A 72,089-nucleotide genomic window follows, 5' to 3' on the forward strand; every position below is an offset into this window, starting at 1 on the left:
TCAGAATCTGAACTCTCACCCTCAGACTCGCTTGAGGAGGAAGCGATAATTAACTTTCGTCGTGGTTGGGTTTTTCTCCTCTTGTGTTGTGGAGACTGAGCAAGCTTGGTGGGTTTCCTTTTCTTTGGAGATGGGCCTTTTGCTCGTTTTGCCACCTGTTTCCCCTTATCAGCCTTTTTGCCTCTTGGAGCAGGCTTGTCGGCGTCATGTATTGACTTCAACATCTCTGGAGTAAGATCCCTCGGACCAGAACGCTTAAACCCTTTGTACGTCTGGATAATCCGACTGTCAGCAGGAACATCCCCATACATGGTCTCCGAAATAGACCCGTTGAACGGAAACTTTGAGGCGTCCGACACAATGATATTCGTGGTATGGAAGGTACCAATCGAAGACATTGGAGCACCAACGACAATGGGGACGTGGTACTTGTCCATCACCCATTTTGTGATAAGAGTCCAGAACCTAGCATACGAAATCCCTGAATGTATGGAGGTAGAGGAGAGACTCTGGATGAGTTGTAGCCATAGAACATGCCCATAATCCATGTTGATGCCATTGTAGATACCATACATTATGTAGAGAAATAAACGGATGGCACCATCAGATCCAACACTTCTCTCGGATAACCCCTTGAAGAGAACAGTGAACAGCCCATTCCACTGTGGAGGTAGGCACGACTCCTTGAACTTCGTGACCGTAGAAAGCACCTCCGGATAACCCATGCTATAGAACATGTTGAACAAGTGACCCATTGGAACCGTTTCAGGGTTAACCCTCGAAGAATCAGGTTCAAACCCTAACAGCGAGCAAAACCTTTGCTTTGAAATTGACGCCTTGTGCTCAAAGATATCAAAAAAGATTTTGTCAACAACCTTGTCGTAGTGAGCGGTCGCAAAGATCTGTGACAGGAACTCCATCGGAACAGTTTCAACCCTAGTAAGTGCAGGAGCGATCGGAGAAAACTTCAGACACTCGATGATGGGGAACATGAAGGTGTCGTAAGCATGAGGGGTTAAATCGATGATTAGGCTTTGTTGTGGGCGAATGGGAAAAATGTGGGATGTTGCGTGAACGGAAGATGAATCTGCCATTGCTTGAAGAAAGTAGAGAAGATGATGAACTGTGAAGGTTTAGTGATTTCTTGCGCTCTGGGAATTATAATTGCAGTAAAGAGGTAAACGGTGGAGGATGTTGCCTTTTATACTGTGGTGTAAGGAGAGAGAAAGATCTTCCCAAATCTTCTATTGAAAAACGAAGGGTTTTTCGGAGTTGACTGATGCGTGACAGTTGGGGTTGCCGATGATCACGCATGAGAGAGAATGTCAGGTCCCTAATAACACGCCTTCCCATCAGGCGTCGTTTGGAGACGAGACGGTTCAGATTCACACGCGCCCCTCTTGCGCCGTTTGAAATCAAATCGATTAGACTCCCACCTGAGTCAGCATGTCCTTATCTTATCTCTTTAAATTTTAATGGCATCTTTTGAAAAATACCCCCACGTGGATTAAAATCAACCACAGCCTTTAATCAACCGCCAATCCAAGTAAAATGCCTTGTAATTAATAGAACCTGAATTTAGGAAAATCAAAGATTTTCGTGCTTAGGGTGTAAAAGAAAAGAAATAAAGCAATATTTTTGGGAAAATATGTGATGTCAATAAAGACACGAAACAAATGATCCCGGGCACGAATCTCTTCCTTCAAAGTCAAGAGAGACCTTAAAGTGTTTGTGTGGTTTCCCGTTGAATAACGATCAAACACCAATTAAGAAGTGTTGAAAGGCTTCTTTTAACTAGGCTTATTAGGGTGGCTTTCGCTTCGATTCAAACTTCCTAATCTTGATATAAGATAGAAAGCGAACGAAGTACTTGTGAGACCGGTGTAGTCTATTGAACAAGTAGGTTGGAGATAATTTAATTTGGCGAGGAAATATGTATATAAACTCTCAACAAAAATTTAAAACTGGATTCTAAGGGAAGAAATGTTATTGGTGATAACAATTTCATAGAAATCACACAAAAGAAAATTTTGAGCTTTCATGGAGGTACGTCCGTCAATGCATTAGTGAAAACTAGAGCAAATTAATTGTTCACCGTCAATTCGTATTGGGTATTGAATGTTGGGTTTCACTTAGATCGTAGTAGCACGAAACTAAGATCATGAACACAGTAATTGTGTAACCATAAACCTCAGTGGTAATTTTCGAGAGTCTCAAGGGTTACGTTTGTGAAACGAATGTGATGGAGAAATGGAATTTAGATGGTGTAAGAAATCAAAGTACCTCTGCTGTGAAAAATAGGACCAAGCAGAAAACTCTTATCTCATGTGAGAAGAGAGTTAGGTAGCTCAAGATTAGAATAAATATGATAGCCTAATTGGGAAGACAATGTTTGTGTATACCAAGTCATTAAGGCTATTATTCAGAATCAGGTGAGGCTTTGGACACATACCGCAGCATGCTTCTAGGGACATTTAGCTAATTCAACAATTTCCCCATAACCGAACACACAAATAAAATTAAAGCCAAAAAAAAATAAAGAACGAAATATTTTTGGAGTTTTTGAATTTATAAAAAAGATATTTTTGGAATTTTTGATAATAATAAAAAAATGAAATAAAAAATAAGACAAAAAAATGCGGAGAAAAAAAAAATTTGGAATCGAACCCGAGCGTTCGGTTTATTTCGGTTGGAAATTTTTTTTTTTTGGAACCGAACCTGAACGTTCGGTATATTTCGGTTGCCAAGGAAAATAGGTTTTAAAAAGAGAATAACTTTGACACTAAGATAAATGCATTTGAAACAATTATACATAAGAGCTACAACCATGAAAACTACCTTTGATTGATGAGCGAAAAGCAGATTATTCAACCGAACCCGAGCGTTCGGTTCTTTTCGGTACATTAGAACAAGACCCGAACCCGAACGTTCGGTCTATTTCGCTTCTTACTTTTGAGTTTGAGAGGTAATGTTTGGTACTGACTCCGATTCCATCATACCTAGCCGTTGTAGAATTTTGTTGAATGACGCTTCAGGAAGAGCTTTGGTGAAGATGTCAGCCAGTTGATCAGTGGTTCGAACAAAATGAATTTCGATGTTCCCATCTTCCACATGATCCTTAATGAAGTGATACCTCAGTGCTATGTGCTTAGTCTTGGAGTGTTGTACTGGGTTATGACAGATCCTAATTGCACTTTCAGAGTCACAATATAGTGGGATCTTTTTCATATTGAGTCTATAGTCCCGGAGTTGACTTTGGATCCAAATCACTTGAGAAGTGCAGGAGGCAGCTGCGATGTATTCGGCTTCAGCGGTAGACAGAGACACACAGGTCTGTTCTTTGATTGCCAACTAACCAACTTCCCGTCTAGGAATTGGCAGCCTCCAGTGGTACTTTTCCTGTCTAGTCCACAACCTCCAAGGTCTGCATCTGAATAGGCTTGAACAAAGAAACCTGAGTTGGATGGATACCATAGGCCTAAAGAGGTAGTTCGCTTGAGATAATGGAGTATGTTCTTCACTGCAAGCATATGAGGTTCACGTGGATTCGCCTGAAATCTAGCACAGTAACAAACAGAGAACATTATATCAGGGCTGCTAGCAGTAAGATACATCAGAGAACCGATCATCTGGCGATATAGCGTAATATCAACTGCTGGGTTATCCAATGATGGAGTGAGCTTGGTGTCGAACGCCATTGGAACTTTAATCTTTGAATCTCCCATCATGCCAAATTTTGCAAGGAGAGTCTTCGTGTAAGCTTCCTAATTAATAAAGATGCCTTTGGGTCCCTGTCTAATGTTTAAACCAAGGAAAAAGTTAATTGGACCCATTTAGCTCATTTCAAATTTAGTCTCCATCAGCTTTCTAAATTCAGCCGTTAAGCTAGGATTCGTTGAGCCAAAGATGATATCATTAACATAAATTTGAACAATCATAAGGTGGTTACCTTCCTTCTTACGAAAGAAGGTTGGGTCAACCGAACCTTGTTTGAATTTGGACATCTTTAAAAACTTGGTTAGTGTTTCATACCAGGCCCTCGGAGCTTGTTTCAGTCCATATACGGCTTTGTCCAAAATGTAACAGTGATTGGGGTACCTTTCATTGACGAATCCAGGAGGTTGCTCCACGTACACCGTTTTTTCAAGTTCTCCATTTAGAAATGCGCACTTGCCATCCATTTGGTAGACCTCAAAGTTTTTGTGTGCAGCATAGGCAAGAAATATTCTAACGGATTCCAGCCTAGCTACAGGAGCGAAAGTTTCTTCATAGTCGATTCCTTCCTCCTGACAGTATCCTTTCACCACCAGATGGGCTTTGTTTCGTATCACGTTGCCTTCCTTGTCCATCTTATTTCTGAAGACCCATTTGAGACCAACAATTGAGGCATCTTGAGGAGTTGGAATGAGGCGCCAAACTTTATTCCTTTCGAATTTATTCAGTTCGTCTTGCATAGCTTGAACCCAATCGGAGTGATCAAGAGCAGTGTTAACTGTCTTTGGTTCAACTTTTGAGACGAAGGAGTTAAACATACAGAATTCTACTTTTGAAAATAAGGAAGTTTGTTTTGCCTTTAGTTGTGATCGGGTCAGGACCTTTTCAGAGACATTACCAACAACCTGGGAAACAGGATGATCTTTGGTCCATTTGACAAGAGGAGGGTAATTTGGATCATAAGATGGATCTAATTCAGCATTTACCATCTCTTCTAGTTTAGATTGACTGTCATCGTCATAAACCATATCGGCATTCTCCCCCTCGACAGATAAGCTTTCAGGTGTGTTTTGAGTTTCCGGAGCTACAGGGGTTTCGGGAGGTGTCGAGCTTTCAGGTCTTGACGTACCTTCGGGTGTTGGAGCACCTTCGGGTGTTGCAGTGCGTTCGGGAGTAGCTTGAGAACTGTTCTCCCCCTCAACATGTGAGCTCGGCTGAGATGACGAAGATGGGTTCTCCCCCTCAACTGAAGCATCGTGCTGTGGAGGTTCGTTAGAACTTGATCCTCCTTCATTCATTTGCTTTGCAGCATCTTCGATGAGTTGCTTCAGATGATCTACTTTGTTGTCTGCTGCACTAGCTTCCGAGAGAGTTGCCTTCTCTGGTTCATCGAATAACTCGACGAACTTCTCAAATAGGTTTGCGATCGAGGCTGTGACTTGGCCTGTTTGAGAAAAGATTTCTCCAACTGTGTCTTCGTTGGTCTTTAGCTTTTTGACATAGCTATCATCAAAAGTCACATAATAAGTTTCTTCTATTTTCCTCGAGCGCTTGTTTAATACCCTGTAAGCTTTAGAAGTGAGAGAATAGCCCAGAAATATCCCTTCATCGGCTTTGACATCAAACTTGTTACGATGTTCTTTAGAATTGAAGATGAAACACCGTGAGCCGAATACATGGAACCCAAAGTTTCTTGGGTCCACATGAGCCTTTCACAGGAACAGGAATAGTAAGAGAGATGTCAACAAAATATGCTCTTTTTATTAAAGTTGTTTCATCTTTATTTTTAATGGTGAAAACCTTAATTTTATTGGGATTTGTTAAAGTCGATTTGGATTCAGGTTTAGGCACTGGGACATTGAAATGCTTTTGATCGGTTTTGACTGAGGAAACCTTCGATTTTCCTTTCAAATCTGTTGAAGATTTTGGATTTTGAGTATTAACAAAATTGGATTTAGAATGAGGTTGAGAGGAATTAGAAGGATTAGAAGAAGTAGAACGAGAGAATTTAGACTGAGATGTTTTCTTGACTTGAGGTTCTAAGTGACCCTTTTGTTTTTGATCATTAGTGGTATCGAACTTAGAACTTTGGTTGCTTTTGCTCTCAGAACCGAACTTATGCTTTCGGTAGCTTGTGTTTAATGAACCGAACCTTTGCCTTCGGTTATCATAATTTTCAGAACCGAACGTATCCTTTCGGTTGTTATGACCCTCAGAACTGAACTTCTCCCTTCTGTTGTTATTACTTTCTTGCGATCTAACAATACTTTTCTCTGACTTTGAATTTCTGTCATGATAAGAGAAATGGGCGTTTTGAGATTGCTAAAACTGTTTTCGTTCTGAGAGATTCTTCTTGTATCTCATATTCCTTTGCTGCTTCTGATTCTTCACTTGCTTCGGCTGTCGATGGATATTTGCTTTTTGCTTTTGCTTTTTGTCAGCCGGTTCACTCTGGACTGTTGGAGTTTCGCTTGAAGGAGTGACTTCTTTTGCAGGATCTCCTTTTTCTTCTGGTACATATCTGCCTTTGGTTTTCCAGGACGTCCGTTCAGACAGACCAACGGTTTCGTCAGCATTGTCGATAGGAGCGGACCAGAAGAACTCATCACAACCATCAGCATTATCTTCGTTTATAATGGCTGTGAGTTCAGTTGTCTGATGTTCGGTTACTCCTGTGACCTTATACACTTGATTTGGAGTCGTCCTTACCTTTTGGTATACAACAACCTTTTCTTCAAGGATCGGGGACTTTTGTTGGGACAAACGAGCAAACTCCACAGAATTTTCTGAAATAAGATTTTTGTGGTTTTTGGGTTCGCTCTTGACAAACTCAGAACAGTCAACTACGTCCTCTACAGAAATTTCACTCATATCATCATCCTCATTAAGCTCAAATGCATTTTCAACATCAATTTTATTTTCTGAGCTCAAGTTGACATTCAATGAGTCAAACTTTTGTATGGTGTCGGTCCTTAGTTTCAATTTATCATTTTCATCCAAAAGGTTTTTCAGCATGTCCTTATGGTCTTTGGACTTTATGAAATATTCGATTTTGTCTAGTCCATACATATAAGTCGGATTTACATCCTCAGACGAAACTACACTTTCGCAATTATATGCTTCAGCGTCGATTTCATCCTCCTTAAACTCAAGGAAGGGCAAAATAATGCGATGAATTTTCTGCCCTATTTCATAGTTTAAATGAAGTTGAGTGATATTAGTGTAAAGACATTTAGCAATTAAACAAAAGACATTTCTCTGTTTTAAAAGTTTCAAATTGTCTCTTTGTAAATAAATGTTTTCGTCCTTGGATTTGATTAACTCCGACTCCTTCAGCTCGATCCACATCCTCCGTTCCTCACTCTTTGAAGACGCCCTGCTTAATTGGTCAGTTATGTTAGAATTGGTGACCCGTGTTTGAGTTAAACTGCTGTCTAGATGCGAGATTCTTGAATTTACATTTTTTAATTCTTTTTCATATGAACTTTGTGGGACTTTGAATGAAGCAAAAATAGATTGTACCTTCTTTATTAATTCATCAAGCTCGTTAAACTGCACGCTGAGAGGTTTTGCTGTGAAGCACAAGTCTTCTCGCTTCTTTGTGTCTTCATTCCCACCGTCTGTGTTGTATCCCCTCATTTGAGATACATCCGACACCATCAAGCACTTTCCACCGCTTCCTTCATCTTTCGCAACATAAGCCTTTCCATGAGATGACTTCCTTACTTCATCATCCTCAGAGTCGGTTGACCAGACCTCCACGCCACCGAACTCATCATCTGCTACCGAACCCTGCACAATTAAAGCATTCATTGAAGGGTTAGTGACAACTTTCTTTTTCTTGATCTCTTCCAGCTTTTTCATTAACACAGCTTCTTCATCTTTCTCCTCATCCTTTTCTGCTATTTTCTTGAGGACACAATCTTTGGCATAGTGGTTCTTTCCTCCACAATAGTAGCAGTTCACACCCGAATCTCCTTCAGCTTTCGGTTCCTTCTTTGGTTCTTCTGCTTTCGGTTCTTCCCAGACCTTTTCAGAACTATAACTTCCCTGCCAATTTCGGTTCTTATTGGTAGGAAACCTTTTCTTGATGAACCTCTTCGGGTTTGACACCATCATTGCATAGTCTTCAGAGGTAAGGTCATAGTCCTCTACGTTAAAGTCTTTATCTTCCATCACACCTTTGCTTTTGGACAGAAAGGCCAATGATCCCAAGCTTGAAACAACATTTTTCTCCTGCAAGACAATCTTTTCTTGGGATTTCAAAATCCCTACTAGCTTTGCCAATGAGTAAGATTTGAATTGCTCATGTGCTTTAACAATGGACACAACCGCTCTCCACTCAGATCTAAGACCGTTTAAAAACGTAACTTTTTGTTCAATCAACTTCCTTTCAATATCATGTTTAATCATCTTACTAAGAAGATGATTGAAGCGATCGAACGTTTGAGTTACAGTTTCTTCAGGACTCTGCTTGAATTCACCAAACTCGGACAAAAGTAAGGTTTGAATGGAATGCTCGAGATCTTCATCTGTGGAATATAACTCTCGCAGCCTATCTCATATTTCTTTAGCAGTGTTGCACGAACTCACTAGCCTGAAAGTATCAGATTGAAGAGCGAATCTGATTAGTCTCAATGCTTTAATATTGCACTGAAACTTATCTTTTTCGTCTTGGGCAATATCTTTTACATCTTTCAACAGATCATTATACTCTTTCTGAGTTTTAATGATTCTGGATGTTGCTGAATGAGCGAATGGTCCAGACACGATTGCTTCCCAAATAAGATATCCGTTGTCCTCAGATCCAATGACATAATCTTCAAAGTGATGTGCCCAGACTTCGTAATCCTGGGTGTAAAGGATGGGAATCTTCGTCGTTGATCCAATGCTGTTTGAGATGTTAATGGGATTTGATTGTGACTCGTCCATGCTAGATCGAATAACCTGTTTAAAAGACCAGACTTGTAATATATTAAATTAGGGCAAAACGAATAAATGTTGAGTTACGTCAATTATGGGATGACGGCTCAATAAATATTAATTAATGCGGAATAACCCTAATCGCAACCTTTTTCACAGAAAAAATGTGTATGAATTACACAGCCTCCTGCTCTGATACCAATTGATAGGATATAATAACAAACGTGAAGATCGATTAGATCTATGAAACAGGTATTACGATGAACACAAAACAATAAATAAGACAAGAGTAGATCAAAATATGTCGAATGATTAGATCAAACAATCCTCAGCAGAGCTCGACTAAGAACTTCCGCTGTAGAGGATTTAGGGTTACAAGAACGATAATAATAAACTTCTGAAAAATGATCTGATCGTTCTATACTCTCTTTTTCCAAGATGCATGCAAGCACCTATATTTATATTCAACCCTACTAAACTCACGGATGGACAGGCCCATACCGGAGATACAAAAATGGACTAGCTAACGAGCCCAATAGACGCAACATATTATACAAAACGCGACCCAACAAGGGATATAAAGAACGTCCAAAAATGGAGTCCATATGAAGAAGTTACATCATTTTAAAAATCTGGAAAATCATACGCGTGAAGCGCACACTAATGACATGGCACTACGAGAGGGCGCCACGTGGCATGGTCGGGGCATCCCCCCTTCTTCCGAGACATGGAGACGTGGCTCCATAAGGTTTGGACACATGGCACCACAAGAATAGGCCACGTAGAGACCTTATAGAAGCGACGAGGTGGACTAAGGAGGCGATGACATGTGGCAAAAGTCAAGAGATCCAGCCATAGTGTGCGACGTGCCCCTTTCCTATACACAACGTGCATTCCAATGTCCTATATATGACTATTTTTGCAGCCATTTCACCCACACGCTTCATATCCTTTCTCTCTGGATCAAATTCTTCTCTTAGGACCCGTTTTTTTTTTTTTGCTATTAGAGCGATATTAACGAGGGTTTGGAGCACCAGGTAGCCCGGTGAAATAGAGTTTTTGGTTTTGGAATTCTGCCCGCGTATTTTCCAGTTTTCGCTTAAAAGCTTTGTAAGTTAAGCTACACTTTATCTCTTTCGGTGTAACTTATATTTATGGCCATAAGTCATTATTATGAACCTATAATTAAGATTTCCCAGTAATCCCAAGTCATTATACTGATTGATTTACTTACAGGAGAGGTGTCTAAAATGATCACGTTGGCTTAGTTGTTGAATTTAAGAAAGGTTGTTATGCCGAAATGATACTGCCTCTCAACTGTCATGTCTGGCAGATCCTTACTTAATAGATCTTGAGGTAGACATTGAGATTAGTGAGGATCTAGACTATTATTAGTCTCCATGATCATTATACTAAAATATGTATTAATTATACTTAGTTTACGTCAAGAGATATCTAAGGTGTTAGGCGAAACTCTACCCAGATCATCAGTCATCCACCTAAGCCACATAAGTGCATAGTTCTTTTCATGAACATGATTTATAATAAGTATAATCAAAGTATTAAATATCTATTGGAAGTCATACGTGAATTATATGCTTATTGCATGAATTATATGTTAGGTGATATATATATATATATATATATATATATATATATATATATATATATATATATATATAGACACACACACACAGTGATATGTGCAAACCAAATATGGTACTATTTTTATGTTAGGATAAATAGATAACATTATATAATAATATTAGAAGTAACATTTCGGAGAATAAATGAATAGTAATACCTAACACTTTGTACGGAATATATACACTAAGATATGTTAGTGTCGCCCAAGAATAGAGTTGGTATTAAAAGTTGGCTACAAACATTATAATATAGTCTAGGGATAAACTTGGACTCATGGAAGATACCTAAATCAATTAAGTTTGATATTAGGTAGTATCATTAAGAGAATGTGTGTAACCTAAGAACGGATAGTTAAGTTTTGTTCCATGACACTATTAGGTGTCTATATACGGTAGCTCTATACATGAGTACGATATAGTATTCCCCTTTGGATGACTAGAAATGGTAGGTCCCAATCAGGAAACTGTTAGCGGTATGTCTGGTCATCTCTCAATGTAGGATGATAACATTTGACCATTATAGGCGATCTTGTGAATTACGTTATTAGTGTAGGCTCATAACCTACAATTGTAGATGAAAGGTGATACCTTATTCATCAAACTACTCTAAAGGCTTGGGTGCCTTAAGACTTACACCGGCCAAGGGAACCCCTAACTGTATAGACAAACCCTTACCTAAAATGGTTCGTCAGGGAAATAATTCTCCCTGATAATCTTGGACTAGGATCTGTAAGGATCGGTAGGAATAGATTTATAGGAATGTAAGCCAATATGGATTTAGTATTGTAACATCCATAAAAATTCACAAAATTTTAAACCTTTTTAAATTATCCAAAACCATTATTTATTACAGATTGTTTTCAAAATAATTCCATAACAGAGTATCCCAGAAATCCAAATCCAAATATGAGGAAGTGTACGCCATGCCTTCTCCTTCCCACGGTCATCAGAAGTACCTGAAACAATAATCGATAAATGTAAGCTCGAAGGCTTAGTGAGTTAACCCCCAATATACTGATACAAACAATACACATAATAACAGGAACAACATATAATGGGTCCACAACTCTACAGACTGGACTACCCCTGAGCCCTCAGTATGAGTCTGACTTGCCCTCCCCGACCCTAAGCCCATATCTGGTTTGATCCCGAGCCCACATCATAAGTCTGGCTTGCCCTCGGGCCCACAACTTATGTCTGGCTTGCTCCTTCAATCCTCGAACTGGAATATATGATTAGCCCTCAATATGAGTCACGCATGCTCTGCCCAGCCCTCAACTCGTATATGGAATGCTTATGAGTCCTCAGTATGAGTCTGGCATGCCTTCCCCGATCCTCAACTCATATCTGGCATACTCCAGGGTTTGTTGGCCACCGCACAGAGCAGAGCAGTGCAGCCTTAACCCAACCAACACAACATGTCGACATGTAATAGATAAGTGCACATACAGATAATCACATAATATCACAGGTAGTCCTACAGACCTACCAAACTAGCATATCAAACCATACGTGTCTAACTCATACCCATCATAATATCAATCTACTAGGATATTATAAATCCAATGGGCCGGCCTTGGTGCCTTAGACCCCTTAGTATAGTGAGGACAACTCACCTCTTGCTGTCGACTGAACTTAAAGATCAACTCCTGAAACACGGCTCCAAACACCAAACCTATAACCATCAATGATCCATTTCCATAAATTCCCAAATTACCAAAATGCCCTCAGAAGTCAAACTGGTCAACCCTTGGTCAAGGTCAAAGTCAATGGTCAAGGTCCACAGTCCATGTTGACCCAACTCGTCGAGTACAACTTACAGACTCATCGAGTTCCTTCAGAACTCAGAAAGTCGCGAAAGTCCGAGTCAACTCGTCGAGTCCATGCAACGTCCAGGAGATCGAGAAAACCCTAACTACTCGTTGAGTTCACGCAGAATCCAAAAAACGGGAAAACCCGTCGAGTTACCATCAGTCCATTTCTTGTCCAGACGATTTTAAGCTACTCCAACGCTCCAAATTGTAGATCTAGCCTCCTAGGGTCGAGTTACCACGTACAGTTGCAAATTTTACGTGCATGCAAGGTCTTAAGTGCCAAAACTAAGCTAAAAAAGAAGTTTTGCATAAAGAGAAGGTCATAACTTGCTAAAGACTAGAACTTTATGACTTCAAGGGGCTAGAGGAGTTTAGATATGAAGTTACAACTTAGTAGCTTCAGATTATACCCAAAACCAGAAATATTTCAATGATACACTAGAAATGGTCCTAATCCCAAGCATGAAGAGATGTAGCTAAAAAAGAGTCAAGGTAATGACTTTTTACCTTCAAAATGATGCTAAGATGGAGTAGAAAAGTAAACATTGACAACTCAATGTTTGAAATTGACACCTTAGGAAGCTTGCAATGTGATGAAGGGTTCTGGATCTCAAGTCTCCCACCAAGCTACGAACTTCACTCTCTTCTAGGTTATTCAAAGATGGACCAAATCAACACAAATTTCTCCTCAAGAGCTTAAAGATTCAAAAATGAGGCCAAACCTAAAGATTAAGGATGAATATATAGGGTGCACCACCCCATTTTAGGGTTTCTAGAAGTCACGCGGACGCACAACGTACGCACCCGGTGTCTCAATTCGTCTCTAGCTAGTACACTAAGCGTACCAAGTGGTACGCCTCGCGTACTACTCCACGAGCTAAAAAATGAAACTTTGCATTAATGAAGGGCAAAAGTGAAACATACCTCTATCAGGGTGTTACAATTTACCCCCACTTGAATCAGACTTCGTTCTCGAAGTCCGCTATGGAGAACAACTCAGGGTAATGCTTTCGCATCTCAGCCTCCGACTCCCAGGTCCACTTGGAGCCCCTCCTGTGCTGACATTGCACCTTTATCAAAGGTAATTCCGTGTTATGTAATACCTTCGTCTTCCTTTCCAAAATGGCCACCGGTCTCTCAACATAGTTCAGACACTCATCAACCTGAATATCATCCCAGGAAATCACCGCATCCTCATCCAATACGTACTTTCGCAGCTACAAAACGTGGAAAGTGTTGTGAATCTAATTAAGCACCTCGGGAAGGTCAAATCTGTAAGCAACCTTGCCAACCCTGGCAACCCTGGCAACCACTCGAAACGGCCCATTATATCGGGGACCCAATTTTTCCCTCTTTCTGAAGTGTATCACACCTTTCCAAGGCGAGACCTTTAGTAGTATCATGTCGTCGACCTGAAACTACAACTTGGATCGACGCCGGTCGGCATAGCTCTTTTGCCTACTCTAAGCAGTTTGTAATCTCTATCTGATCTGTTGAATCATTTTAGTGGTTTGAAGGACCACTTTGGTCCGCCCCATAACCCTGTGACCAACCTCGCCCCAGCAAACTGGGTTACGACATCCCCGCCTATATAAGAGCTCAAAAGGCGAAACACCAATGCTGGAGTGATAACTGTTGTTGTAAAAAACTCCGCAAGAGGTAGGTAGGAGTCCCAACTCCCACCAAAATTGATATCACAGGCCCATAACATATCCTCAAGGGTCTATATCGTCTGCTCACTTTAGTCGTCGGTCTACGGATGATAAGCTGTGCTGAAGCGTAATCTGGTGCCCAGTTTCTCATGGAACTTCTGCCAAAAATGGGAGGTGAACCGAACATCACAATCTGAAACAATGGAGACCGGAACCCCATGGCGAGCAACGATCTCGCGAATATACACATCGGCCAACTTCTCGACCGAAGAACTCTGCCGAATCGCTAGAAAGTAGGCATTCTTGTCAATCGATCCACGATGACCAAAATAGTATCAAAACCTTTTGTTGTCTTCGACAACTTAGTGATGAAGTCAATCGAAATTTGCTCTCATTTCCACATGGGAACCTCCAGAGGCTGCAGCTTTCCATGCGGTCTCTGATGCTCGGCCTTGACTATCCTGCAGGTCATGTATCTCTCCATATACTAGGCTATCTCTCTTTTCATACACGACTACCAATAGCTCAATCGCAAATCCCTATACATCTTGGTGGCCCCAGATGGATAGAAAAACGAGACTTATGAACCTCCTCCAACACAATCTGTCGGACCCCTCCAAACATCGGAACCCAGACACAACCACATCTGGTAAACAACCCTCGACTATCCGAAAAAAATTTGGCCATCTCACCCCGATCCTCTTTTTCCTCCAATTCTCTTATGAACATCCTCGGCCTGAGCCTCCCTAATCAATCCCAAAAACGAGGAATCCACTGATATCCTCATACACGATACCCCAACTGAAGACCCATCAGACTTGCGACTCAAAGCATCCGCCACCACATTCGCTTTACCCGGATGGTAAAGGATCTCACAGTCATAATCTTTGACTACGTCCAGCCACCTGCGCTGCCTCATGTTCAGGTTCGGCTGATACATAATATGTCTCGGACTCTTGTGATCCGTGTATATAAAAATACATAAACATATATATAAAAAAGCTTAAAAAATATACAAATATGTAATACATAAAAAATAACACATAAAAATAAATGAAAAATATGTAAAATACTTAAAAAAAAATAGATATAAATACGTAATACATAAAGAATAACACATAAAAATATGTAAAATACTTAAAAATACGTAAAAAAAATACGTTTATACATTTAAAATACGTAAAAGTATACATATAGACACTTAAAAAATACATAAAAGTCTCATTATTTCGGAAAAATTAACAATTTGGTCTCATGACTAGCTGAATAGGTAAAAAAAAAAAGGCTAAAATGAATAAATTAGTCGGCTTCTTGACTTTTCTATTAAAAAAAGTTAAAAAGCCAGGAACTTTTCTGCTTAAAAAATAAAATTTAGGACTTTATTAAAAAATTTCCGAAAATATTGGATCTTTTATGGAGATTTCCCTTCATCATATTGATGGCACAAAACCCCTTGCACAAACGGACCAAACTATGATGTCGGTGAAAAACTTGAACTGCAACCTTTCTGGTCCTTTGAGGAGGTTTGCAAGTTAGCTTCTAAGATTGAGAAGCGTGCCAAGACTAAGACAGAATAGACAACCCCAAGTCATTTTCAAAGTATAACAGTTCTTTCCATAATCCTTTCTACAAAGAAAACCTTTCAAAAGGTGAAAGCTCAAAGCAAGACCCAGGTCTTGCTGTCGAAGAAATGCTTCAAATGTCGGTATAGAAGTAGGAGAAGACGAGATGCCAATCTATAATGAAGAATGTTGCTTTGAGGAGAGAGTTAAACCTGATCAATGAGTAAATTACACGAATGGTCCTTGTGGTTTGGGGTAATTTGCACGTTTAGTTCCTAACTTATTTTTTTAACTCGAAAGATCCCTATTATTTGTTTTTGTTACGCGCTTGGTCCATACAATTTGTTTTTGTTATGCGCTTTGTCCTTGTCTTACCTAAAAAGACTATTATTTAAATAGGAAAAATTGTGGGATAGGTAAGGTAAGGTGGGGGGGGGGGGTGAGGTTAGGGTTGTGTTTATTTAAATAAATTAAAAAATGAAGGGGAAAATAGTCTTTTTAGTTAAGATAGGGACCAAGCGTGTAACAAAAATAAACAATAGGGACCTTCCGAGTTAAAAAAATTAGTTAGGGACCAAACGTGCAAATTATCCTAAACCATAGGGACCATTCCTGTAATTACTCGGAGCTTCTAGTGATATGAAGAGCTCTCCATATGCAAAAGAGGCGGATCCTAATGATGAACAAAGAGAGCAAATATTCCATTCAAGGTGCATAATCAAGGGAATGTATGCAACCTTATTATTGATGGTGGTAGTTGTACTAATGTTGGATCCACAACTCTTATCAATAAACTCATCATTCCAATCTCATCTCACTTTAATCCATACAAGCTTCAATGGTTAACCAAACAGACCTTACTCTCATTTTCTATTAGCAAGTTTTATCAAAATCAAATTCTTTAAAATAGCTTGGCAATATGATAGACATATTTGGGACAATGGTCATCAAAACACGTACTCTTTTGTCAAGAATAAGAAAAAGGTAATCCTTGGACCGCTACCATCTACCTTGCTGCAAAAGAACCAGGGTTAGTTACTCTAGTGGAAAAGAATTTATTTATCAGTGAAACACGAATGAAGAGAGCTATTTCCAAAGATAAACCTGTTTAAGTTTTGTTCATAGTTGAAAATAGGTTCGATGATGTTCCTTTTTTCCACTGTTGTCTGTCCGCTTTTGGAAGAGTTCAAAGATGTTTTGCCTTCTGATTTACCTCAATAATTACCCTCACTAAGAGGTATTGAGCATCATATCGATCTAATCCCAGGAGCACCGCTTCTTAACAAACCAATGTGACCCCGAAAAGACTCGAGAACTACAATGTCAAGTCCAAGAACTTATTGATCGTGGCTACGTGCATGGAAGTATGAGTCCTTATTGTGTCTTAGCTTTATTGGTTCCAAAAAAAAATAGGCCCATGAGAATGTGTATTGATAGTAGAACCATCAATAACATAACATGACAGACAAATATCATTATCCTATTGCAAGATTAGATGATATGCTAGACGAACTTCATGGTGCCAATTTGTTCTCAAAAATTAATCTTTAGGAGTGGATATCACAAGATCCAAATGCGTGAAGTTGATGAAAGGAAAACCGCATTCAAAACAAAAAGTGGGTTGTATGAATGGTTGGTAATGCCATTTGGACTTTCCAATGCCCGTAGTACTTTTATGCGGTTGAAGAATGAGGTTCTTAGACATTTTCTTGGTGATTTCGTAGTTTTATACTTCGAGGATACATTTTTATACAACAAAGGTGTTAAAGAGCAACATTTGAAAAGAGTATTTGAAGTGTTAAGAAGACAGAAAACTCTATGGGAAGTCTGAGATGTATGATTTCTTTTCTCCCAAGGTGATCTTTCTCGGTTATGTTGTATCTAAAGATGGTTTTTCAGTGGATGAATCAAAGGTGGCAACAATTAAATCATGGCCAATACCTACGAGTCCATTAGAGGTAAGGAGTTTTCATGGCCTTTCTTCTTTTTACAGGAGGTTTGTCAAGAATTTCAACACTATTGTTGCACTCCTAACTACGTCAATCAAACTAGGCTCTTTTGAGTGGACTTTATCTTCGAACATTTCATCCATTTATTCGAGCTTGAATGGTAAAAAAACGCTATGTAGCTAATTTTAGTGAGACGAATCTAAGATTTATAGTAGACAAAATTACAAAAATGGTCCCTGTGGTTTGCCAAAAGTAACAAAGTCAGTCCCTTTTAATTTTTTTTATGCAAATGGCCCTTGTGGTTTGCAAAACTTGTACAGTTGGCCCTTTTTACTAACGTCGTTAGTATTCAGTCGTTAGGCACCAAAGCTCTAGCCAACTAGGCTAGAGCCAAACTTGTTTTATACTCTCGAAAAGTAATTAATATGATCTAAAACTGTAAATACATTAATAATAAAAAAACATACTTTACAAAAAAAACTTTTTTTAATAAAAAAATATATTTTTAGCGCATTGTAAAAAAATTACAAACAATTTATTTGTTTTACATAAAATATACTTTTTTATGTATTTAAAAAAATAAATTTTCGTATAATATGTTATTACATTGCTATGATCCTAAAATATATTTTTACGTTTTCATATAAAAATACGTTTTTTTTCTTTCACATAGAAAAAAAAAGTTTTTTTTACGTATTTATTTTATGTAAAATAAGTTCATTTAAATATGGTTTACCCAAAGTCGCAAATCCAGTCCCTTTATACTTGAAAAGACGAAATGCCTTTTATTAATTCAGTCCCTAATGGCTCTAATGGCTGAATACTAACGACGTTAGTTAAAAGGGCTATTTGCATCAAAAAAAATTAACAGAGACTGACTTTGTTACTTTTGGCAAACCAAAGGGACCATTTTTTTTAATTTTGTCATTATAGTATGTATGACAAGAAGTTTTATGCTATTGTTTGTGCACTAGATCATTAGAGTCATTACTTAAGCCTTAAACAGTTCATCCTTCAGAAATAGTTTGTCCTTCATTCTGATCATCAAGCTTTAAAGCATATCAACGGTCAAAACAAGTTAGAACCATGAAATGCAAAATGGGTAGAATTTCACGAATCATTTAACTTTGTTTCAAAGTATAAAACAGGAAGCTCTACCATTGTTGCACATTGTTATAGATGCCTTCTCAAGAAGATATGTCATGCTTAGCGTCCTTGGGGCAAGAGTGCTAGGCTTTTCTTTCATCAAAGAATTGTACCTGAATGATCCAAATTTTTCTAAAGTTATTCAAGAATACAAAGATCGAGCTTGCGGTTCTTATGTCATCCAAGACGGGTTCTTTTCAAGAACAACAAATTTTGCATTCCTAAAGGAACCATAAGGGAGCTACTAATCAGAGAGAGGGGCACATGGAGAAGGATTGGTTGGTCATTTTGGAATCAACGAAACCCTTGTGTATTGGCTACACATGGAAGGTGATGTTCCACTCTTATTGATAGATGTGCAACCTGTCGTCAAGCTAAAAGCAAGTCCCATCAAGGTTTGTATACTCCATTACTTGTTCCTTATCAACTATAGGAAGACATTTCTATGGATTTCATTGTTGCTTTGCCTTGTATGCAACACAGGAAAGATGCTATAATAGTTGTGGTGGATCGTTTCTCCAAGTTCTTGAGTTACTTTTGGGAATCGTTATGGAAGTTATTAGGCACAAGGTTACTATTCAGCACAAGGTTACTATTCAACACTTACAACCTTGCTAAGAAGTATGTTGAGCAAGACCTTGAAGGATTGGGAAGTTAAACTTTCTTTTGTTGAGTTTGCTTATAATCAATATCCATCTTATGCCAATAGATGCACACCATCCGGAGTGAACTATGGAGCTAATTCTCTCACCCCTATTGGTCTGATACAACTACCTAAGGGTATTGAAGTTCACTTTGAGGCAACGACTCGAGCCAAAGAAATACAAAAAATTCATGAACAAGTTAAAGCAAAGATAGAGCATGTGAATGACCTTTACAAGAAAAATGCCAACAAACATTGCAAGAAGGCTCTTTTTGAACCTGGAGATCTCGTATAGTTGCATTTAAGGCAATAGGAGATGGACCACTTAAGGTGCTGGAAAGGATTATAGATAATGCTTACAAAGTGGAGTTACCTGGGGACACAATCATATCAACAACTTTCAATGTTGGAGATATATCTTCTTATCTTGAAGATGGTTCATTGGAAGATTTGAGGGAAAATGTCGGGGCATCAATATCATTTTTAGCTAACACTAGAGCAACACATTTCATGTCTCCAACTCACCTTGGGCTTGACTCAGATTCTTATTTAGGTTCACAACAAGGGAAATTGTCAGAAAAGTCTCAATATATTCGGAAAAGTTTCACTTTAGTCCTATTTTTTTGACATAAAATATCTGATTATTTCATTTTACACGATAATGTCATTTTCTGTTAAAAGAAAAAATGGACTTTTTTGTTAATTTGAGCCAAAATGAAATAAACGGGACTTTTATGTTCAATTTTTTTTTGGATTAAAGTGAAACTTTTCTGAAAATATTGGGACTTTTCTGACAATTTCCCTATCTTGAAGATGGTCCATTGGAAGATTTGAGGGAAAATGCTTCCCAACCAGAGGAGGTTGATGCAGGGGCATCCATGTCATTTTTAGCTAACACTAGAGCAACACATTTCATGTCTCCAACTCACCTTGGGTTTGAATCAGATTCTTATTTGGGTTTTAGAACATTTAAAAGGAGTATGATATTTTGGCAGCCTAATAAAGTTGAAGAGTCTTCCTAATCAACCTCATTATTTTCTTAGAGTTATGTTTTTTTCCAGCCCTATATAAGGAGCTCTAAGCTGTAGTAGGAAAACAACTTTTGAATAATAACAAAAACTACAATAGCTTGTAAGGCTGAATTTGAGTGTTCATACATGGAAGGAGTCGATTCTTGTTTGTTGTTAGTGTGGAGTTGTTGCTTTATCACTAATTAGCATCAACCTTGGCCAATTGGGTTCATCTTCGTGGTGTTTAAGTACTTTATTCTTCAACTAATCAGGTTGCTTGTTCAACCCCTTTTCTTTTATCCTATTTTCACCCACTTATGCATAAAAAATGCAATGGTATATAATGGTAGTTTAAAAAGAAATGAAAGTAGATTGCTATGTTTGGGTAGAATTTGAAAAAAGACGAAAATGCAATGGTGTACCTTGAAAAGAAGTAGAATGCTATGTATAGGTAGAATTTGAAAAAGTTGAAAATGCAATGGTATATAATGGTAGGTTCCTTTTTTATTTTTTTATAAAAGAACAAGAATGCTATGTTTGGTAGAATTTGAAAAAAAGATGGATATGAAATTGTACACATCGGTAGTTTTTAATAAACTGAAGTAGGAGCTATATTTGGGTTTTATTTTTCAAAATAGATGAAAATGCAATGGTAATTCGGGTAGAATTTTAAAATGATGAAAATGCAATGTTATATAATATTAGTTTTAGAAAATGAAATAGAATGCTATGTTTGGGTTAACTTTGATCAAAATGAAATGCAATACGAGGGTAGTTTTAAAAAAGATCAAAGTTCAATGCTATGTTTGTGTAGATTTTAAAAAAGATGAAAATGCAAATGCAAAGGTATATCAGGATAATTTAAAAAATAAAATAAAATGAAGCACAATGCTATGTTTGGGTATGATTTGAAAAAAAAAAACAAAGTAGAATGTGTGTTTGGGTAGATTTTAAAAAATATATGAAAATACAAAGGTATATAATGGTATTTTTTTTAAAAAAATAGATGCACAATGCTATGTTTGGGAATAGTTTGAAAAAATATGAAAATGAAAAGGTATATCAATGTATTTTTTTTTAAAAACGAGTAGAAAGCTATATTTGGGTAGATTTTGAAAAGGTGATAGTAGAGTGTTATGCTTGATAAGAAATTGAAAACATATGAAAATGCAATGGTATATAAGGGTAGTTCCAAAACAACTGAAAATAGAATGCTATGTTTGACTAAAGTTTGAAAAGATATGAATATACAATTGTGTAACAAGGTAGTTTTAATAAAATGCTATGTTTGGGTAGGATTGTGAAAAAATATGAAAAATGCAATTGAGTAAAAAGCCAATATTAATAAAAGAAATTAGAATGTTGTGTTTGTGTAGATTTTTAAAATATATGCAAATGCAATGGTGTATCTTTAGTTTTTTTTTTTAAAAATGAAAGTAAAATGCTATGTTTGGGTAGATTTTGAAAAAAAAATGTAAATGCAATGGTGTATCTTTAGTTCTGAAAAATATGAAAATACAATGCCATGTTTGAGTAGATTTTGAAAAAGATGAACAAACAATTGTGTAACAAGCTAGTTTTAATAAAAGCAAAGGAGAGTGTTAAGTTTGGGTAGATTTATGTTTAGGTAGATTTTGAAACATATAAAAATGCAATTGTGTAACAGGCTAGTTTTAATAGAAAGAAGGTAAAATGTTATGTTTGTGTGGATTGTAATAAAAAGATGAAAATACAAAGTAGAATATGAAAATTCGATGATATATCAATGTAGTTTGAAAAAAATGAAAGTAGAATATTTTGTTTGAGAAGATTTGAAAAAAAGATGAAAATGTAATAGTATATAATGGTACTTTTAAAAAAATGACAATAGAGTGTTATGTTTGGGTAGAAATTGAAAAACAAATGAAAATGTAATGGTATATAAGGGGAGTTTTAAAAAATTGAAAGTAAATTGTTATGTTTGGGTAGAAATTGAAAACGCAATGGTATAAAAAGGTAGTTTTTCAAAAACTGAAAGTAGAATATTATGTTCAGGTATATGTTGAAAAAAAGAGAAAATGCAACTATGTATCAAGGTATGTTTTAAAAAAAATGAAAGTAAAATGCGGTGTTTAGGTATATCTTTCAAAAGAGATGAAAATGCAATGGTATATCATGGTAGTGTTAACTAAAAGTTTAATGTTATATTCGGGTAGATTTTGAAAAAAAAAATTGAAAAGCAAGACAATATTAAGGTTTAGTTTTAAAAAATTAAAAACAGAATGTTATGCTTTTATAGAATTTGAAAAAAGATGAAAACGAAATACAATGGTATAGAAGGGTAGTTTTAGAAAGAATGAAAGTAGAATGTAATGTTTGGGTAAATTTTGAAAAGAGATGAAAATGCAATGGTGTATCTTTAGTTTAAAAAAAAGATAGCAAAATGCTAAGTTTGCGTAGACTTTGAAAAAAATAAGAAAAGGAAATTGTGTAACAAGCTAGTTTTAATAAAATGAAAGAAGAATGCTATGTTTACGTAGATTTTGAAAAAAGATGAAAATGCAATTTCATAACAAGATAGTTTTAATAAAAAGAAACTAGAATGCTATGTTTGGGAATATTTTGAAAAAAGATGAAAATGCAATTGCGATGCAATTTTTGGGTAGATTTTCAAAAAAGATGAACATACAATGTTGTATCTTTAGGGTTTTTTTAGAAAGTAAAATATTATGTTTGGGTTGATTTTGAAAAAAATACAAAATTGCAATTGTGTAACAAGCTACGTTTAATAAAAATAAAGTAGAATATTATGTTATGATAGATTTTGAAAAAAGCCAAAAATGCAATAGTGTAACAAACTAGTTTTAATAAAAAGAAAGTATAATGCTATTTTTGGGTAGATTTTGATAAAGGAGAAAAAAGCAAGTATTTAACAAGATAGTTTTAACAAAAATAAAGCAGAATGCTATGCTTGGGTTTACTTTGAATAAAGATGAAAATGCAATTGTTTTTTTTTAGCTTAAAAAAATGAAAGAAGAATGCTATTTTTGGGAAGACTTTGAATAAAGATGAAAATACAATTGTGTAACAAGCTAGTTTAAATAAAAAGAAAGAAAAATGCTATGTTTAGGTAGATTTTGAAAAAAAATAAAAACACAATTATGTAACAACCTAGTATCAATAAAAAGTAGAATGTTACGTTGGGGTAGGTTTTGAAAAAAAAAAAGATGAAAATACAATTGTGTATCATAGGTTTAAAAAAATGAAAGAAGAATGCTATTTTTGGGTAGATTTTGAAAAAGGATGAAAATGCTATTATGTAACAAGCTAGTTTTAATAAAAACAGAGAAAAATGATACGTTTAGATGGATTTTGAAAAAAATGATGAAAATGCAATGTTGTAACCTTAGTTTAAAAATATGAAAGTAGAATGCTATTTTTGGATAGACTTTGAAAAAGGGTGAAAATGCTATTATGTAACAAGCTAGTTTTAATAAAAACGGAGAAAAATGATACGTTTAGATGGATTTTGAAAAAAATGATGAAAATGCAATGTTGTAACCTTAGTTTAAAAAAATGAAAGTAGAATGCTATTTTTGGATAGACTTTGAAAAACGATGAAAATTCAATTGTGTAACAAGTTAGTTTTAATAAAAAGAAAGAAAAACGGTATGTTTGTGTGGATGTTAATAAAAAGACGAAAATGCAAAGGTAATTCAGGGTAATTATGAAAAATAAAAAGTACAATTCTATGTTTGGGTAGGATTTGAAAAAATGAAAGAAAATGCAATGGTATATCAATGTAGTTTTGAAAAAGAAAATGAAAATAGAATATTTTGTTTGAGAAAATTTGAATAAAAGATGAAAATGTAATAGTATATAATTGTACTTTAAAAAAAATGAAGTAAAGTGTTCTGTTTGGGTAGAAATTGAAAAACAAATGAAAATATATTCGTGTAAAAGGGTAGTTTTACAAAAACTGATATTAAAATAATATGTTCTAGTATGTGTACAAAAAAGGAGAAAATACAACTATGTAAAAATTGAAAAACAAATGAAAATATATTAAGGTAGTTTTAGAGGAAAAAATGACAGTAGAATGCTATTTTTGGGTAGATTTTAAGGGTATGTTTAAAAAAATGAAAATAAAATCCGATGTTTAGGTATCTTTTTCAAAATAGATGAAAATGCAACGGTAAATCAAGGTAGTGCTAAAAACATGAAAGTTTAAATTTATATTCTTGTAGATTTGAAAAAAAACCTTGAAAATACAAGCCAATATTAGGGTTTTTTTTAAAAATAAAAATAAAAACATAATGTTAGGTTTATGTAGATTTTGAAAAAAGATGAAAATGCAATTGTGTTGTAACAAGCTAGTTTTAATAAAACAAAGAAAAATGTTATGTTTAAATAGATCTTGAAAAAGTTCAAAATTCAGTTATCTAACAAGCTAGTTTTAATAAAAAGAAGTAGAGCGCGTTGTTTGGGTAGATTTTGAAAAAAAAATACAAAAATGCAATTGTGTGCCAAGCTATTTTTAATAAAAAGAAAATAGAATGCTAATTTTGTGTATATTTTGAATAAGGATGAAAATGTAATGACATAACTTTAGTTTAAAAAAAACAAAAGTAGAATCATATGTTTGGATAGATTTTGAAAAAAGATGAAAATGCAATAGTGTAACAAGCTATTTTTAATAAAAAGAAAGTAGAATGCTCTGTTTTGGTAGATTTTGAAAAAAGAGTAAACCGCAATGTTGTATCTTTAAATTTAAAAAAAATGAAAGTAGAACGCTATTTTTGGGTAGACTTTAAAAAAAATGAAAATGCAATTGTGTAAGATGCTAGTGTTTAAATAAAAAGAAAGAAAATGCTATGTTTAGGTAGATTTTGAAAAAAAAAATGAAAATCCAACTATCTAACAAGCTAGTTTTAATAAAAATTAGAATGCTATGTTTGGATAGTTTTTGAATAAAAGATGAAAATCCAATTTTGTAAAAAACTATTTTTAATAAAAAGAAAATTTAATGCAATGTTTGGGTAGTTTTGAAAAAAAAAAGATGAAATTGAAATAGTAACAAGCTAGTTTTAAGAAAAAAAAAAGTAGATTGCTATGTTTTGGTAGATTTGTTAAAAAGAAAAAAAAACGAAAAGCAATTGTGGAACAAGCTAGTTTAAATAAAAAGAAAGAAAAAAGCTATGTTTATGTAGATTTAAAAAAAATGAAAATTCAAATATGTAATAAGCAAGTTTTCATAAAAAGAAGTAGAATGCTATGTTTGGGTACATTTTGAATAAAAGATGAAAATGCAATTGTGTAGAAAGGTAGTTTTAATAAAAAGAAAATAGAATGTAATGTTTGAGTAGATTTTGAAAAAAAATATATGAAAATGCAAGCTAGTTTTTGGGTAGATTTACAACATTCTAAAAATGCAATTATGTAACAAGCTAGTTTTGATAAAAAGAAAGTAGAATGCTATGTTTCAATAGATTTTGAAAAATGATGAAAGTGCAATTGTGTAACAAGCCAGTTTTGATAAAAAGAAAGAAAAATATTATGTTTGTGTGGATTTTAATAAAAAGATGAAAATGCAAAGGTAATTAAGTGTAATTATGAAAACTACAAACTACAATTCGATGTTTGATTTGAAAAATATGAAAATGCAATGGTATATCAATGTAGTTTTGAAAAAAAAAATGAAAGTAGAATAATGGTACTTTTAAAAAAATGATAATAGAGTGCATTGGTATATAAGGGTGGTTTTAAAATAAATGAAAATAGATTGTTATGTTTGGGTAGAAATTGAATATACAGATGAAAAGGCAATGGTATTAAAGTGTAGTTTTTTTAAAAAATGAAAGTAAAATGCAATGTCTAGGTATATTTTTTCAAAAAAGTTGAAAATGCAATGGTATATTCAGGTAGATTTTGAAAGAAAAAAGAAACTTTAAAATACAAGGCAATATCAGGGGCTGTTTTAAATAAAATAAAAACATAATCCTATGTTTAGAAAGAATGAAAATAGAATGTAATGTTTGGGTAAATTTTGAAAAATATGAAAATGCAATTGTATAACAAACGAGTTTTAATAAAAATAAAAGTAGAAAGCTATGTATACCTAGATTTTGGAAAAAGATGAAAATGCAATGATGCATCTTTAGTTTAAAAAAATGAAAGTGGAATGTTATGTTCATGTAGATTTTTAAATTAGATGAAAATGTAATTGTGTAACAAGCTAATTTTAGTAAAAAAAAAATTAAAATGCTATGTTTTCGTGGTTTTTGAAAATAGATGAAAAAGCAATGGTGGATTTTTAGTTAGATTTTCAAAAAAAATAAAAACACGATTATGTAACAAGGTAGTTTCAATAAAAAGAAAATAGATTGCTATGTCAAGGTAGATTTTGAAAAAAAAAATGAAAATGCAATTATTTAAAAAGCAAGTTTTAAAAAAATAGATTGTAAACTTCGGGTAGATTTTGAAAAAAGATGAAAATGCATTTGTGTAACTTAAGTTTTAAAAAAACGAAAGAAGAATGCTATTAGATTTTGAAAAAAGATGAAAATGCAATTGAGTAACAAGCTAGTTTTAATAAAAAGAAAATAGAATGCTATGTTTGGGTATATTTTGAAAATAAGATGAAAATGCAATTGTGTAAAAAGTTAGTTTTAAAAAAAAGTAGATTGCAAAGTATGGGTTGATTTTGAAAAAAAAAGTATGAAAATACAAAGGTAAATTCAGGGTAATTTTTAAATAATGCAATTCTATGTTTGGGTATGATTTGGAAAAATATGAAAATTCGATGATACATTAATGTAGTTTTGGAAAATGAAATTAGAATGTTTTGTTTGATAAGATTTGAAAAAAAATAAGATTAAAATGTAATAGTATATAATGGTACTTTTAAAAAAAATGATAGTAGAGTGTTAAGTTTGGGTAGAAGTTGGAAAACAAATGAAAATGTATTGGTATATAAGCATAGTTTAAAAAAAATGAAAGTAGATTGTTACGTTTGGGTAGGAAATTGAAAATACATATGTAAAAGGAATGGTATTAAAGGGTAGTTTTTAAAAAAATGAAAGTACAATGCTATGTTTAAATATGTTTTGAAAAAATATGAAAATGCAATGGTATAAAAAGGTAGTATTTCAAAAACTGAAAGTAGAATACTATGTTCAGGTATATGTTGAAACAAAGAGAAACTGCAACTACGTATCAAGCTATGTTTAAAAAAAATGAAAGTAAAATGCGATGTTTAGGTATATTTTTCAAATGAGATGAAAATGTATTGGTATATCAAGGCAATGTTATAAAAACATGAAAGTTCAATGCTATATTCTGGTAGATTTTGAAAAAAAAAAAAAGGCAATATCAAGGTTTATTTATAAAAAATTAATACAGAATGTTATGTTTTGATAGAATTTGAAAAAAGATGAATTTTGAAAAAACAGAATGGTATAGAAGGGTAGTTTTAGAAAGAATGAAAATAGAATGAATAGAATGTAATGTCTGAGTAAATTTTGAAAAAGTTGAAAACGCAATGCTGTGTCTTAAGTTCAAAAAAACAAACGAAAAATAGTTGTTATTTTTGATTAAATTTTGAAAAAGGATGAAAATGATACTATGTATGAAGCTTGTTTTAATAAAAAGAGAGAAAAATGCTAGGTTTAGATAGAAAACTAATTTTAATAAAAAGAAAATAAAATGCTATTTTTGTGTAGATTTTGAAAAAGGATGAAAATGCAAAGTATGGGTTGATTTTGAAAAAAAAAAGTATGAAAATACAAAGGTAATTCAGGGTAATTTTTCAAAATACAAAATTCAAATTTATGTTTGGGTATAATTTGGAAAAATATCAAAATTCGATGATACATCAATGTAGTTTTGGAAAATGAAAGTAGAATATTTTGTTTGATAAGATTTGAAAAAAAAATAAGATTAAAATGTAACATTATATAATGGTACTTTTTAAAAAAATGATAATAGAGTGTTAAGTTTGGGTAGATGTTGGAAAACAAATGAAAATGTATTGGTATATAAATATAGTTTTAAAAAAAATGAAAGTAGATTGTGATGTTTGGGTAGAAATTGAAAATACATATGTAAAAGGAATGGTATTAAAGGGTAGTTTTTAAAAAAATGAAAGTACAATGCTATGTTTAAATATGTTTTGAAAAAATATGAAAATGCAATGGTATAAAAAGGTAGTATTTCAAAAACTGAAAGTAGAATACTATGTTCAGGTATATGTAGAAACATAGAGAAAATCCAACTACGTATCAAAGTATGTTTAAAAAATATGAAAATGTATTGGTATATCAAGGCAGTGTTAAAAAACATGAAAGTTCAATGCTATATTATGGTAGATTTTGAAAAAAAAAAAAAAAAAAAAAAAAAAAAAAAAAAAAAACCTTAAAATACAACGCAAATATCAAAGTTTATTTATAAAAAATAAATACAAATGTTATGTTTTGATAGAATTTGAAAACAGATGAATTTTGAAAAAAACAAAATGGTATAGAAGGGTAGTTCTAGAAAGAATGAAAGTAGAATGTAATGTTGGGGTAAATTTAGAAAAAGTTGAAAACGCAATGTTATTTTTGGATAAATTTTGAAAAAGGATGAAAATGCTACTAAATATGAAGCTTGTTTTAATAAAAAGAGATAAAAATGCAAGGTTTAGATAGAAAACTAATTTTATTAAAAAGAAAATAGAATGCTATTTTTGTGTAGATTTTGAAAAAAGATGAAAATGTAATGGCGTATCTTTAGTTTTAAAAAAACGAAAGTAGAATCATATGTTTGGATAGATTTTGAAAAAAGATGAAAATGCAATTGTGTAGAAAGCTAGTTTTAATAAAAAGAAAATAGAATGCAATGTTTGAGTAGATTTTGAAAAAAAAATATATGAAAATGCAAGCTAGTTTTTGGGTAGATTTAGAAAATGGATGAAAATGCAAATATTTAACAAGCTAGTTTTAATAAAAAGAAAGTAGAATGCTATTTTTATGTAGATTTTGAAAAAAAAAAAAATGCAATTATGTAACAAGCTAGTTTTAATAAATAGAAGTAGAATGCTATGTTTCAATAGATTTTGAAAAAAAAATGATGAAAATGCAATGTTGTATCTTTAGTTTTAAAAAATTAAAGTAGAATGCTATTTTTGGATAGACTTTGAAAAATGATGAAAGTGCAATTGTGTAACAAGCTAGTTTTGATAAAAAGAAAGAAAAATGCTATGTTTGTGTGGATTTTAATAAAAAGATGAAAATGCAAAGGTAATTCAGTGTAATTATGAAAACTACAAACTACAATTCGATGTTTGATTTGAAAAATATGAAAATGCAATGGTATATCAATGTAGTTTTGAAAAGAAAAATGAAAGTAAAACAATGGTACTTTTAAAAAATGATAATAGAGTGTATTGGTATATAAGGGTGGTTTTAAAATAAATGAAAGTAGATTGTTATGTTTGGGTAGAAATTGAATATACGGATGAAAAGGAAATGGTATTAAAGTGTAGTTTTTTTAAAAAATGAAAGTAGAATGCTATGTTTAAAAAAGAAATGAAAAAATATGAAAATGCAATGGTATAAAAGGGCAGTTTTTCAAAAACTAAAGCTAGAATACTATGTTCTAGTATATGTAGAAAAAAGGAGAATGCTATGTTTGGGTAAATTTTAAAAGAAGATGATAATGAAATGATATATAAGAGTATGTTTAAAAAAAATGAAAGTAAAATATGATGTTTAGGTATTTTTTTCAATAAATATGAAAATGCAATGGTAAATCAAGGTAGTGCTAAAAAACATGAAAGTTTGATGGTATATTTGGGTAGATTTTGAGAAAAAAAATAAAGAAACTTGAAAATTCAAGGCAATATCAAGGGTTGTTTTCAAAAAAAATAAAAACATAATCTTATGTTTAGAACAAATGAAAGTAGAATGTAATGTTCAGGTAAATTTCGAAAAAATGAAAATGTAAAACAAACGAGTTTTAGTAAAAATAAAAGATGAAAATAAAAGTAGAAAGTTATGTTTACCTAGATTTTGGAAAAAGATGAAAATGCAATGGTGCATCTTTAGTTTAAAAAAAATGAAAGTGGAATGTTATGTTTATGCATATTTTAAAAAAAAAATGAAAATGCAATGGTATATAAGGGTGGTTTTAATAAAATGAAAGTTGAATGCTATTTGTGGGTAGACTTTTGAAAAATAATGAAAATGCAATTGTGTTTGGAATTTAATAAAACGATGAAAATGCAAAGGTAATTCAGGGTAATTTTTAAAAATACAAAGTACAATTCTATGTTTGGGTATGATTTGAAAAAATATGAAAATGCAATGGTATATCAATGTAGTTTTGAAAAAAACTGAAAGTAGAATATTTTGTTCGAGTAGATTTGGAAATAAGATGAAAATACAATGTTATGTAATGGCAGTTTAAAAAAAAGTATAATATAGCATTATGTTTGGGTAGAAATTGAAAAAAAAAAGGAATATGTATTGGTATTTATGGGTAGTTTTTCAAAAAGTGATAGGAGAATGCTATGTTCAAGTAGATGTTCCAAAAAGGTGAAAATGCATCTATGTATCAAGGTAGTTTTAGAAAAATGACAGCAGAATGTTATGTTTGGGTAGTTTTTTTTTTAAAAAAAGATGAAAATGCAATGGTATGTATATAAGGGTAGTTTAAAAAAAATAAAAGTAAAACGCTATGTTTGTGTATATTTTTCAAAAAGAGATGAAAATGCAATGGTATATCAGGGTGGTGTTAAAAAACAAAAAAGTTTAATGCTATATTTGGGTAGATTTTGAAAAAAAAAATATGAAACTACAATGCAATATCAGGGCTAGTTTTTTTAAAATTAAAAATGGAATGTTTGTTTTAATAAAACTTGACAAAAGATGAAAATAAAACGTAATGGTATATAAAGGTAGTTTTAGAAAAAATGAAATTAGAATGTGATGTTTGGGTAAATTTTGAAAATAGATGAAAATGCAATTATGAATAAAGATGTAGAATGTTATGTTTTGGTAAATTTTGAAAAAAGATTAAAATGCAATAATGAATAAAGATAGTTTTAAAAAAAAAAAAAAAAAAAAAAAAAAAAAAAAACTAAAGTAGAATGCTATATTTGAATTTATTTTTTATAAGAGACGAAAATACAATAAAATATCAAAGTTGTTTGGAAATACAAAAAGTTCAAGTCAGGTACATTTTCAAAAAAACATGAATATGCAATGCTATAAAAGGTTAGTTTTAAAACAAAAATGAAAATAAAAAAACATGAAAATGCAAGGCTATAAAAGGGTAATTTAAAAAAGATAAAAATAGGAAGCTATGTTTGGGTAGACGTTGAAAAATATGAAAATGAAATGCTATATAAGGGCAGTTTTAAAAAAGATGAAAATTCAATGCTATGTTTGTGTAGATTTAAAAAAAGAGATGAAAAGGCATAGGTATATAAGGGTAATTTTTTAAAAAATAAAGTACAATGTTCTGTTTGGGTATGATATGAAAAAAAAATGCAATGATATCAATGTAGTTTTGAAAAAGATGAGAGTAGAATATTTGGTTTGAGTAGATTTGGAAAAAAGATGAAAATGCAATGATATATCTTTAGTTCTTTTTAAATGCAATGATATAATGATGTTAAAAAAAAAGATAGTAGAATGCTATGCTTGGGTAGAGTTTGACAAAAAAGATGAAAATGCAATGGTATTTAAGGTAGATTTTAACAAAATGAAAAAAGAATGCTATGTTTGGACAGAATTTGAAAAAAGATTGAAATGCATTGGTGTAAAAGAGTAGTTTTTCAAAATTTTAAAGTAGAATGCTATGTTTGGGTAGATATTGAAAAAAGATGAAAATGCAACTGTGTATCAAGGTAGTTTAAAAAATAAATAAATAAACAACATTTTTTTGCTAGAATTTTTAAAAAGAGGGAAATACAATGGTACATAAGGGTAGTTTTAAAAAAAAATGAAAATAGAATGCCATGTTTGGGTGAAAATTGAAAAAAGATGATATTGCAATTATGTATCAAGGTAGATTTTTTTTTTTTTAAAAAAGAACATGAATGTTCGATGCTAAATTCGGGCAGATTTTGAAAAAAAAAAATGCAATTCTATATCATGGGTAGTTTTTTAAAAACTGAAAATAGAATGTTATGTTTTGGTAGAATTTGAAAAAACATAGAATTACAAGATACCAACTTATGAGACATGATATTAATACCCTATCAGACATATTGCATGTATATCAAGTAATGAGCAGAGTAAAGTTTTTTGGTTTTGTACCTTATTACAGGTGAGTGACTTGGTTGGCTTTTCAGGTTTTCTTAATTCTTTTTCTGGGTAGCATTGTTAGCTTCTTCTTCTAGTTGTTTCTGCATTCGGGTTCAAAAGAATGCCATTTTAGAAAACATTTTTGCTGATTAGATTTATCTTTTGCTGAAAAAGTTCGAATGAAGAAATGTGACACCAAATTAGGAGAGGGGAGGGAGACAAACCTGTTGAATCAGAAGAACAGGTTTGTTCATCCTCATATCTGCTTCTTCTTGATTATGACCAAAACCCTTGACTGCTCCAGTTATCCTATCAGATAGCCAGAAAAAAGGATGCGTTACATGATATTAGTTGATACTCCTTTCACAAATTTATCATATTAAGCAGCCAAGATTCATACTCATTTTACAAATATTGAATCAATCCATGTGTTCGATAAATGTGGCATAGTATGTGAGCCTAACAATAGCCTGTGATAGCAATCAATACATGTCATACACTCATAAACAAACCCTTTATCGTTGGTAAATAGAAAAAACCTTAATACAAATAACAAAACACAACCATACATAGTAAATACTAAAATACAGGAGAAGATTGTTGACAAAAACATCAGGGTCTGATAATTTTTAAAGAAAAAAATAACCACATCAACAAATCTAAGTTCTAATGCATCTGCAGCAGTAAGTTAAACTGAAAAAATCAAGGTTTACAGAAAAACCCGCCAACGAAAAGATGAAGAAGAAGAAGAAACCCCAACCAGAAGCAAGAGAATCAAAACAAATTAAAATAGCAATTGACCTTCGATTTTTTCTTATTCAAACATCAATTTCAGTTTTACGAGGAAATTACAATAGAGAAAACTTAGAACGATCTTGATAATTTCTTGGACTAGAGAGTTGAGTGAGAGTCTCCTGCGAAGGTTGGAGGCGTTTAAGTCTCCGGCAGCCGGCAGCTGAATTGCATAGATCGCTATGGGTCTCGGGGGTGTTTGGGTTTGTTCATAGAGGAATGACAAACGAACGTATATATATTGCGTGACTACGAAGCAATCCTTTCCAATTCAAGGGTTTCTTAGATCTCCGGCGAGGGAAAGTGATGATTTGGGGTCTGTTGGGAGCGGGATACCTGAAGCTGAAAAAACGTATATATTGCGGGAATATTAAGCCAAGCCTTTCGACTTCTAACGGTTAATTTTTACAAAGACTTTACAAAATTATGTTTTTCTAAATTACGGGTTATAAAAAATAATAATAATAATAAAATGAACTTATTAATATGCTTAATAATAAAAAAATGAACTTATTAATATGCTTAATTCTTGTTTTGTATCAGAGGGCCTGTATATCTATGGTTTTGGACATTATATTATAATGTTCAAATGAATGAATTTAACATATGATCTAAACTTTTTTTCTTAAACCAGTAGAAATGTTAATAAAGGACAATTATGTATTAAAACCAGCACATTAAAAACTTAACAGGAGATACTTGTGTATTAAAACGTTAATTGTACACAGATGTGGATCCATAATTAACTTATTGGTTACCTTTGTAATTAACTTGTTTGATATATTATTTAGATAATTATTAATAGGTTAATTACATAAAAAAATCTTATATATTAGGCTTTTTCCAAATTAAATTTCAACTTATATTTTTTTTAACAACTCTTAATTTTTTTTTTCCAAAAAAACTCATATTTTGCAAACTTTTTTTGTTTTGAGTTTTGACTCATAATTCCTTTGTTTTTCATGTAGTTTTTTATAATGTTCTTGATAATTTTCAATATTAAAAATTGATGGACACATTAGATTTTTTTTTAAACAAAGAGAAAATATATCATGTTCGATTTTTGTTGGCAAAATGAATATCAAAATTTATTTACATGATACTAGATATTGTAGCAGCATGTAAAGAACAACAATCTAAGTTGTTTCGCTGTCTTATCTTACACCGCTTGGAGTTAAAAGTTGTCTTTCTATTTGATACTTAACATAAGCAAATATCTCAAGCTAGCTTAGATTGCTAGTCTCCAACTCTACAATATCCGAGCATCTCGTAAAATAAAAAATTTATATGCATTTTGCCTATAAGAACTAAAAGTGAGAATTATTATGGATCAAATCACTTTTAAGATTGAATATGGTTCTAATAAGGAAAACATAAAAGTTGTAATTAGATTCTAACAAAAGATAGGAGTTCGAAAAATTATCATTAAGAAAAAGAGAAATTACTAAAAAACAACTACACCTAAGATAATGTAGAAGTTAGTTGGTGTTGACTTTATTATCACATATAACCCAAAATAAAAGACAACACTCCGCCTTGAAGACAATGCACTAACAACCATGAAAAACGAATAGCCCCAATTTTCATGCAACTTTATGGTTGTGTGTACAGAAAGATACATATCACTTTAGAAATTTGTGTGTGTGTATATATAATTATTTCAAAGTGGGTTTGTGTTCTTCTTCGTGAGGGCTTCGAAATAATATATCGTATGTCCAAAATGGAGTATATATGAAGGGTTAATACCATAAAAGCCATAAGTTTTACACTCTGATTCTAAATTAGCCCTAAATGGATTTTTTTGTGTCTAATTAGCCTAAATAATTGTGACCCCGTTTCAAAATCGTTTTATCATCCAGTTAACAACAGGTTAAGGGACGCAGTTGGTCGCCACTCTCTTAGACTACTCGATCATTCATACACCACCAAATATCACCTTTCACAGAAACGTCTTGCATCAAAAAAGGGTTTCATGTAGTTAGTCTTAGGAAGAAGAAGAAGAAGAAGGGTTTGAAAGGGTTTCTTACACCATTGTTGCATGCAAAAAGCTTTTGTTTTAAAGTTGAAAGACACTGAAGTAGAAAGGTATGTAGGGTGCCAATAAGAAATTGATGTGTTTATGTGTTCTTATCTTCTTAATCAAATTCCATGGTGTCACTTACAAGTGTAGTTTTTCATCTTGAACAGATGGCTTCATCATCTGGAACTAGGGATGAGCTTTAGAACCGGACCGGTTCGGAACCGGAACCGGTTTTCCTATATTATAAGAACCGGGAACCGGACCGCCGGTTCTAGCGCCGGTTCTGGTTCCGGTCCCTTTTTCGGTTATTTTTCAAACTAGAACTGGTTGAATTATTATAGATGATATGCTATCTTCCGGAGCTTGTAAATGATTCAATATTTAACCAAATTAAGACTTTTTACATTCTAAATTGAAGTACAAACACTAAATTACATGATGAAAAAAAATCAAGTAATTCTGACTTCGTACGAGTGAGTTGAGCGCATTTTAAAAGCGGCACAAATTCCAAAAAAAATGTTGAAACAGAAAATACGCAGCATTGATATGATGTCTTTTGGGGTCTATAACTGATTCAATATCTAACCAAAATATGTGTTTTTAGAGTCTAAAATGAACTGCAAACACCAAATTACATGATGGAAAAAAAATTAAGTAATTCCGACATCATATGAATGAGTTATGCTCATTTTAAAAATTGGGACAGATTCAAAAAAACAAAAAAAATGTTGAAATAAAAAAAAACGCAACATCGATATTCTTTCTTTCGGGACACGTATCCGATTCAATATCTGACCAAAACATATGTTTTTACAGTAAAAAAGGAATTACAAACTCCAAGTTACATGTTGGAAAAAATCAAATGATTCCGACTTCATATGAGTGAGTTATGCACATTTTAAAAAACGAGAAAAAATGTCAAACCGGGACCGGTTTTCATAAAATAGAGAACCGATAACCGGACCTTATTACCATTTCGGTTCCGGTTCCGGTTCGGTTCGGTTTTGGTCCGGATCTGGTTTTGGTTCCGGCGGTTCTAATGCTCATCCCTATCTGGAACTAAAAAGGTGAAAGGGCATGAAAAGGTTTATTGTAAGGGACGAGGACTCTGATAATGATCTCATAGATTCCTCTTTCCTGGATTTTTCAATAGAGACCTTTAAACCAACCTCAAATCTGTCTGATGATCCATTCCTTAACATATTATGTGATGAAAGTATGCTAAGGAGAAGTCTTGATGGAATGGGAGATGATGATCAAGAAGCTGGTGTTATGGATCCAGAACATGATCATATTGATGATCAAAATGATGGTGAAGTGGGTGTAGAGTACAAGGTTCATGATCCAGACATCCATTGGAAACAAATGAAGCTTGTAGTGGGAGAGCGTTACGAGTCCCCTTCTCAACTCAGGTTTTCATTAACTAACTATGCAGTAGCTAATGGATATCAGTTGTGGTTTATGAAGAGTGATAGGCATAAAGTGATTGCTAGGTGTGAGAAAATATATATAAAAGCCCCATGTCCCTTTAGAGTTTATGTTGCTTGGAAGTATAATGAGCGAACATTTCAGATTAAATCTATATGTAACATACATCTATGTGCTAGAAATATAATTTTGGAACATTGGTTAGTTGCAACTGGTTAGCCAAACATTACCTGAAGGATATTATTATGAAGCCAAAGATGACATTAATTGAGACGAAGGAAGATGTACTTAGGATGTTTTCAGTAAATATATCTAAGGGGAAATGTCACAGGGCTAGGACAAAGGCAAGAGAGATGATAGAAGGTAAGTTAGAAGAATATTATGCAAAGGTATGGGACTATGCTACAGAAATTCACAGGTCTAACCCAGGGAGCACTTGTAAGGTGGGAGTAGATTCTAATGCAAGTGGCATGAACTATTTCAAAAGATTTTATGTGTGCTTAAAGGCTTTTAAGGAAGGTTGGAATAGGAGTTGCAGACATGTGATAGGTTTGGATGGTTGTTTCCTAAAGGGTCAGATCAAGGGAGAACTTTTGACTGATGTTGGAAGAGATGCAGACAATCATGTATACCCAATAGCATGGACAGTGATTGATGTAGAGAACAAAGATAATTGGACTTGGTTTATTGAGCTGTTAGTTGCTGATCTTGACCTTGATTGTGGTAGGGGTCTTGTGGTTATTTCTGATCAACACAAGGTAAGTTATATTGTAAATTTGTTTAATTATTATACATTATAATAATTTTGTTTATTAAATTTCAGAGTCTACTACAAGCTGTTACGGAACTACTTCCATATGTTGAACATAGACAATGTGCTAGGCACATCTATGCAAACTTTAGGAAGAAATACACTGGATTAGAGCTCAAGAACTTGTTTTGGGAAGCTGCCAAAAGTACTGTGGAGGGGGACTTTATATACTGGATTAGAGCTCAAGAACCTATTAATGGAAGTAATATGTGGCCCATACTAAATATTTGAAGCCCTTGCCACCCCTTCTTAGGAGAATGCCTGGAAGGCCAAAAACCAAGAGAAGAAGACATGTTTCATAATGTCAGGATTCTAAGTTCCCAACTCAAAAGGTAAAGGTTAGTAGGACTGTTAGGTGTGGGAAATGTAGGGACAGAAGAAAGATGTTGATGGCACATCAAAAGAAGTAAGTGAGGGAAAGATGAAAGTTGTCGAGGGCACATCAAAAGAAGCATGTAATATGATAGATGTGTTGGATATAGTGTCTAAGTCCATAACTATATTTGGTATGTACTTGACCCGACCCGGCATGGTCCATTTGGGTTGCACTTCACCCGAACAATTTATGGATAATCTTTTGAGAATAGTACAAGTTATGATTTATTAATATATTATAAGTTCTAATATATTAATATAAGATCATATTATTTAATTAGTATTGATCTATAATTAATCTAGGATTAATTTAGAGATCAAAGATATTACTAATTAAATATGGGCTTCTATGTTTATATAGTGTGGGCTAATGCTTATTTGGAATGGGATAGGCTTGCATGGAAAGTCCATGGATACTCCATGGAGCTTTAACCCATGGATCTCATGGAAATGAAGAGACATGGCTATTAGGGTTTACATGGATGTAACCCTAATCCACCACACTATATAAAGGAGGCTTCGGTTCTTGAAATCAAACTAGTTGACACTAGTTGAGTGAGTAAAGCAAGAGGGCCGATTTCAAGATAGTAGTGACTATTCTCTCAAAGTTCCAAGTTTGTGGTGATTTGTGATTTCAATTTGAGGCATCCACACTATTGGTGCTAGGCTCTAAAACTCCAAGGAATCAACTACAACTACAAGGTAAGTATTTCTACTAGCTTTATTTGATTCAAGTTCCCCATGCCATGCTAGTTAGGATATGAACCTTGGAAAAATAATTATGTGCATGTATCTTAGACAAACATAGATCCAAGGTTTATTAGGGTTTCATGTACACTTAGGAATTGTTAGAATGCTCAAAACCCACCAGTGGTATCAGAGCCTAGTCTTGTTTGTTTGATACTTGATGCAAAATATTGGAAAAAATAGAAAAACTTGTTGTCTGCCTGATGAACTCGCGGAGTCCATGGGGGGACTCGCCGAGTTCATGTGTATCTTCATCCTACTCGGCGAGTAGGTTCGTGCACTCGACGAGTAGGAGCCACAGAATGCAGATTTTCGACTTTTGCTGCTGGAAATGGACTAGAAACATTACCCTAAACTGTTTTGGTGTTATAAAACTTGTTTTAGATGGTGTAATGTTTGTTCTAATCCATTTACAATGGCTAATATCAATTTTTCATGATTATATGTGTTCATATGATCTTGAAACTTTGATATGGATATTCATGTTCTTGATCTTATGAATTTAGATGATCATAGGAATTACTTGTAACCTACTTGGTAGTTTAATTCTTGATCATAATGTGTTTTAATGGAGTCCATAACTTGTCCTCAAGTTATGGAAAACCAAGAGTCACACTTGAATTAAAACCATTAAAAGAACACAAGAGTTAGAAAAATGAAGAGTCTTCATTTTTATTACTCTATTTAACTCATAAGTTACAAGAAATGAAAAGTTTTGAAAGTTTACAAAACTTGCCCTCAAGTTTTGGAACAAGTAAAGTCATATTAAAAACTTTAGTTCCAACCCTTAGAATTTTAAAAGTTAAAATTCAACCCTTATACTTATAATATTATAAGCTAATAATAATATATATATGTATAAGATCAAAGTCATCTTACTGCTAGTACGCCTCATTCACGAAGTTAGTCTATAAGGTGGGTATAAGGTTGTTGTCTATAAAATGGCAACTTAATGGGTGTCCACTCTCACCCACCGCTTGCTTGACTGGTGGAGGGTCGTTAGCCGAACGGGTAAGACAATGACTTATAAATTCTCATTAAAAGTATGATGAATATTATAAAGTAACTAAATGTTTTATTAAATTCCCAATCTTAGTTACTTTAGGAAAAATGTGAATAAGATGCTAATTCATGAAATTACACTTTACACTTTGTCTAAGTCGTTAGTGGAGCGTGTGTGGTTAACCGGCACACTAACTTGGACTTAACAAGGTAGGTAAAGGGTGACTTAATATTTATCATAATATCGATGGAGCGTGTGTGGTTAACCGGCACATCGATTGAGGGGTAATTTATTAAGGGTACCAAGTAATTTGCATGGTTACTTCACACCTCGTTTTGTGATCCTCGGCATCCCAGTCACAAAACTTGGAGGGCACACTCGAGATTGAAACATGCCTTTGAAAAGTTCATTGAATCTCAAAAGAATCTAGGAGTTTATAAAAACCAAATTAAATATTTTTTAATATTTCGACTTTGATGGAAATTGGTGAATCGTCATTCACCTACCTTTCAAATATGTTATTACTTAGATTACGGCATACCTCTTCTAAGTATAATATATTGTGATTGGGTCATAGCCTTAATACTAAATTTGGGTGTTTTATTAAGGACTATCTCTATATCTAAACTAAACTTTTATTTCTTCTCTTATCATATGTCTGCAAACAACGCTGCTTCTGGCTCTAATCCTAGTGGCTTCTTTTCTCTTATGAACTTGTGTGGGAAAGTCACTTTTGATGGATCCAACTTTAATGAATGGATCAGAAACATCAGAATGATTACTCGCTACGAGGACAAGGAATATGTCCTCGATAAGGAGCTTAAGGAGATTGATGAGACAGTTGCTACTCCTCAAGAGATCGCTGAGTTTAGGGCACATGAAAGGGATGCCTCTAAAGTGGCATGCATCATGATGGCCACTATGACCGCAGATCTCCAAAAATCCTATGAAGATTTCTACCCCTATGAGATGCACCAAGACTTGATGGAAAGATGCCATCAAAGTGCTCGTCAATAGAGGTATGAAATCATCTCCATGATACCAACTCGCATGAAGGATGGTGAACCCATCACGGGCCACATGCAGAAAATGCAAAGATTTGTGGACCGTTTGCTGAAGCTTAATGTGAACTTCCCCGAGGAGCTTGCAATAGATATCATTTTGCACTCCTTACCTTCATGTTATGATCAATTTCATATGACATACCACATGAACAAGGAAGAGGTCACACTCAGCAAACTTCAAGGACTCTTAAAGACCGCGGAAAGTGGTCTTAAGGGTAAGGCGATTGTTACTCCTACTCCTACCAACACCGCCCCTGTCTTGGCAATCGGGAAAGGACGAGGGAAGAAGAGAAAGAGTCCGTCGAAGGGTACCAAGGTTAGGACCCTTGATGGCTCTTCTTCAAGTGGAACCAAGAAAGGTTTCATCACTCCTTCTTCTGACCCAAAAGAGGCTAAATGCTTCTATTGTCATGAAAAGGCACATTGGAAGCGGAACTGCCCAAAGTACCAGCAAGATGTGAAGGATAGGAAAGTTAAACCCAACCATGTAGGTATTTACACTATCATTTCTAATAACTCACCCAATTCTAACTCTTGGGTCCTTGATACCGGTTGTGGTATTCATATTTGTTGTGACTTGTAGGGACTAAGAAGAAGTGAGAATGTGGAGCAAGGAAGGATAAACTTAATCATGGGGAATAGGAAAGTTACACCTGTCACCAAGATTGGAGTTTATACTTTGTCGCTAAGTAGTGGGTTAAATTTAGATTTGAATAAAGGTTGTTACTCGCCAGAAATGGCAAGAAATATTATTTCCTTTCAGGCATTGTATAAACAAGGGTTTACCTTTTCATTTAATAATGAAGTTGGTTCTATTGATGCTTTCTTTAATAATGTTCTTTATTTTAAAGCATTACCTTGTGATGGTGTGTATGAAGCTGTGTCTGTTGTAGATAACTTAGGAAATAATGTGATGTGTATTGATTCTATTAATAATAATAATAACTTGGATAAAGCATCATTATGGCATTGTCATCTTGGACATATAAGCAAGAAACGCATAGGCCAACTCCAAAAGGATGGAGTCTTGGAGTCGTTTGACCTAAAGTCTGATGATAGTTGCGAATCATGCTTACTTGGAAAAATGACAAAGTCACCCTTCACAGGCTCTTGTGAGAGGGGTGAAGGTTTGTTGGACCTTGTACACACGAATGTGTGTGGACCATTCAAACATGCCACAAGGGATGCTAATCGTTATTATTTGACTTTTACTGATGATTACAGTAGATATGGATATGTCTACTTAGTCAAGCATAAGTCAGAGACTTTCGAAAGGTTTAAGGAATTTAAATAGGAAGTCAAGAATCAATTGGGCAAGAACATTAAGATGCTCCGATCCGATTGAGGTGGTGAGTATCTTAGTTCATAGTTCCTCGACTATCTTAGGGAATGTGGGATTGTCTCACAATTGACACATCCCAGGACACCACAGTTGAATGGTGTAGCTGAGAGGCGTAATCGAACCTTGTTGGATATGGTTCGTTCCATGATGAGTCGAGCTTCGCTACCAATCTCATTTTGGGGGTATGCCTTAGAGACTGCCACCCATATCCTTAATCTAGTCCCTACAAAGAAAGTTGCCAAAACTCCTCACGAGATGTGGACTGGTAAAGTACCCAAACTAGACCACATCAAGATTTGGGGTTGCAAGGCTTTTGTGAGGCGCGAGACTCATGATAAGCTAGAACCCCGAAGTGAGAGGTGTATTTTCATCGGCTACCCACAAAGATCCTTTGGTTACCTCTTCTACATACCTAGTGATAATGTGGTCTTTGTAGCAAGAAGATGAGTCTTTCGAGAGAGAGAGTTTATAAGCCAAGGAGACAGTGGGAGGCAAATTGACCTTGAAGAACTTCAAGAGTCAAGTGGTGAAGGAACTTCAAACCCTAGCCCTCAACTTGAGGAGGAAACTCCTGTTGAGTCAATTGATGAGTTTGTACCTCTGAGACGTTCCATGAGAGTTAGGAATGCACCTGAGCATTACTATGGTTTCCATATTACTACAGAAGGTGAGACACTTATTAGTGATGAGACACTAGTAGGTCTGGATGAGCCTAACAGCTACACGGAAGCCATGGCAGGCCCTGAGGCTGCTAAATGGAAAGAGGCTATGGATAGCAAGATATAGTCCATGTATGACAATCAAGTTTGGAACTTGGTTGACCATGTACCTGATCGTAAGGTAGTTGGGTGCAAATGGATCTTCAAGAAGAAGACCGACATGGATGGTAATGTACACACTTATAAGGCACGACTGGTTGCAAAGGGTTATTCTCAAACTCTGGGAGTTGATTATGATGAGACCTTTTCACCAGTGACCAAGATAAAGTCTATTAAGGTTCTGTTAGCCATTGCTGCATTTCATGACTATGAAATATGGCAAATGGATGTCAAAACTGCTTTCCTTAATGGAAAGTTGGCCGAAGATGTTTACATGGTTCAGCCTGAGGGTTTTGTCAGTACAGAGTACCCCAATAGAGTGTGTAAACTCGAGAAATCCATTTATGGATTGAAACAGACACCTCGCAGATGGAATCTTTGCTTTGATGAGAAAGTCAAGGAATTTGGCATTTCAATGAGTGAAGATGAATCGTGTGTCTATATCAAGGCTAGTGGGAGCATACTCAGTTTTTTGGTACTGTATGTGGATGACATACTACTCAGAGGAAATGACATCCCAACCCTACAGGAAGTAAAGTCATGGCTTGGGAAGTGTTTCGCTATGAAGGACCTTGGTGAAGCTGCCTATATCCTAGGGATAAGGATTTTGAGAAACAGGAGTAAAAGACTAATTGGACTTAGTCAATGCACCTATGTGGACAAAGTGTTGAAAAGATTCAACATGCATAACTCCAAGAAAGGTGAGTTACCCATTCAGAGTAACGCCATATTGAGTAAGACACAAAGCCCTAGTATTGAGGCTGAGATAGCAGAAATGAGTCGACTACCTTATGTTTCAGCTGTAGGATCGATCATGTATGCTATTGTTGGATTAGTGTCTAAGTCCATAACTATTTTGGTATGTACTTGACCCGATTATGAGCATGGTCCTTTTGGGTTGCCTTCACCATAGCAATATGTAGGATGAATTAAGGAGAGAGAGGTTTAAATATGATTTATTAATATATTATGAGAATAATATATTAAAGGAGAAATCATATTGTTTAATTAATATTAGTCAATAATTAATTATGAATTAATTTTGTGGCTAAAAGAGATTAATTAAACTTAGGGGACTGGACTGCAATTATTGGATAATTGAGTTATTGGGCTAAGGAATGCTAAAGGAATAAGGGGTGAACGAAATTATGATGGAAGCCCATCATATTTTCGTCCATGGCCTTATCCAGAAAGTTCCATGGGCTGCTTAGAGTTTAAGCTGTCCATTAGGGTTTTGACTGAAACCCTAGCAGCCCACACAAGAATATAAAGGACCCCTTAGGCCCCAAAAACGTGGACAAGTGATTCTCCAGGGTTTCTAGTCGCTTTTGGGCAGCCTCCTTTCTTCTCCTCTTCATCCAAGTTGCATAAGGTATTTGTGACTCCATTAGAGGTGCAACACTTGAGGCACTAAGCTTTCTAAGGCCAATCCAAGCAAGGAATTAATTGTTATTGCTATATAACAATCAAAGGTAATTCTCTAAACCCTAATTCAGTTTATAATATGTTAGATCTAAGTTTATTAGTCTTGGATTCAAAGCATGTACAATAGAGAAACCTAGATCCAAGCATTAGGGTTTGTATGAGCACATAGGACTGTTCTTATGCATAAAACCCATCAGTGGTATCAAAGCCTTGATTGGTTTCAGTTGTATGTGATGCTATGTTGAATTATTTACTGAAAACGAATTTTTTGGCCTCTGCCCGACCTGACTCGGCGAGTCAGTGGATGAACTCGGCGAGTCTGTCTGACTCGGCACGTCCAGTCCCTGACTCGGCGAGTCCAGGGGTCAGACAGAGGGATTTTCGGGTTTTAGCTGCTGGTTTGACTTGGACTTGATGCTTAATTTGTTTTATGAAGTTAAAATCCGAATTTTATCTTAATTAAGTGTTTATCCATGCCAAAACAATAGATAATTTCAAATCTTTTAAATATTGGTTGTTTATGTGATAAATATGGATTATTTAAAGTTATTTGGTAATTATCTAATGACTAAAATAAGAATAGGTCAAATATAGATAATTATGAAATTAATTGTTTAATTTATGTTATTTGTTATTTGATCCCTTATGTTTTGAAAAGTCTCAAAACTTGTCCTCAAGTTTTGGGATTTAAAAGTTGATTAAAAGTTTAATTTTGAAATGTTAAATTCTAAAACCCTAGTAATTTGAAAAGTTCGAATCACACCCTTATGGTTTTGTTAATTAATTAAAGTGTATAATTAAAGGTGATTTAATAAACCCATAAAGTTTTTGGTTTACACTTAATTAAATTAAAAGTATAATTTACTAAGTTAAACCACATAGTATTTTAAAAGTGTAAAATACACCCTATACTATATATAAAATTAAAAGTCTAGTATTATATATATGAGTAAACAGTCAGTCTTACCGTTAGTAGGCCTCATTCATGAAGCTGGTCTATAAGGGGTGTTTAAGGAAATTGCCTATAAAATGGCGATTGAATGGGTATCAACTCTTACCCACCGCACTCTTGACTAGTGGAGGGTCGTTAGCCGAACGGGTAGGATAGGACAGAAACCTTCCATTATAAGTATAATGAAGTACAAAGTAACTAAATGCTTTTTCAAATTCCCAAATCATATTTACTTTAGGAAAAATGTGAAATTGTATGCTAATCCATAGAATTACACTTCGTACCCCTGTCAAACGTTAGTGGAGCGTGTGTGGTTAATCGGCACACTAATTTGGGGATGACATTGGTAGCGAAGGGTGACTCGATGTTTGTCATAGATCAATGGAGCGTGTGTGGCTAACCGGCACATTGATTAGATGATTGTAGCATTGGGTGCACCACGTGATTCGTATGGTTATTCACACCTTGTTTGTGATCCTCGGCATCCTAGTCACAAATAGTAGGGCATAATCGAGATTAAACATGCCATTGAAAAGTTCAATGAATCTCAAAAGATCTAGGAGTTTCAATTCATTTAAAACTTAATCTTCCTTTTCGTTTTTCATGGTGGAAATTGGTAAATCGTCATTTACCTACCTTCAAATATTCTGCAACTAGATTACGGCATCCCTCTTCTACGTTGTAGAGTATTGTGCTGGATCCTAGCTTGATGTTTCATTTGGGTGTTACATCAAGAATTCTAATCAACATAACTTGAATTTTCTCCCGTTTTGTAGATGTCTGAATCTTACAATGGTCTTCCCAAATCCTTTAGAACAAGCTTTCCAAATGAAGATGACGTTCCGAGATACGATCAAGGAAATGAGAGTCATGCTTCACTTCCTCCACCTCCTCCAATCGTTCTCCCTGACCCACAAGTTCAAAGGCTTGAAAAGTTCAAGCTCACTCAAGCCCTTTTGGCAAGTAAACACGAAGATGGGAAACCTGTGTGTGCACACGTATTAGAGATGAAGTCACACATTGATAGGTTAAGCATGTTGGGTGTCGAGATTTCAAGCGAGTTGGCTGCTGACTGGGTTCTTCAGTCACTTCCTGAATCATATAGTGAGTTCGTTAGAGAGTACTATATGATGGATCACGACGTGACCCTCATTAATCTCACCTATTTGCTTATAGTTGCTGAATCAGCAATGATTTGGCGTGCTGGTCAAGCAAACTTGTCTGGTGAATCAAACTCCCAAACTTCAATGGACACTGGCAACATTGGAAGTGAAGAAAGAACTAAGTCTGTGATTGTCCGATGTGCTGTGCCAAAGGAGTCCATTTGCTTTTATTGCCAAGAGAAGGGGCATTGGAAAAAAAGCTGCCCTAACTACCTGAGAGATCTAAGAGATGGGAGAGTCAAGACGTATGGCTCTGCTTCAGGTAAAATCCATTATCTAACTCTTTTGAGTTCCTATTCTAGACTCTTAATACATGATGTGATAAGATTACATTTTGATGTTTTGTAGAATCGAAGAAAAGAGAGGAAGCTTGAGGGAAGAAGTGAGCTGAATCTAATCATGAAAAAATGGATTTCGATCGCATTACTTGAAGAATGGATTCTTGAGCTACTACTTGGAGTTAGAATAGATTGTTAAGAAATATGTAATAACATAGTTTTTCAATTGAATTGCATTGTAAGGACAAAATTTTTCCGCAATAAAATGAATTTTGATTTTATCTTATTTATTTATCCTTGCAATGGCATGTATGAAAAATTGATGTTTGAATGTTTCTATTATTATCAATAATGGATTTGATTCTTAATTATGTTATTTGTGGAAATGTCAAAAGTTTACCAAATAGGAAGAGTTTCTCATCGCCCAAGTTTCAATTGGACAGAAACTTGGAATCATGCAATGTGTATTGTATGATGAATGAAAAATTTTCACATTTGGGAAACTTAGACTAATTCTTCGACAAAGTGTTAATTTAAGGACTAGGAGATCAAGTACACTAGGTTGTGCGTTGATCAAGTCCACCACAAGAGTGACAAAGATATTCGTCATGATTTACTAAAGTTTAGTAAATATGATTATACTTATAAGATTAAGTATAATTCTAAGTTGATTGAAAGAGTTTCAATGAATAGTAGAACGAATAAAGAAGAATCAAGTAGGCAGAAAGATAAAAGTTTCTCTATTCTAAGAAGAAGGGAGAGTACCTTTTATTGTGTTTTATGATAATTCTTTATGATTAAGAACCATGTCTCAATTGATCCTCTAAGTGAGTCTTAGTGCAATTGCATGTCTAAGAAGAGGAATCGAGAATTGTAGAAATGGTTAAATCAAGAAATCAATCATGCTTCGTTCCAATATCAAGTCTTAGAGTCATACTCCAAGATTGTGACATTGAGTGACAAGTCTTAATTAGGTTTATAACACTCATCAAATGTGGAATTTGGAAAAGTTTTCTTATTCTTGCACATTAGAAATTGGTAAGTTGTGATGTCTTGGATAAGACAAAGACCAACTAGGACCAATTTATGAAGTGTTTTGTCTTGATAAGAACTACACTAACTCTTGAATATTTGCTTTGTCAAGAAATGTTTCTTGACAAGAGAATCTTATATGTCAAGGAGTCAGTGGGAGTCTTAATGGTCTTGAAAGGTTTCAAGAACAAATCAAGAATATACCTTATCGATCATCACTAGCACACGACTTGAGGTTTGCAACCTATCGTGCTGACATTATTTTGTTTTTGTGCCATTCCAATTGAGTTAATTGCGTATGTGAGTTCTATAAGTTCTCATTTGAATGCATACTAGAGCCTTAGTCGATGGAAAGTACATTGATATGTAAGGACAAGTTACTAAACTACTTGGAAGACATGGTGGTCACTCATGTTACCATAAGGCAAGAAATCAAGATTAAGAAAGTTCAGTCCATATGAGTTTGGATTTGTCGCAAACCTTGGTTTTGGCAAATTCACATGGATAGGAACTCATACACCATAAAATCTAAGTGTCATAAGATTCCCTCCTTCATGAAAAATGACTGTGAGGAAATGATTTCACTAAAAGAGATTTTAAGAAGATAGCGATTGTGAAAATTGTATTCTCAAAATTCGATTATGGTTACGGCATCCCTTTCCATAGTTCGAATTATGAGATTTGGCAATTAGTTTCAACATTTGGAACTTAGTAACATAGGTTCTGAATTGTTTAAACACACATATGAGCTATCTAAGACAAAGGTGTATAAGGCTAAGAAGCCTAGATAAAGGCTTATCGAAGCATCCGGTATTAGAAATATGAATTTCGGAAATTCAATAGGCATTGTTTTCTGAAAGTTCATTTGTTTTCTGAATACATGTCAAAGCTAGTGGGAGCATAAATGTTATGCTTATATGATAATAATCATCATGATAGTGAGAGCATAAGTGTTACGCTTGTATGATTATTATGGCGAGTATTGCAAGTTAGCAATATTAATTATAGAAAAACAAAGATTAAATTTGCAAAGTTGCATGGGTTGAAAAGTTGTTTTAATATAATTAAGGGAGAGAATATTATACTTCGTTTCAAAATCTAAAGCTTAGATTGAGAAATTTTAATATTTTCAGTCAAAGGATACATTGTGTGTTCTTAAAAATCGATTATGATTACGGCATCCCTCTTCATAGTTCGAATTGTGAGAACATGACACATAAAATATTATGGCAAAAGATTGGTAAAGTATCATATCTTTATGTAAGACATTATGCATCGTGTCCCATACGCTTCGGGTATAGGATCGATTGCAAATGCTATAATATTTTACCATTCTAAAATTTTCTAAATGTCTAGCGCATTAAGAGGGAAAAAGGACTAGAATTGGTTTTGACTAAAATAATTAAACAAATATCAAAGGATGATCCAAAGTTCGCTGAGGATTGGTCGCTTGTGAGTAGTTGGAAGTATGGTATTGGATGGACCATATCGACATTATTATGAATAGATAAGATTCTGTTAAAAATGAGTTGTCATATGGCAAATGTGGAAATGTTTCCATATTGGGAGTTGGATATTGAGATTCTATGCCTAGATTAGAAACTTTCATGCAGGAAGGATGTTCAAATGAATGTACTTTGAATGTGAGACTTCACGTCTATGGAATTGTCTTGTAACAATATCCGATAGAGTACTTCATAATTTCATTAGCCAAGTCTTGGTGACTTTTGTGCTATGACTTTATGAAAGGATCGTTGCATAAGATGTTAGAATCTAGCATATTCTAATAGTAGCAAAGAACCTTGTGTTCTTACACTAATGATAAGGATTAGGAATTGTGAAATGAACATCATTGAAAAGGTTTTTCAATTGATCTATTTCACAAAGTAAGGACCATAGGAAACATAGTGTGCATGCTTCATGCATGGGACAGCTATTGTTGTAATTTAAGTAATAAGTTGATTTTCTGAAACAGTAAACGATAATAATGAGTAATCAATATGGTGGTTAAATAGAAGTGTTTTATTTACTCTCACAAGTTTGAGGCCATATAGGATTAAGTATTATTGTTATGTTTCAATTTGCATGTTTTGACTTCCATAATAACTAGGTTATTCAAACATCCACAGTCGGTCATACGTTGGGAGTAGGTATGAATAAAGACTGTCATGAATTTGTCTGTAGATTGTCTGAAGTGTTTAGACATAGCACAAGTTTGCTGCAGAGTTCATGAGTGCTTTGATAAGATTAGAGTATTGGATTAAACCCACGCTCACTTGGATCACTTCATAGATTTATCACGAGTGATTAGTGAGACGATAAATATTGTATATTCTTGAAACCGAGACATGTGAGTTGTTATTTGTTGGTCGGTTGCACATTGATAATAAGTAAACGCACCAGTAACTTGGTGTTATAAAACTTATTGTTGTGTGTGATTCGATCAGTAAATGCAAGCGAGCATTTGAGTCGAAGTTTATCCATTCCTTTTACCCAAAGTGGGATAAAAGCGATATATGTGGGCCTCTCGATGATTTAGTGATGACACCTAAGCACTTGGCCAAGCCGGGACTAAGTTGATGTGTTCAATTGTAGTCTGTTATCAGTCGTCATAAATCGGAAGTCGGGAAACAGTATAGAGAGAATGATTGAAATTCATGTCTTTTGTCTATACGATATCTTGAGAATGGAGGAATATATAATCCCTTATCTAGAGGACACGCTATCTGATAAGATCAGAGTTGACAGCGGCTTTTGAAAGCTACGATTGTTGATCAGGTTCTGAAGTCATACGGAAAATAGTTATTAGACTTATCCAAGTGGGAGACTGTTGGATTAGTGTCTAAGTCCATAACTATTTTGGTATGTACTTGACCCGATTATGAGCATGGTCCTTTTGGGTTGCCTTCACCATAGCAATATGTAGGATGAATTAAGGAGAGAGAGGTTTAAATATGATTTATTAATATATTATGAGAATAATATATTAAAGGAGAAATCATATTGTTTAATTAATATTAGTCAATAATTAATTATGAATTAATTTTGTGGCTAAAAGAGATTAATTAAACTTAGGGGACTGGACTGTAATTATTGGATAATTGAGTTATTGGTCTAAGGAATGCTAAAGGAATAAGGGGTGAACGAAATTATGATGGAAGCCCATCATATTTTCGTCCATGGCCTTATCCAGAAAGTTCCATGGGCTGCTTAGAGTTTAAGCTGTCCATTAGGGTTTTGACTGAAACCCTAGCAGCCCACACAAGTATATAAAGGACCCCTTAGGCCCCAAAAACGTGGACAACTGATTCTCTAGGGTTTCTAGTCGTTTTTGGGCAGCCTCCTTTCTTCTCCTCTTCATTCAAGTTGCATAAGGTGTTTGTGACTCCATTAGAGGTGCAACACTTGAGGCACTAAGCTTTCTAAGGCCAATCCAAGCAAGGAATTAATTGTTATTGCTATATAACAATCAAAGGTAATTCTCTAAACCCTAATTCAATTTATAATATGTTAGATCTAAGTTTATTAGTCTTGGATTCAAAGCATGTGCAATAGAGAAACCTAGATCCAAGCATTAGGGTTTGTATGAGCACATAGGACTGTTCTTATGCATAAAACCCATCAGGCTATGACGTGTACTCGACCTGATGTAGCTTTTGCTTTGAGCATGGTTAGAAGGTATCAGGGGAACCCTGGCAAGGCACACTGGACTGCGGTAAAGAATATCCTCAAGTACCTGCGAAGGACTAAGGACTGAGTCCTTACCCTTGGTGGGAGTGATAGCTTGAGAGTTGTAGGGTACAGTGATGCTAGCTTTCAGACTGACAGGGATAATTTCCGCTCTCAGTCGGGCTGGGTCTTTACCCTAAACGGAGGGGCAATTACTTGGAAAAGTTCCAAGCAGGAGACAATGGCTGACTCCACTTGTGAATCAGAGTATATAGCAGCAAGCGAGGCAACAAAGGAGGCGATATGGCTAAAGAACTTCATCGGATACCTTGGAGTTGTACCAGCTATAAAGGAGCCAATGGAGATTTTCTGTGACAGCAATAGTGCGGTTGCCTTAGCCAAGGAACCAAGAGATCATGGGAGATCCAGACACATTGACAGAAAATATCACTTCATCAGACATCGAATAGAAGAAGGAATCCTTGTGGCAAAGAGGGTATCATCGGATGAGAACCCAGCAGATCCCCTCACGAAGGGACTGACTCGGGCTAAGCATCTCCAGCATGCTCGGAGCATAGGGCTGAAGGATGATATTAGTTTTAGTAGTTAGATAATCTTGAAATTTGTAAAATGTAATTGACATTTGATGATAAATAAAAGCTGTTATTTATGAGTAAAGTGTTGCTATCACTTGTCAATTGTTTACTATATTTCTTTTGCATGTTTTGACTTCCAGAATAATTATGTTTGGTATATCATATTATTCAAACCTCCACAGTCGGTCATATGTCGGAAGTAGGTATGAATCAAGACTGTCATGATTGGTTGCAGAGGTCTAAGGTGTTGGACATGGCTACAACAATCATGAGTGCTCATAAGTTTTGAGCATTGGACTCAACCCACGCTCACTGGAATCACTTCATGGAATTTTATCTCGAGTGATCATGAGACGGTAATATCATATAAGTCTTCAAACCTAAAGATATGATTTGTTACTTATGAGTTGGTTATACATTGATTGTACGAAAATGCATTGGTAACTCGATGTTATAAAACGTGTTTTTGTGTGTAATTCAATGAGTGGTAGAACAAACATACGAGTCGAAGTTTATTTGTTCCTTCTAGGATTAGAAGCAATATCTGGGCCCCTCGATGATTCTGTTTTGACATATGTACCGTGCTGGGTCATAACTAAATTGATGTGTTCAGTTAAGTTATCTGTCAAACAAATCGGAAATTGGGAAACAAATGATGGACAATAAGTAAGACCATGTTCCATGTATTTGTCCGGCTCATATCTAGAACAGAGGAGTATATGATCACTTATCTAAAATGGCGCGTTCTAGTTCAACAGAGTTTAAAGAGCTACGATTGTTGATCGGTTCCTGAAGTCATACTTGCAACTATAGTTATTAGACTTATCCAAGTGGAAAACTGTTAGATATAGTGTCTAAGTCCATAACTATATTTGGTATGTACTTGACCCGACCCGGCATGGTCCATTTGGGTTGCACTTCACCCGAACAATTTATGGATAATCTTTTGAGAATAGTACAAGTTATGATTTATTAATATATTATAAGTTCTAATATATTAATATAAGATCATATTATTTAATTAGTATTGATCTATAATTAATCTAGGATTAATTTAGAGATCAAAGATATTACTAATTAAATATGGGCTTCTATATTTATATAGTGTGGGCTAATGCTTATTTGGAATGGGCTAGGCTTGCATGGAAAGTCCATGGATACTCCATGGAGCTTTAACCCATGGATCTCATGGAAATGAAGAGACATGGGTATTAGGGTTTACATGGATGTAACCCTATCCACCACACTATATAAAGGAGGCTTTGGTTCTTGAAATCAAACTAGTTGACACCAGTTAAGTGAGTAAAGCAAGAGGACCGATTTCAAGATAGTAGTGACTATTCTCTCAAAGTTCCAAGTTTGTGGTGATTTGTGATTTCCATTTGAGGCATCCACACTATTGGTGCTAGGCTCTAAAACTCCAAGGAATAAACTACAACTACAAGGTAAGTATTTCTACTAGCTTTATTTGATTCAAGTTCCCCGTGCCATGCTAGTTAGGATATGAACCTTGGAAAAATAATTATTTGCATGTATCTTAGACAAACATAGATCCAAGGTTTATTAGGTTTGCATGTACACTTAGGAAGTGTTAGAATGCTCAAAACCCATCAAGATGTTGATCAGTTAATTGCTCATTTGAAGAGGATGAAGATGATGGCAAGGGGGGAGGTAAGATCAAATATGTAGGGAGAATAAGGGTTGTGTATGGTAGTTTAAGTCAAACTGTGGTAGGTTATTGCTCCTTTGAAGAGGATGAAGATGATGGCAAGGGGGAGGTAAAATCAAATATGTAGGGAGAATAAGGGTTGTGTATGGTAGTTTAAGTCAAACTGTGGCAGGTATTGAAAAGCTAACCTGCCATGAAAAGCTTGACCATGAAGATCTTGAAACTATTAAAGATTTGCAGACATCTGGATATGATCATGGGGAAATTTTTGAAGCTTTTAATAAGGTGTGTAGTTGTAAATTTAATTTTTAACACAATTTTCTTGAACATTATGTGATAATATTTTAATTTCCTATCCACAGTAGACAAAAGAGAGGAAGGAGATGTTGGTTGAGAGTATAGTTGATGAAGAGACCATTCAAGAAACACAAAATCCGTTGGTAAGAAAAAGGAAGCCCTTAGAAAGAATTATCAAGATTAAGTTGAAAAAAGTAGCGCATAATCCAGATGATGGTGGTTCAACAACTGAGAAAGCACTTACATTGGACTGATGTTGTTATGGATGGTGGGTTAATTGTAACATCCAGATTTCCAGGTATTATGTTTGATCATTTATTCTTTTGAGTAAGATTTTGGATTAGTGTCTAAGTCCATAACTATTTTGGTATGTACTTGACCCGATGGTGCATGGTCCTTTTGGGTTGCCTTCACCAAAGCAACTTGATAGGATGAATTATGGAGAGAAAGGATTAAATATGATTTATTAATACATTATGGGAATAATATATTAAAGGAGAAATCATATTGTTTAATTAATATTAGTCAATAATTAATTGGTAATTAGTTTTGTGACTAAAAGAGATTAATTAAACTTAAGGGACTGGAATTGTAATTATAAGATAATTGCAATTTGGGCCATGGATTGCCTTGTATTAAGGGGTGGACGAATTCTATGGGGAAACCCATAAGGAAATCGTCCAAGGCCTTAATTAAAGGAGTCTATGGGTTGCTTAGGGCTTAAGCATCCAAATTAGGGTTTCCTTGTTAGATAACCCTAATAGCCTCACTATATATAGATCCCTAAAGGACCAAAAACGTGGACAAGACTCCTCTAGGGTTTGTAGACGTTTTTGGGCAGCCTCCGTCCTCTCTCCTCTTCATCCTCTTGCTTATGGTGTTTGTGAACCATTATAGGAGTGACAATTGTGACTCTAAGCTTTCTAAAGTCAATACAAGGAGATTTGGGATTGTTATTGCTACATAACAATCAAGGTAACATCTTAAACCTATTATCATGTTAATATGATTACTTGAATGTTAGAATTAGGGTTTATGGTCTTGGATAACTTGCATGTACAGTAGAGAAACCTAGATCTAAACATTAGGGTTTGTATGAGCACATAAGATGTTCTTAGGACCAAAACCCATCAGTGGTATCAGAGCTTAGACTGGTTTCTATTGTATTGATGCATTACATGTTTGAAAGATTCGATTTTTTGGTTTCTGGAGGCTGGACTAGCCGAGTCCATAGCTGAACTCACCGAGTCCATGCTGACTCGACGAGTCAACTCGTCAGATGGAGCAAACTTCGGGATTTCTTGCTGTTTTTGCTTAAGGATGGTTGACTTATCATATTAGATCAATATAAATCCGATTTTATGATATATTTGACTATATTCTTGATCTAATTGAAGATATTTATCAATTAATAAAATATTTGTTTCCTTATGTGATAATTGATTAATTATTTTGATTAAATTGGTAAATTGTTTTGCAAGAAATCATTAAATAAATCAAATATGGATAATTATGTGATTAAATGTTAATTTAGATTATTTGTTATTTGATACTTGTGCTTTGAAAAGTTTCATATTTTCCCTTTTAGGTTTTATAGTTTAAATTTGAACCCAAAAAGTTTTGTTGTTTTGAAATTTAAATAGTTGAAATCCTAATGTTTTGAAAAAGGTTTCAAAACTTGCCCTCAAGTTTTGGAATTTAAATTTTGATTAATTGTTTAATTTTGATGTATATTTAAATTCTAAACCCTAATGTTTTGAAATGTTTTAAAACTTGCCCTCAAGTTTTGGAATTTAAAAGTTGATTAAAAGTTTAATTAGGAATGTTAAATTCTAAAACTCTAGTATTGTTTTGAAAAAGTTCAAATCACACCCTTATGGTTTTATTAATTAATTAAGGTGTATAATTAAAAAAGGTTTAATAAATCCATAAAGTTTTTGGTTTAAAATTTAATTGAATTAAAAGTATAATTGTTAAATTTGACCACCTAATATTTTAAAAGTGTAAAATACACCGTATACTATATATATAACATTAAAAGTCTAACATTATATATATGTATGAGTAAAAGTCAGTCTTACCGTTAGTAGGCCTCATTCACGAAGCTGGTCTATAAGGGGTGTTTAAGGAAATTGCCTATAAAATGGCGATTGAATGGGTATCCACTCTTACCCACCGCACTCTTGACTAGTGGAGGGTCGTTAGCCGAACAGGTAGGATAGGACAAAACCTTCCATTATAAGTATAATGAATTACTAAAGTAACTAAATGTTTTACAAATTCCCAATCTTAGTTACTTAGGCTAAAGTGAATTGATGCAATTCCATGAAATTACACTTTGTGCCCTTGCGAAGACGTTAGTGGAGTGTGTGTGGTTTACCGACACATTAAATGGTTCTAAGAAAAGGTAGCAAAGGGTGACTCAATGTTTGTCATAGTTCGGTGGAGCGTGTCTGGTTTACTGGCACATCGAATAGATGACTGTAACATGTGAGGGCACCATGTAAGTTTGCATGGTTATTCACACTCGCTTTGTGATCCTCGACATCCCAGTCACAAACAAGAGGGGCATATCGAGATTTAAACATGCCATTGAAATGTTCAATGAATCTCAAAGGATCTAGGAGTTTTCATAGATTTAAAACTTAAATTTCTTTTTCGTTTTTCATGGTGGAAATTAGTGAATCGTCATTCACTTACCTTCAAATGTTCTGCAATTTGGGTTACGGCATCCCTCTCCCGAGTTGTAGAATATTGTGTTGGGTCCTAGCCTTAGTATCTCATTTGGGTGATTTACTAAGGACTCAATCAATCAACTAACTTGAATTTATTTTCTCCCGTTTTGTAGATGTCAAAGTTTGACAACTATGGTCTTCTCAAATCCCGTGGAACAAGCATTCCACATGAAGATGATATTCCACGATTCGATCAAGGAACAAGAGATCATACTTCACTTCCTCCTCCTTCTCCAATTATTCTCCCTAACCCACAAGTTCGAAGGCTTGAAAAGTTCAAGATCACTCAAGCCCTTTTGGCAAGTAAACATAAAGAAGGAAAGTCGGTGTGTGCACACGTCCTAGGGATGAAGTCACACATTGATAGGTTAAGAATGTTAGGATCCGTTGTCTGTGAGGAGATGGTTGTTGATTGGGTTCTTTAGTCACTTCCTAACTCATATAGTGAGTTCGTAAGAGAGTACTATATGATGAACCGCGACGTGACCCTTATAGATCTCACATATATGCTTATTGTTGCTGAATCAGCATTGGTTTGGCGCAATGGAAAAGCAAAGTTGATTGGTGAATCTGCCTTTAAGACCTCTATGGATATAGACAATGGCAACGAAAGACATGCTATGATCGAAAAGTTTGATCATAAGAGAAAGGCAATGTCTGAAGTAGTTCCATGTCATGTTCCAAAAGAGTCAATTTGCTTTTATTGCCAAGAGAAGGGGCATTGGAGACGAAGCTGCCCTATTTACCTAAGAGATCTAAGAGATGGGAGAGTCGAAACGTATGGCTCTAATATAGGTAAAATCCATTAACTAACTCTTTTAAGCTTCTATTCTATATCCTTAATACATAATGTGATAAGATTACAATTGATGTTTTGTAGGGTCGAAGAAAAGAAAGGAAGCTTAAGGGAAGAAGTGAGCAGAATCTAATCGTGAAGGAATGGATTTCGATCGCATTTCTCGAAGATTAGATTCTTGAGCTACTACTTAGAGCTAGAATTAGATTGCTAAGAAAGATGTATTAGCATAGTTTTTCAATGAATTGCATTGTAAGGACAATTTTTTCCGCAATAAAATAAATTTTGATTTTATATTATTTATTTATCCTTGCAATGGCGTATATGAAAAATTGATGTTTGAATATGAGCAATAATGGATTTGGTTCTTATTATGTTATTTATGGAAATTCGAGAATTTACCAAATAGGGAGAGTTTCTCATCGCCCAAGTTTCAATTGGACAAAAACTTGGAATCATGCAACTTGGTTGCACGATGAATGAGAAATTTCATATTTGGAAATTAGACTAATTCATTGACAAAGGGTCAAGTGAAGGACTTGGAGATTGAATACACAAAGTTGCGTGTTGATCAAGTCCACCATAAGAGTAACAAAGATATTCGTCATGATTTACTAAAGGTTTAGTAAATATAATTATACTTATAAGATTAAGTGTAATTATGAATTGATTGAAAAAGTTTAAATCAATAGCAGAACGAATAAGAAGAATCAAGTAGGCAGAAAAATAAAAGTTTCTCCATTCTAAGAAGAAGGGAGAGTACCTTTTATGCTTTATGATTGGTCTTAATGATTAAGAACCATATCTCAATTGATCCTCTGAGTGAGTCTTAGTACAATTGTATGTTTAAGAAGAGGAATCAAGGATTGAAGAAATGGTTAAATCAATAAGTCAATCATACTTCGTTCCAAAACAAGTCTTAATGTTAAGAGTGTGACATTGAGTGATAAGTATTAAGAAGGTTTATAACATTCATCAAATGTGGAAAGTTGTGATGTCTTGGATAAGACAAAGACCAACTAGGACCAATTTATGAAGTGTTTTGATAAAAGCTACACTAACTCTTGAATATTTTGTTTGTCAAGAAATGGTTGTTGACAAGAGAATCTTATATGTCAAGGAGTCAGTGGGAGTCTTATTGGTCTTGAAAGGTTTCAAGAACAAATCAAATAGACCTTATCGGTCATCACTAGCACACAAGTTGAGGTTTACAACCCATCGTGTTGACATTATTTTGTTTTTGTGCCGATCCAATCGAGTTAATTATGCATATGAGTCCTATGAGTTCTCATTTGAATGCATAAAAGGCAAGGAACTTGATCAATGAAAAATACATTGATATGAAAAGGTGAGATACTTAACTACTTGGAAGACGTGGTGGGCAGCTGTGCTACCATAAGGCAAGAAACCGAGATTAAGAAAGTTCGGTCCATATGAGTTTGAATTTGTCGCAAACCTTGGTTTTAACAAATTCACATGGATAGGAACACATACACCGTTTAAATCTAAGTGTCATAAGATTTCCTCCTTCATGAAAATGATTGTGAGGAAATGCTTTCACTAAGAAAGATTTAAGAAGATAGTGATTGTAAAATTGCATTCTTGAATTCGATTATGGTTACGGTATCCCTTTCCATAATTTGAATTGTGAGGTTTGGCAATTAGTCTTTATTGTTTAGACACACATATGAACTATCTAAGGCAAAGGTGTATAAGTTTAAGAGGCCTTGATAAAAGATTATGAAAGCATTAAGTATTAGAAACATGGACTTAAGAAATTCAATAGGTATTGTTTTTCTGGAAGTTAGATGTTTCTGAATACATGTCGAAGCTAGTGGGAGCATAAGTGTTATGTTTATAATAATCATCATGATAGTGGGAACATAAAATTTATGATTGTATGATTATTAAGGCACGTATTGCAAGTTGGCAATATTAATTATAGAAAACAAGAGTTATACCTTGCAAAGTCGTAAGGGTTGTAAAGTTGTTTTGCTATAATTAAGGGAGAGAATATTATGCTTCATTTCAAATCTAAAGGATTAGGTTGAGAAATGTTAATAAATTTAGTCAAGGGTACATAGTGTGTTCTTAAAATTTCGATTATGATTACGGCATTCCTCTTCACAATTTGAATTTTTTGAACATAGCAAATAAAATATTATGGTAGAAGATTGATGAAGTATCAAATCTTTATGCATCGTGTCCCATACGCTTCGGGTATTGGATCGATTGCAAATGTTATGATATTTGACCATTCTAAAATTTTCCAAATGTCTAGCGCATTTAGAGGGAAAAAGGACAAGAATCGATTTTGACTAAAATAATTAAACAACTATCAAAGGACAATCCAAAGTTAGCCGAGGATTGGTCGCTTGTGAGTAGTTGGAAGTATACTATTGGAAAATATGGAAATGTTTCCATATTGGATGGATCATATCGACATTATTATGAGTAGATGAGATTCTATTAAGAATGAGTTGTCATATGGAAAATATGGAAACGTGTTCATATTGGGAATTGAATATTGAAAATCTATGTCTAGATTAGAAACTTTTATGCAAAAGGATGTTCAAAGGAATGTACTTTGAGTGAGAGACATCATATCTAAGGAATTGTCTTGTAACAATCTCCGATAGACGACTTTGTAATATCATTGGCAATAGTGTTTGTGACTTTGGTGCAGTGAATTTACGATAGGACAATTGCATAAAATGTTAGAATCTAGAATATTCTATAAGTAGCAAGAATTTGATATTCTTTCACTTATGAAAAAGGATTTGGAGTTGTGAAATGAGAATGATTGGAAATGTGCTCAATTTGGTCTTTTTCACAAAGTAAGAACCATAGGTAAACATTGTGTGCATGCTAGGAGCATGGGACAAGTGTAATAATTCAAGTAAGAAGTTGATTACCCGAAACGACAAATAATGAGTAATCGATATGGTGATAAATAAAAGGTGTTTTATTTATACTCAAAGGTTTGAGGCCATATGGGATTAGTATTATTCTTGTGTTTCACATTTGCATGTTTTGACTTCTTGAATAATTGAGTTTATTAAGAATAATCGAATTATTCAAACGAACCACAGTTAGTCATACGTTGGAAGTAAGTATGAATGAAGACTGTCATGAATTGGTTTGTAGATTGTCTAGAGCGTATTAGACATAACAAAGGTTTGCTGCAATGTTCGTGAGTGCTTATGAATATGATTTGAGCATTGGATTAAACCCACGCTCACTTGGATCACTCCATGAAATGTATCACGAGTGATTGGTGAGACGATAACATCTTATATTCTTGAAACCGAGATGTGTGAGTTGTATCTTGCAAATCGGTTGCACATTGATAATATGTAAACGCACTAGTAACTTGGTGTTATAAAACATATTGTTGTGTGTGATTCGGTGAGTAAGTGCAAGCAAGCATTGTATCAAAGTTTATCCGTTCCTTTTATCCCAAGCAGGATAAAAGCGATATCTTAGGGCCCCTCGATGATTTTGTGATGACAAACGTAAATGCTCGGTCGGGCTAGGGCTAATTTGATTTGTTCAATTAGTCAGTTGTCATAAATCGGGAATCGAGATATAGTACAAAGAGAATGATTTGAAATCATGTCTCATACGATATCTAGAATGGAGGAATATATGATCCCTTATCTAAGGACACGCGTATCTGATAGGATCAGAGTTGACAGCAGCTTTGGAAAGCTACGATTGCAGATCAGGATCTGAAGTCATACGCAGAATAGTTATTAGACTTATCCAAGTGGGAGACTGTTGGATTAGTGTCTAAGTCCATAACTATTTTGGTATGTACTTGACCCGATGGTGCATGGTCCTTTTGGGTTGCCTTCACCAAAGCAACTTGATAGGATGAATTATGGAGAGAAAGGATTAAATATGATTTATTAATACATTATGGGAATAATATATTAAAGGAGAAATCATATTGTTTAATTAATATTAGTCAATAATTAATTGGTAATTAGTTTTGTGACTAAAAGAGATTAATTAAACTTAAGGGACTGGAATTGTAATTATAAGATAATTGCAATTTGGGCCATGGATTGCCTTGTATTAAGGGGTGGACGAATTCTATGGGGAAACCCATAAGGAAATCGTCCAAGGCCTTAATTAAAGGAGTCTATGGGTTGCTTAGGGCTTAAGCATCCAAATTAGGGTTTCCTTGTTAGATAACCCTAATAGCCTCACTATATATAGATCCCTAAAGGACCAAAAACGTGGACAAGACTCCTCTAGGGTTTGTAGACATTTTTGGGCAGCCTCCGTCCTCTCTCCTCTTCATCCTCTTGCTTATGGTGTTTGTGAACCATTATAGGAGTGACAATTGTGACTCTAAGCTTTCTAAAGTCAATACAAGGAGATTTGGGATTGTTATTGCTACATAACAATCAAGGTAACATCTTAAACCTATTATCATGTTAATATGATTACTTGAATGTTAGAATTAGGGTTTATAGTCTTGGATAACTTGCATGTATAATAGAGAAACCTAGATCCAAGCATTAGGGTTTGTATGAGCACATAGGATGTTCTTAGGACCAAAACCCATCATAAAAGAGAGGGACTCGACGAGTTGAGGCATAGACTCGCCAAGTAGGATCGTGTGTGCTGACTGGATTAATGAACGGACTCGACGAGTCGGAAAGGGTGGACTCGACGAGTCCACGCTGTGGATTGAAACCCTAATTCTCGGGGTCTGTGCCCTATTTAAAGGCCTTTATGGCCTCCATTTGCGGCTACTTCACCCCTGAGAAACCCTAGAGAGCAGAGAGATCTTTGTAGTGCAAGAGGAAGGCTAATTCACCATTTCTTGTGTGTTTTAGCAAGAAGGAAGGAGGTAGAACAAGCTAAGCGGGTTGAGGAGCTTGGATCCACTTCTATTTGATCAGAGGAAGCTATTGGAGGTAACAATCTGTGCCATTCTCGTGTTTATAATGATTCTAGTGAAATCTAGGGTTTTCTTTATGCCTCTTTTAGTTGAATTTAGAGTATGTGAGGTCCCAAGGTGAAATGGTTCATAGATATGGACCTTAAGAGGTCCAGAGAGTCCTTACGACTCTGCTTTATGCCATACCTTTTGAGTTATGAGCCTAGGAGGGCATTTTAGAGGTTATTTCACCAAAAGAAGCTTTGGGTGTGTTGCATGTGTACCAAGATTCGACCTTTACGTGATTAGTATGCTTGGGAAGGTCAGATCTATGGATTAGAGAAGCAGATCTGACCTCAGAAGGTCATTTGAGTATGATCATGGAAGCAACTCGCCGAGTTTATAAGTGGACTCGACGAGTCAAGTCGGGGTTGCCCCGCGATTCGTGATAGGAGGAACCTGTCGAGTGGAAGGATGACTCGACGAGCCAACAGAGGCTAGAAGGATTCAGAGGACCCGCATGGACTCGCCGAGTCGCCCATGTGCACTCGACGAGTCGGGTCAAAGTTTGACCGTTGGCTTTCGTTGACCTTAGGGTTCTGGTCAAGACTGATTCAAGAGAGTTCAAAGAGGGGTAGAATGGCCTTCTACCCAATCTTTAGAGATGAGACTATGAGAGAGTATTGATCGGGGATGTTATTTAAATGATAGGAGGAGGCTAGGTCGGGACGTGAGCACGAGAGTTTATCCGACTTCATTGAGGTGAGTCTTCTCACTATACTATACCTAGAAGGGTACCTATGTGTGACCGGAAGGTCTTGTATGCTATGAGATGTATGTGCTTTTATGCAGTTATGTGTGATACGGGCCAGAAGGTCAAGATGATATGGACCGGAAGGTCAGGAGGTTACGGACCGGAAAGTCGATACGGATAGGACCGGAAGGTCTATCGGGATTCAGGATGGAAGTCCCCTGAGACACTTGGACCGGAAGGTCTCACAGAGTTATGGCCTGGAAAGGCGTATGTGTTGTATGTGGTATTTTGGGGAACTCACTAAGCATTTATGCTTACAGTTGCTGTGTTACGTGTTTCAGGTACTAGCGAGGATCACGGGAAGGCGCCGACATGATCCGTACACACTCATAGAGATTATGTTTTGAGATTCTGGGATTGGTTTGTTATGATGACATTGGATATAGCTTGTTTGATATTGTTTTTGATGATTGAAAATATTATTTAAAAATGAAAAATTGTTTTGAAAACTTACGTTGTTACATTAATTAGGCAGGAATCTTTTGATAGCCCTTTTTTGTGAAAGCATCTTTTGGTAACAGGCTTCCAACTTGTTGACAACATGTTATCTTTTGACTGTAAAATGTAGTAAGTACATTGTCATTTTGGGAAATCATCTTTTGGCTTGTAAACATTGTTGTAAAATTGGAAGTTTGGTTCTAATTGTTACCCTCCATGTATGTATTTAGCTATTATGTTTATAAAGATTGTGGTTTGTAATGGATAGTATGTTGCCAATTTTTGGTAATGCTTTTCATATTAATTGCCCCGTAGGACTATATATTACAAGGGTACCCATATTACAACCTTCAGAATGTTTTTCAAATGCTATTACAACTGTCCCAAAATAAGCATCTAATACAACTTTCACCTAACCAACAACTTCACAAAACACTAAACTTAACTTCCTAACTTCCTACAATTTCACAAACAATACAATCCATGTTACCAACATCACTGCAAATAGCATGACCATGATGAACATAAGCTTCATCATCAACATCAACCTCCTATTCTGATTAACATTCACATGTTCTAACTGAGCATTGCCATCAACCATACCAACCAGAGCTAAATGCATTTGGTACATCAGGTTTTTGTAATCTTCACTAGGCAAAGGTGGGTCCAGCCACATGAAGAACTTACAATACATGGAAGGATCCTGCACATTTTATCATATTGTAAATAATTAGTCAAACAATAGTTGTAATATCTTTCTTCACTAGTTAGTATATGTTATTGATCAATCAAATATACGATTTGTATACTCTTTCTTTATATGGTATCAAATATACAATACCTGAAAGGATCCAACATATTTTTATGACAGATTTGCCCTTAGTCCCATAAAAGAACTTTATATTAGATCAAAGAGTGAAGAACATACCTTGTAGTTGGTGCATCCCCTAAATTTTCTTCCAGGATTCTTGTCCGTTCACGAAATTGAGAAGCTAGCCTCAACACCACAACGACACAAAACCATGGGGTTGTTTCTGTTCCTGAAATTGACATTAACATGGATTCGAACTTTAAATTATGTCATTGATCTGGGAGTATGGATTAGGCATAGTCATTTGTCCCTAGTCCGAGAGTATGGATTGGGCACAATCATTTGCCATTAATCCGGGAGCATGGATTAAGACATAGTCAGTTGTCCTTAGTCCGAGAGTATGGATAGGACATAGTTATTTGTCATTAATCCGGGAGTATGGATTTAGACATAGACAATTGTCCCTAGTCCGAGAGTATGGAATGGGCACAGTTATTGATCCGAGAGCATGGATTAGATTCGAGAGTATGCATTAAGTAAAAAGATAAATTTTAAGGTTCGAGAGCATGGATAGTGTCGTTGTGAGGATCAAAAGGGTGGGAGTTGCTTATATATGGTGAAATTGTATACTTTGTGTCGGGTTGGGAAACCTGGTGAGTACATAGGGATTTTAATCCTACAATGTTATATCATATATATATATATATATATATATATATATATATATATGATATAACATTGTAGGATTAAAATCCCTATGTACTCACCAGGTTTCCCAACCCGACCCACTCAAGTTTATTTGTATCGCATGTATCGATATGAAGCTACTTTACACTAAGAGATTTAAAAGAGATGTAGATCATTAGTGTAAATGAATGTAAGGTCTGTTTATGCTTATGTTTCTGTATTGACGAGGACATCCCGATGTTTTAAAATGAATAAAATACATTTCTTCGTAAATGCTTTGATAATGTATTTATCATGTTTTTCTAGGAACAAATTCCGCAACATTTTTCTTAAAAGAGTACTCTGATTTTTATAAAGCATAAACAGAAATCGGTCTTTTCCTGGCCGTGAAAATGAGGACGTCACAAACGCCCATCGGCCTGCAATCTACCTGGTACGCTCACATAACCTACAACATGATTGGCACGCCACATCGGGCCTTCAACCTATCTGGAACGTTCTCCGGGCCTTCGGCCTGACTGGTACGACCCATTGCCCTTTAGTCTATTCAGGTCGCCCTGGGTCTGTTGGCCTTCAACATAAAGCAGGACCGCCTCAACCTAACCACACATACACCATGTAAACACACACACACACACACATATATATATATATATATATATATATATATATATATATATATATATATACACACACACACACACATACATACATATCCACACATATCAGACAAGCATGCAAATAACCAGCCAATAACTGAAGGGTTTTAAAAATTCTAACACTCCTATGGTGTACACGCAACCGTAGATGATTTGGATCTATGTTTTCTCTAATATACATGAAAACTTTTGTTTTTCCAAAGCATCACCCTAACTAGCATACAATAGAATATCTTTACTACAAAATTATAATTAGATGACATACCTTTTGTTGTAGTTGGAAGCCTTGGACCTTTAAGAACTTAGTTGTAACGCCCGTGTTTCTGGGCTAGGCATTAAGGATAAAAATAAGCGTCGAAAATAAACGTTAGATAAACCCGATATCTATGAAGAAAGTTGTAGTGGTTGAAACAAGGATTTCATAGATATAAAAAATACCGAAATCCAAGTTATATCCCCAGCCTAACCCTAGGCCTCATGTCGATCGTCCACCCTCTTGGAAATCCGTGGTTTGTTCCCTGACCCGCGTGTCCACCACATACGCTAAATAACCCGCGCTCCCATGCTGAATGCACTGTTGAGCCCTGGAAGCTAACAAAACCCTCAATCTATCAATCCAAAAACTCTCAGAGTCGAGCACGCCCTCGACCGAATACTCGAACTGAACTCGATTCTTGACTAGAACTCCAACCTGGTTCCCCAACTTCTGCTATCAAGCACACATAAGACGTGTTCTTATGTTGGGGAGTTTTGCTGAACCCCCAATCAACACAACCCTCAGACCAAGCAGCCACTAGGGCCTCCATTCTCCTTATCGGGTTGTGAAACTTATCCCCGTTTCAAAACCTCTCCCACTTTCGTATCTCGGGGTAACACTCCCCTACTTAGATTCGACTAAGCCTTCATAATACATGAAAATTGGAGGATTCTCAATCCTTCTCACTTCCCAACGATCGATTCGATGGCAACCAACTCTTTCCCACTAGTGATCCATTGCTAGTTAGTCCCAATTGATCACATACTTCTAAGAACCAGATGAACACTTCCTGAATCCCAGTGAAATCGTCAGCCACTAATGCTTGAACGACCCCACACTCATGTTCTGAAGACCAACAAATAAATGCTCCAACTAATACCTCGACAACGAACCCCTTCCATTGGCGCTTTAGTCTGTTAATCACTAACGGTTGCTAACCACTGAATCTCGACAATGCTGGATAACCCTTCTGTGGGACCCTATCCGCAGGCCTCCAACACAATACCTCTTTCCCATATTTGTTCCAAACAAGCTTCCCGCTCTCGGGCTCTAGAAATCATTCTCTTCAGGGTTCGCACCCTGACTCACTTACCAGCTCAAACGCCCATAACTGAAACAACCTCTGTCCTAAACCGGGCTATAAACTACTCCCAAGGCATAGTCTACAATCCCAAAAGTGCAATAGATTGCACAATCAATCCTTTCCCTCCGATACAAGATATCCAAGGCAAACCAGACCTCACAAATATTTATGTCACATCGACCGTCCTGTGCTCACCGGCGTTGAAATAATGTTGCCTATTCCTGCAACCAATTGACCCCCAGTTGGAATACAACCTAATCCTGGGGTCACAAGTCTGCTCACTCATTCGAGTTTGAAAAACTAAGAGGGCACAATCATTGCTCTACAAAACGACCATCCAATCCCTCAATAAACCATTCCCTTTCCAGTTGCAAAACCCTAGCTGAACATAATCATCACTCCCTTCCGGAGTTCCCGTGACTTACATTTCGGCCTCGAGTAAAACCCCCGAGCCTCAAATCTAGAAACCCACATGCTAGCCTCTCCTGCTCAACCCGCGGAAATATAACGAGTACAGATCATCTTCCTGATCCAAAATAACTGTAGCCCTTTGCTCAACACTGTATGTCCCAGAACTAGGAAGCTCGACCAACTCCTCCCCTAATGATGTGTGCAAACTCACTTAGTTTTAAACCTACTTTTAATTATAAAATAAACACACAAAGGCAGTGGACCTATCAATTGTGGTATAGTTAAATAAGTAGGGTATCGAACACAGGGAACGGTAAATTAAAACTAAAAACTAATTCTATCTAAATTAATTAATAAGTAGGGGGTTTTCTCTAGTTTTACAAGACTAGAAACTTACTAACTATTACTTAATCTAAAAACTAGAAAAACAAAGAATTAACTAGATTCAATAATGGAAATGAACTTCTGTTTAGTTCAACTCAATTGATCCTATGGTTGATTTCAAGGTAATGGTGCAATGGATTAACTCTTTTGTTGGTTACCGATTCAAGTGATTAGATTCGCGTTCACTACACTAATCCTTAGCAAATAAACTAACTCAAACAGTGATCAGTTGTCTAATTTAATTAAATTCACTAGATTAATTATTCGGGTTAATTTAGACTTGCAATAATTAACTAATTTGGTCCTTTAGTTAACTTCTTGTTGATGGTCATCACACAAGCTCACACATGAATTTACTCAATTTTCTTATTAATTCTAGTTTCATGTTCATTAATCCTAGACATATGACAAAGTGGTCACATAGCATATGAGGTTGATAATCAAAAGATGTTCATGCTATTCAATTACCTTCCTATTAACAGAAAATTAATTATCATTCACACACAAGGTTCTTTAGCAAGCTAAAATAACAAAAATCACCAACATTGAATTAATCCTACCAATAATCAAACCATAGTATCAATTTTGTATCCCCAAACAGAAGTTTAAGAGTTTTAGCTCATGATTGAAGTAAATAACAGCAAACAAACAAATTCTAATTGTTTAACCATAATGAAAAACAAAAGATTAAGTAGAATGATGAAATTTGCCTCAAATCTTCTTTGGAATTGGATTCTAGCTTGTATCTTCATCCTCTAGGGTTTTTCAGACTTTTCAATCGCAGCTAACCTCTCCAGAATGCTCCCAGAATTTTTTTTTCATCGTTCTGAGAAGTTATCTTTATATATGCGAAACGACTCGTCGAGTCAGGTGCCGACTCGCCGAGTCCATCTCTCAATCCCCGTATGCGATAAGTCTCTGGGTCTCCGAGTCTTTATCTTCTCGAATATTCGCTTGGACTCGCCGAGTAGTCGACCCTACTCGCCGAGTAGGTGTTGTTTTTAGTGTTTTTCTTCTTTGTTCCATTCTCGAGCTCTCAACCGCTTCTCCCGCTTCCTTTTGCTTCCGAGCTTCACTTTTGGACTGAAAATATAATTCAAACACTTTTAAGTACCTTTTGTCCATGAAATGCAATAAATTATCTAATAAATGAATAAAAATCTACACTTAATATGAACTAAATATGCACATATCAAAATACCCCACACTTGACTTTTGCTTGCCCCCAAGCAAAACTGAATTTTAAAACATTAGAATCACATATGACAACTCCAATCTAACCGAGCCATTATGCCAAGACCGCAATGCATACATTTGTGTCTAAATTTTTCCTAATAACCCCTCATACTCCAAATACTCACAATCCTCATAAACATTCGCCCACTCACCCCGAACTATACTCATTTTATGCATCCCTCCGAATCCATCCGCAGAAAACCTCTTACCCTCAAGGTATTTTTAGCTGAGCAACCCAAGCATACATAATCTAGAATTACAATTTATGATACCACCATGGAGCTCTTTTGAATTCTTCACATCCTTGATAATTTGATCTTTGATTTCTTTGAATTCGCCACCTTTGTTGTTTGATTTTTGGTATCTTCAACTTTTGAATTTCTTCAGAATTTTGATCTTTTGATCTTCACTTTATTTGCTCCAAAATTCTTCAAACTTTTCTTGTAATTCTCTTTTTTTTTACATGTACCTCTCTTTTTTCACTCAAAAACCTACATGCTTAAGCAGGGGCGCTCAACCTCAACCTTTATTGGCTAACGATAATAATTTTCCTGGATACATTTCTGGTACACGATGCTAAACATATTGCATCCCTCAGGTTGAGCGAGGTTATGTTTTTGTCTCATGATTTCACTGGAATAAGGAAGCCACAAATGCACTAGAACGTGTATAGGCTCAACTAAACATTTGGGTTTTCATGCAATTATCAACACAATTATAACATGGAATCCTAATTTGCTTTTACCAAAATTTTCTAAATTAATCCCTAAGTAATATTTTTGGTATGTAACAATATTTAAAATTAGCCTAAATTAAGACTCTAAATTTCCTAATATGTGACCAACCCCCTACCCCACACTTATTTTATGCAATGTCCTCATTGCATATTATGCAAAAAAAAATAATAATAATAATAAAAATGCAAATATAGAGGAAATTGGAACAAACTCCCCTGGGGTAGCAGTCGATAGGTTGATACTCTTTTCTTCAGCTCCATCTTCAATTGACTTTAGCCATGGGAACAACTCATCCATGTCTTGGGCATCAAATCACATGTGGCAGCTCCAAATAGGCAGGGAAAACAGTGTAAGATCTTCAAGAATCGATATGGAGGAATAAATGGTCAAGTGGTACACTCAGCAGCATCAAATCAACAGTCCTCTTGGTATAAAAATGAATGGCTCGTCGAGTATAGTCGCGGAAAGCTTCGAATATGCAAGAATACTAGGCGACTCGTCGAGTCAGTTAAGTGCACTCGGCGAGTAGACCGCTGGGTGAAAAAAAAATCGCATTCTGCATTTGTTCCAGCTTCTGATAAATCTTCAAAACTTTTCACAAATTCTAGACTCGTTCGCTCATGTCCCTAGGGACCGTACTCGACACCTTAACTCTAGACTCCGCCCTTTCTTGACTTGTTTCCACTCTTTATAACTCTTATATTTTTCTTTCTCTATCAAACTCTAGACCCTTCTATGCAAGCATTTTAACCCAAAATCTGAAAATCATCAAAGCAATTAAACATCAAGCATAAAGTAAAAGTCTTAAATTTAAACACACCAAACCCAAATAAAAACAAATTAAAAATTGTTCAATAAAAACATAAAGAACTAATCCTCCTCCTCATCATCATGGTCCTGTGCAGCTCCACTTCCACTAGCGCCACTCCTTCTTGCATTGATCACCTCATCCCAAGATGGAATATATGGGAAGTTACCACCATCGATATGCGGAATATGGAAGTGGTCAAAAAGTCGAATGTGGGATTGGTTGCTAAAATTGAGACTCCTTGCCATTTGATCTTGCATTCTCCTCATCTCAATATTATACCAATCCATTGGCACTTCCTCATTATCCACCGGAATTACCGGCGGTTCCTCCTCCACATATCGCTCTCTCCTCGGTCTAACCCTCCTTCCCAACGCCTCGGGACCAACCACTGGATCATCATGCGGGATAGCATAATGACCACCACCATAGTCTTCAATAATCCTATCCCTCCGAAAAAATGGGATTAAATGGAGGGGTAGGAATCACCGTCATCAAATTCCATGCATCGCGGGTCATCAACCCAAATGAGTTGGCTAGCCGGGTGACAAACATACCACCATTAATTTTTGATGTCTTGTGATCCTTGACCGCACCCTCCGCCAAATAGGAAGCCAAACACCACAGAATGTTGCAAAAAGTGTCTGGTGTGATAATGCTCCATAGATAAAAGACATCAAGGTTAGAAACCTTGTCATCATCCTTTCGTTGGTTGATGGTAGTGGAGATAAGGCGTTGAATGAGACGGTGCGTGGGCGACCGAATACTTCCTTCTTGGGCCGACTTGGGAATGTACAACTTGTTGGCGATCGTGTTCCACCATCCCTTGCTCATAACACCATTGGGGAACACCTTGTGAGAATGTTCCATAAAGGCGCGAAAAATAGCAGTCGAGACCAATGGGCGGTCATAGATTCCCAGCCGACAAGCAAGATCAATAACTGAGCACTGATGAAACTCGCCCCCAAGGCAAAAAATGAAACTTGCCGGGTGATAGCAATCGTCACCTCCACGGAAAGATACCGTAGAGAAGAATTCTCAACAAAGTTCCCGGTACACCGGTTCTTGAATACGAAAGACCCTGCTCCATCCGTCACAAACCATTGCTTCCCCCTCGAATGTAAATTCCTTCACAAGATAAGATGCTAACTCCTCTGCATACTGCACATTCTGCAACCAATCCCAATCAACTCTGTTTGGCATGTAGATCTCCTTCTTTCTAACTTCAGCTAACTTCTTCTTCCATCTCGTCATGGTTGAAGCTGATTCGATTTGAGGAAAATTCAACCAAGGAAAATCTCCTTGGCGTCCACTGGAACTTTGACCCCTGTGAAACATTGTCCCTGCAAAACAAAGAACACAAAACCCAAAAAACACAGAAAATCATCAAAATAGATCACGCTTGGGTCCCCGACTAGACTCGTCGAGTCCATGAACGACTCGGCGAGTCGCAAGAACCGTGCGAGTCAGTCGGTGAGTCTGTCAAAATTCAACCACGAAATCTCAAAATTACTTCAAGGGTTTTGTCCA

At 35.1% G+C, this 72,089-nt stretch overlaps 1 protein-coding gene and 1 long non-coding RNA gene across 3 annotated transcripts; both read right to left on the reverse strand.

Annotated features, from left to right (window-relative positions):
* Positions 1-7,016: 7,016 nt before the first annotated feature.
* LOC145052109 (uncharacterized) lies at positions 7,017-8,313 on the reverse strand. The gene is made up of 2 exons (XM_078999914.1): positions 7,237-8,313; positions 7,017-7,090 (listed from the first exon to the last, which is right to left on the reverse strand). Exons 1-2 carry the CDS (start codon positions 8,125-8,127, stop codon positions 7,073-7,075), a joined length of 909 nt encoding a protein of 302 aa, XP_078856040.1. The 5' UTR covers positions 8,128-8,313; the 3' UTR covers positions 7,017-7,072.
* A 2,698-nt stretch (positions 8,314-11,011) lies between these two features.
* On the reverse strand, positions 11,012-33,469 carry LOC145055529 (uncharacterized). Of its 2 annotated transcripts, XR_013685209.1 has the most exons (5): positions 33,181-33,469; positions 32,729-32,798; positions 32,553-32,637; positions 32,341-32,429; positions 11,012-11,239 (listed from the first exon to the last, which is right to left on the reverse strand). It is a non-coding gene; the product is annotated as an uncharacterized LOC145055529 (long non-coding RNA). The 2 variants fall into 2 exon arrangements; XR_013685208.1 differs by lacking the exon at positions 32,729-32,798 and having other exon boundaries at positions 33,181-33,468.
* Positions 33,470-72,089: the final 38,620 nt, after the last annotated feature.

The sequence above is a fragment of the Lactuca serriola genome, chromosome 5, assembly GCF_051521515.1.
Source record: "Lactuca serriola cultivar US96UC23 chromosome 5, Lser_US96UC23_V15, whole genome shotgun sequence".
In the NCBI taxonomy this organism is placed as follows: Eukaryota; Viridiplantae; Streptophyta; class Magnoliopsida; order Asterales; family Asteraceae; genus Lactuca; species Lactuca serriola.

Excerpts from the sequence above, each read along its gene's own strand:
- LOC145052109 (XM_078999914.1), bottom strand. The coding sequence starts at position 8,127 with ATGATTAAACATGATATTGAAAGGAAGTTGATTGAACAAAAAGTTACG.